The sequence below is a fragment of the Arachis ipaensis genome, chromosome B10 (assembly GCF_059453495.1).
Source record: "Arachis ipaensis isolate K30076 ecotype BB chromosome B10, ASM5945349v1, whole genome shotgun sequence".
NCBI classification, from domain to species: Eukaryota; Viridiplantae; Streptophyta; class Magnoliopsida; order Fabales; family Fabaceae; genus Arachis; species Arachis ipaensis.
Genome location: NC_142435.1, coordinates 10,751,611 through 10,823,119, shown reverse-complemented (window position 1 = coordinate 10,823,119; position 71,509 = coordinate 10,751,611). Strand labels below are relative to the sequence as shown.

Below are 71,509 nucleotides of genomic sequence, written 5' to 3'. Positions count from 1 at the left end.
ATGGAATGAGAACCGGGGGTTCTTAGCATGGTAATGGTGCCGCATACATAAGATATAAGGTCTCGAAAAAGTCAGAGACAATCCTAGAACGCCGACACTCAGATTATAAGACCTGAAGAACTAAAGCAGAAACCATAAATTAGGGTGGTCCTCTAAGGATTCCTAGACCTAACCAAAACTGCACTAAAACCCTAAACTCTTATGCCTTTCCTCCAATCCTCTAACACCCGTGAAACCACACAAACAAACAAGCAGACAATGGCAAACACAGGTAGAATACGAGTACTACAGATAGCAAATATAACAATTAAACATAGTAAGTTCACTTAGGCATTCCCAATTAATGCACAAGCAAGCAAATCAAACAATATGCATATGATGCATGTCTGTCCTATGGCTGATGAGTCTCATCTGTCAGTTATCAAGTCAACCCGACAAGTCTGGCTGCTAAAACCTGGACTGGCCCTCGACGTGCATCCCCAAGAGTCTATGAATAGCTTTTTGTCATATATAAATCTTTCTTATTGGGGGATATCCTTTCCAAAAATTTATACGTGCCCGGTCATCCTTACGTCGTAGGGTCAACAGAGTATCAAGTCTCAAGCTGGAGCCCGTGGTGGCAAGCCACTGCTCTTTACCCAGAAAAACTCGTATCTCAAATAAAATAAGTGCAAAAACCTCATTCTCATTCATACTCATTCATAATAATTTCATAACCATTCATTATAGCCATAACATCACTTATACATCATATATTTGCACTTTTATACATAATTCATGATAACCCGGAGCAAGTAGGGCGAACCACACCCTTGCATCTACCTGGGGAGCCTTTATACTACCAACCTGAAGCAAGTGGGTGAAATTGCAACCCTTGTGTCTATCCAAGAGGTTCGTTCTTATATGCTTAGGAGGAATAAAGGAGGGATCTTAACCTCCCACCATCTCGTTGGAGGCAATTTTACAATATCAGGAGGAACAAAGAAAGGGATCCTCACCTTCCACAATCTCCTGGGGTCGCACTTTTAAGAAAGAGTGCTCAGATATTTATTCCTTACCTAATTCATCACTTCTCAAGCTTTCTTCATCTCCAAGTTACTTCACCTTCCTAGTTCAAACCCTTTCACTACCAGTACAACTCATTTCTAGGGTCCTAGAGGGTAAAAAATAGAAGTTTAGAAGTTTAAAACCATGTCTAAATCACAAAAATATATGTTGCTGAAAATAGGGTGTGTACGTACTCACACATGTGTGCGTGTGCACGCGCTCAACAGCAAGCATGTCCATGTGTGTCCGTGCACAACATGGTGTGCGTATGCACGTTTGCCAAAAATAACAGGGTGTGCATGCTCACACCGCTCGTGCATACACACAAGTGAAAACATAGCTCCTACTCAGCGCGTGTGCACATTAGTGTGCGTACGCACACAAAGCAGAAGACCTGGTTTTGCTGCAACTTAAGAAAATTTCAATTTTTGCACAAAACTTCCGACGTTCATAACTTCCTCTACAAAATTCCATTTCCTTCAAAATTTATACCTTATAAAGCTTCTAAAACTATATTTGATTTGAGATAAATTTCATTCCCATCCAAAATTAGAGGCTCCAGTTATAGACCGCTGAAGTTCATTAAAATAAAGTTTTTCAACTAAAACACCAAACCTCTATTTTTACCACATTTCCAACTCAATTCAAAATTCCAAGTTTTCAAACCAACCACAAACAAACTATATTTAATCCCAATCCTTCTCAATCATTCCATTACTCATTAACATACATATACCTCAATTTCAACCTCAAAAATTCAAAACTCAACATAATTTAATCTTCAACTTACTCATTAACATAGCATTATTCACACATTACAAAATTAACCATCCACCACATTCATATCATCCAACATCACTCCCATTTATGCACATATAACCCAACACACACGACATCAACTAAAACCACCCAACATGCATCAAACATACAATTCAACTTATCTTAAGTCATCTAGCCTAAGTTTTCACAAAACATTATATATTATATACAAGAAATCAAAATCATACCTTGGCCGATTTTCCCATATAATCTAAAGGCAACCCCACAAGGCAAGCTCACAAGTTCTACCACCAAAATTCAGCCTCCAAAGTTTCACCAAGCATCCAACATTCACAATTAAGCTCCAATTCGCATATATACACACCTATATCATATCATTGCACCATACATACACACTTAATACCAAAAATTACAATTAACTAAAGGGATTTACTAGGGTTGAAGATTCTTACCTTGTATATACCTCAATTAAGCCAGGACCCACTAATTCCTCAAGTCAATTTAGTCCTAAAACATCAAATTAACCACAAATCTTAACAGACGAGACCATGCCATTTTCGGATTTGAGAAGAGGAGATTGAAACTGGGAATGTGATTTCCTTACCTTACAATGTACTGGGCTTTGTAAAGCTCGTCACCGTAGACGTGTGGCCACAAACAATGCGGCGATCGAAGCTCGGAGCGAGATGTTATATGGAATTGATTATGATGTTAGGGTTGGATGCTCTTCTTCCTCCTTCCCTTCCTTTGTGCAGCGTGAATAACATTTGGGGGAGGAAGAGAATGCTGAGTCCTTGGTTAATGAGGCTTGGGTTGGGCCCGGTTCGACCAATTCGGCCCATTTGGCCCAATCTTGGGCCAAATTCTTTAAAATTAGTGTCAAAATTCTTCTTTTAATTAGCTATATCTTACTAAACTATAAAATTCATATTTCTAATTTCTTTTATTAGAAATTAATTTATTGATTCATTATTCGCTAATTTTACAGCGTTTACATCTTACCCACCTAATTAAGAATTTTGTCCTCAAAATTCAGATTTAGTTACCTGAAAAGAGGTGTGGGTAGTCCTTCCGCATATCTGATTTGAGTTTCCAAGTATGTTTTCCAATTCCAGCTCTACTCTCAGCATTCCTCTGCTAACAAAACTCTTTCTCTGCGTAGCCACTTAGCACTGGTATCATATTATTAATTCTAACCGAAGTTACTTGAACCATTAGATCCTTTCTCAGTTGCACTGGTTCAGGTTCTAATACGTGATTGGTATCAGAAGTGTACTCCTGAAACTGTGAGACGTGAAATACATGATTGGTATCGGCTATCAAATTCGGGAACTAATACTAAGATGTTTGATGCTCTAGTTTCAAATCAACACAGAGGCTTTTAGCGCACCGTGAAACCTCATCTTCTTTCTGATGTATAGTTTCGTCAGTATCTCTGATAAATGATTTGCTCCGATGGACGGAATGGACTTCGTCAATTAATCCGTGATTACCTAACAGCATTACTTCCTGTCCTGACCAACGATAACCCCTTTCATAATCAGTAACAATCCCTTTTCACTTTCATTGTGAAACCTTCCATGGTTGCCACATCCTGGATGACTCTTAGTACTCGCTCCTTATCTTCTACCATGTCAGATATTCAGTCACATGCGCCGCCATGTTATTCATCATTTTGGGCCACCCAACCCTATTTTATCAAAATTGTGATACATTTTAGTAATCCTAGGTTGAATTGAAATCCGTTCTTGATGGCTTCAAACAATGGTTTACATCTCCACTTTCTGCATTAGGCACACTAATCTCTTCTTGTACTTTCGAATCCGTTTCTTCATTCTTCTAAGTTTTATTCTTTATTTCCCTCGATCTCTTCTTGATTCCCTTTTGTTTACCAGACTTTGACATCCTTGGTAGCTCTCTATTGTCTTGTTATGCTTCTTGTATCTCATATTTACCACGTTTCAAAATTGCAATGAATTTAGTCCAACACCTCCAACTACACTCTCAATATCTAACTTAGAACCTCAATTTGCCTAGCATTCCTTCCTCTGGGATTAAGAAATTTCTTTCTCAGGGCGTCCGCTACTACCTCATAATGTTGCATCAGCACGCATTCTAAGTCAATCAACGACGCATTGCAGTAACTCCAAATAGTCCTTTAGGTTCGGGTATCCCAAATACTGGCCCTAAGGTTAATCTTTTCTCTCATGGTTTGAAAGCTTCCATCATATTTAGGTGTCCATACACACGGTGCATCACATCGAGTTAACTTAATCGTATGTAATACGATCGATGAGAATTGAGGCTCCAGAACTCTCCTTAATATCGCATTCCTACACACTTCATATTTCGCATCCAGAAATCTTACTTTAAGAGACTATTGTCTTGATGGGTATATCTAGAAATCGTACGATAGTCTAACTAAACTCGAATTGATTTCCAAGGAATTATTAAGCTCAAAGAAGAACGAACAACACATACGATATTTACAAGAAATTTGAGGAAAGTCTTGTATACGGTCAAATAGAGTTGTACGGAAATAATAAAATACACAAGAAGAAGAACTAAGGAGCATCTCAAGAAAGAAATTCGAATAAAAAACCTGGATAGAAAGAACAAGGCATGTCAAATTAAATAAGTTCTAGTTAACTCTAAAGAAATGCAAGTTTACAAAGGAGAGCAACTCCACACACCGCAAGTCTTCAAGATTCAAGGATTATGTGATTATACTAGGACAAGTTCATGCTTATTCCAAAAGAGACAAGCTTTATGTGAGTAAGGAATAGAATTAGAAAAACGATGAATTTGGCTTTTCAAGAAGAAATTCAACATAGAGTTTTCAATGTAAGCTATAAAAGAAAGGTTAGTTCAAGTCGTGAGGATTAGTTGGCGCACCCTCTCTCTCGCGTAGAGCTTCCTGTTGTTGCCTTTTCTCTTCACTTGACATAACCAGTACCTCCCACAGGAAAATACTTGGTCGAATGAGTTTCTTTTTTGCTACTTCCTTCAACTACCTCCTAAATTCTGTCGATTATCACGATGTCTTCTATCATGGTACAATCGAAGTTAATCTGGCTTCCAGCACTAAGTCTATCATAAACTCACTTTCTCTCTGAAATAGATATTCTAGTATACCTTCAAGAATTACCCCGAGAACTTTCTCGCAATAGGGATTTGGCCTCATCTTCACTTGCCTCTTAAACAATTTCTAGCTAAAGGTTGAATCCACCCCATTCCTCTTCCTCGCAGTTTACTGTCACTGTGTTTCAAACAATAACTCCGCGTAGCTCTCCACACTTCCGATTCCTTACATATAATCCAACCCGCTTCCACTGCATTCACTCTAATTCTTAGGCTTCAAGAACTAAGACACTCTTTTAAGTTAAATAAATATCGCTCCGTCTCAATAACTAGAAATCATAGGTCGATCATTCGTTTAGAAACCACTATTATCACAACATACCGCGCGTTACAATTGAATGATATATACAAATATCATGCAAGGCAGTTAAAAATTTAGTAACTTGTTTACCATTACCTCGAGTCTAAGAATCAAACTTAACTGCGTCCCAACTCCTCCTATGTGAACAATCCCGAGATATATGCCCTGTCTTCTCGCACTGGTAACATACGCTTAGCCTGCCCCTGCATGGTCTGTTTCGGTGATACTTTTTGCATCTTGGACACTTTAAGTCTTCCAGTTGAGTACTAGTCTGCTCGTCTGAATCTTGTCTCCGACGGTTGTCATTCCATCGGTCATTGTTCTAGCGTTGAGAATGTGAAGTGATATAACAACCCCTTTTGAAATTTTGGCACCTAGGTGTAATCTTCTTTTTCTTTTTTCTTTGTGAAAGATTCCCGGCGGTCACTCCTTGCCACCACAGTCCTTCTTAAGCTTTCTCCCGTCGCTTGACCTGTGTTAACTAACTCTGGATAATTCACTATTTCCACTGGTACCACTGTACTTGGGACATTATTTTTGACTTCATGTCTATTACCATCATCGTTGCCAACTCTAACTTGTTGTTCCATCTTGCCCATCGCTCGGCTAGTCGTAGCAGCAACAGCACCAATGGCAGCAGCAGCACTCGTCATCGCGGTCATGAAATCGGACAAACTACCTACCAATATGGTTACCTTGTTACCTCTCCGTTCTGGACCTTGATTACGCCCACGAGATGCCATTTGGTTCCTGTTCATGTCAAACAAGTGATATCAAGGTGATCAGTCTTAATATCGCAAGTCTAGAACTTCAAAGTCCCAAATGCATGCTCATGAACATTCATGCCATATATATCAGTTAGATATCCTAATTAGCATGTATAGACACTCAGAGTATGCCTAGAAGCATAGTCAGTCCGTCCCTCAGACTCTACAGGAACGAACTGCTCTCATACCATAATGTAACACCCTACCACACAGAACTTTACGCTTAAGTCGTAAAACAGAGGTGGTGTGGTATTACGACTTCTAAAATAAAATATATATACGTATAATAATTGGAAGAGCATAGTATATGAGGAGCCTTTAAGGATAGGTAAAACCAAATCGCAAGATTAAAAGCGCAACACTCAGGAATAAGGATTACTTGCGTACGAAGGAAGCTAAGGTACATAAACATATGTGTATAGAAAGTGAGAATAGAAGGTCAAGGGTAAAAAATAACCAAACTTCTAACTCAGCATGCGAAGCTAAGACTGGCTGGAGAATATTTATATACATATATATAGAAATCCATAACCCAAAATGCATAAAATCAACCCTAGTTCTCCATAAACCTCTATGGGGTGCAAAAGTAAAGCATATATATAAGGAGAGTCTATACATATAGATATAACAAAATAGAACAAAATGTAAACTCCCAAAAGCCCCACTTCGCTGCAGAGAACTCCAGATTCCTAGCGAGGTGCCTCTCGACCTGCATCTGAAAAACATAAATATCTGTATGGAATGAGAACCGGAGGTTTTAAGCATGGTAATGGTGCCGCATACATAAGATATAAGATCCCAAAAAATCCAGAGGCAATCCTAGAATACCGACACTCAGATTATAAAACTTAAAGAACTAAAGCAGAAACCATAAATCAGGGTGGTCCTCTAAGGATTTCTAAACCTAACCAAAACCATACTAAAACCTTCAACTCTTCTGCTTTTCCTCCACTCCTCCAACGTCGGTGAAACCACACAGACAAACAAACAAATAATGGCAAACACAAGTAGAATACAAGTACTGCAGATAGCAAATATAACAATTAAACATAGTAAGTTCACTTAGGCATTCCCAATTAATGCACAAGCAAGCAAATCAAACAATATACATATGATGCATGCCTGTCCTATGGCTAATGAGTCTCATCTGTTGGTTATCAGGCCAACCTAACAAGTCCGGCTGCTAAATCTTGGACTGTTCTTCGATGCGCATCCCCAAGAGTCTACGTGGTGTGCACGAATCCCCATACTTTGTACACTAAACCAGCAAGTGCACTGGGTCGTCCAAGTAATACCTGAGTAAGTCATGGTCGATTCCACGAGGATTATGATTTGAAGCAAGCTATGGTTATCTTGCAGATCATAGTCAGGCGGATAGAAGAGTTGTTGGATTTGTTTAAATGCATAAAATTGGAATAAGATGGAATTACTAGGTTTGATTATAGTCAGTGATAAGAAGATGGTTAAGGCTTGGAGATGCTTTGTTCTTCTGGATTAATTCCGGTCTTACTGTCTTCTTCAATTGTGAATGATTTTTTCTATGGCAGGTTGTATGTGATTGACGCCGGTTGAGAGGTCGCCAATTCTCCTCCAGATCTGAACCCCAGGGTTAGTGTGGATCCATTCTGATTGAAGGTGAAGCTCCTGGAGTTTATTCTCCTTGGTGATCCTACTCAAAACACCATAGACAAGGTCGAATCTTCCGGATCAGAGGATGCTGCGCCTTTGGTTCTAGCCTCTACCACAAAGACTCTAATCTCCCCATACTTCGGCTGAACTGGTGTCTCGAGAAGTCCCCAATGAAATCGTGGATTAGCCGTCTAAGAGATGTATAATCAAGGTGGTGGTTCATCATTGTCCGATGAAAGACTCACTCTGAATCCATGTAGAATATGATAACCTTATGCCAGTTCAACACATTCATATTGATGAAGAACGAAGATACATCTTAGAATAGAGAATCAAACACGGATTGAAATAGAACATTAATACTTTTATTAATCCATAAAACTCAGCAGGGCTCTTCCCCTTAACCTAGGAGGTTTAGAAACTCATACTGATAGAGAATACAATAATAAATGTGTAAAGTGTCAAAAGGTCCTGAAAAAAAGTGTAAAAGTTCTCAAATAAATACTAGACTAATGACTCAGAATTACATAAGTAGGGTAAAACAGTCTTTTAGTGCTAAAATCCACTTCTGGGGCCCACTTGGTGAGTGTTTGTGCTGAGCTTGATTGAGATCCACGTGCTAGGAGGCCTCTAGGGTATTGAACGCTGGCTAGGGGGTTCTTTTTGGGTGTTGGACGCTGGTCTCTTCTCCCTTGGGCGTTGGACGCCAGAACAGGGCAAGAAGCTGATGTTGAACGCTAGTTTTGGGCCTTCAATTCTGAAGCAAAGTATGAACTATTATATATTAATGGAAATCCCTAGATGTTAGATTTCCATATCCATTGAGAACGCTCCATTTGGATGTCTATAACTCTAGAAAAGCTCTTTTGAGTGCAAGGAGGTCAGATCCAGACAGCATCTGCAGTGCTTTCTCTGTCTCTGAATCAGACCTTTGCTCTAGCTCCTCAATTTCAGCCAGAAAATACCTGAAATTGCATAAAAATACACAAACTCAAAGTAGAATAAAAAATATGAATTTTACACTAAAACCTATGAAAACTTAATAAAACTTAAACAAAACATGCTAAAAACTATATGAAAATGATGGCAAAAAGCGTACAAAATATTCGCTCATCACTATGCATAGCGTTTTCTCATATATAAATCTTGCTCATTGGGGGATATCCTTCTCGGAAATTTATACGTGCCCGATCACCCTGATAAACCCATATTTCGTGAGTTATTTTGTGCTTAATTTGAGTGATTTATTCAATCCTTCACCCACTTATTCATATTAATTGCATGGTTTTACTTTTCCTTCCTTATTATGTGATGTATGTGAAAAACATGTTTTCTAAGCTTCAAAATCAATTATTTTAATTGCCTTTATTTCCATTCGATGCCGTGATTAGTGTGTTGAGTAGTTTCAGATTTTCTAAGGCAGAATGACTTAAAGGATGGAAAAGGAAACATACAAAAATGGAAGAAAAGTGTGAAACGGAGTTTTGAAGAAATTGGTATCCACGCGATCGCATGGACGACGCGATCGCGTGCCAGAAGCGAAGAAGCAGCGACGCGGCCGCATGACTGATGTGACCGCGCGCCTTAAGTAGAACGCATATGACGCGGACGCGTGACTGACGCGACCGCGTGGCAAGGAAAACTCCAGATGACACGACCGCGTGACCCACGCGGACGCGTGACAGAGGCCATGTATCAGAATTTACAGAATACGCTCAAAGCGGATTCTGAAGCCTCTTTGGCCCAAATCCAAGTGCAGAACACATAGACTAGAGGCTATAAAGTGGGGGAATGCATCCATTCAAAAGGAGCTCGCATTTTTTATTACTTTCCATGATTTAGATTCAGTTTTGAGAGGGAGATTCTCTCCTCTCTCTCTTAGGATTAGGATTTAGGACTTCTCTTAGTTTTTAAGAGTGATTCTCGATCCAGGTTTTATGTTTCTTTGTTTTAAGCTTCCCTTTTCACTTTTACTTATTTATTCCAGCACTTGAGTTGATTATTTACTTTTATAATTTAATTTATGAATTATTCCATGTTATGATTTGAATTAATGATTTTTTGAGGTATTTCAGTTATTGATTGCTTTCTCTTTAATTTAAGTTATTATTGCTTCCCATCTACGGACATTTTTATTCCAGCAATTTTACTTTTTCCCCTTTTGGTCTTGGTTAAGAAATCAGTAACTCAACATTATCAAACTCAACATAGCTGATAATCGCTATCTTGCTAATTGAACCGAACTTCAATAATCCCAACTTTTTCTTAGGAATTAAACAGGATTCGAAGGTCAAACTAATTAGTCCCTTGACTTTCCTTTGCTTTAGTAAAGGTTAACTAAGTGGAATCTAGATTCAACTTTCATTATTGTTGAGAGAGATAACTAAGTTGGACTTCCAATTTCTTTTACCTTGCCAAAAGTTTGCTTTACAATATTTATTTATTTTAATTACCATTTATTTTACTTATCATTTAAATCACTTGCTTCTCACCTCTTAAACCCCGATTACAACCTTTATAGCCAATAATAAGAACATACTTCCTTGCAGTTCCTTGAGAAGACGACCCGAGGTTTGAATACTCGGTTAACAATTTTTAAGGGGTTTGTTACTTGTGACAACCAAAACGTTTGTACGAAGGGATTTCTGTCGGTTTAGAGACTATATCTACAACGCGACTGTTTTTATGAACTTCTTTACTGGCAAAAATCCCAACGTCAAAATGGCGCTGTTGCCGGGGAACTGCTAACGTGTGCCTTATTATTGGTTATTGTAAATATTTTTCTTTTGCTTGTTTATTTATTTTTGTTCTTCCTTTTTATCTTTATTTGCTACCATGAACTCTCACCCCTCTCGCTTTGAGTTTGGTTCTAACTTTGTTGAAGGAAATAGAAGTTACAGCAAGAATGTGCATCAAGGTCAGACCAATCAATGATGGATGGAGCCAAGAGGATCTAATCAACCCTTTAGGCAGTAACACCCTCCGAGATATCCTGGACAAAGACCATTCTACAATGCATACCCAGTTGAAAGATATGGTGGACAACCTTGTAACTACCAACAAGCCCCACCCCGTGCCTATAGACTATCCTTTCAACATAACCTCAAACCACCACACTCACAAGCTTCTCTTCACCATTCGCCACCATATGATCCTTTCTTACCCAGATTCCAATCCAATCACTCCCAACCACCACCACTTCTATATGTGTCCTGTCCAAATCCGGCAACCCGAGAAGCAGAGGTTCGCCTAAAGGAAACAGTAAATAAACTTCAAACAACCATTCGACAACTGGAGCAAGCAGTAATTCAATGGGCTTCTAGACACTCAATTATACAAGGGTCAGCCACAGCCCCATGTGGACAGTCTAATGAAGAGCGTAGCATGAAGGAGATACCAGAAGCTCCAGTGGACAAGACAGAGCATGAATTTGTACTAGAACAAGTAGAAGAAGCTGTCATTGTACAAGAAGATGAGTTGGTTGAAGATCTAGGAGATGCTGAACCTCCATGGGAATCCAGAACTGAGGAGAACTCCGTCAAGGATGTTACATTTGATGCTAAGGAGGATAGTACACAACCCCCAAGGCAAGTCATTTATGAAGAATCAGACGGAATAACCCAAGACACAAATTCCCTTGATAGTGATAGTCACAAGTTTAGCTCTCTTAGTAATGAACTTGCATCCGCAAGTGAATTCTCTGAGATCGAAGAATCTTCCCCAAGTGAATATGAAAACGATGCGGAGGTAGATTTCTCTCAACCTCCAATCTATGACTCAAGTGATGAGGAAGACATAGAAGACTTTGATCAGGACACTGATACAATTGTAGAACCTTGCAAGGAAGTGGAGGAATTCACAGAAGAGCACAAGGGAGTAGAACTTACAGAACCACCAGAAACACCTATCCCAAGGCCATTACCACCTAATACAAGCTTCAAGTGGGTACAATCCTTAACCTTTAACTTTACTTATTCACTTGAATATGGTTTACTTGAAACAGATGGCCAGCTTAGAGCTCTCTGCGGCTTTAAGAGTAAGAGGGAAATGGCTCGTACTCAGAGTTGGTGCACAAGGTTCAATAAGGTTCCACGCTTCACCTCGAAGTACATGGATTGGTATCATGCTCAATTGCATGGATCACGGAGAACGTTTGGTCACCATGGTGAGATTCTACTTTTTAAACCGCCCGGATGGAAACATATAGATCAAGACAGAGGCGGATTTAAAAACAAAGATCGGGATCATGGATTCTATTCTGACATTCGTCATCCCGGGAGCCTGAAAATCTGCTTGAAGCTGATCAGAAGCTTCATATGCCTAGTTTGGGACCCCGGAGGCTATTGGCATTCCAAACATTGGTGGAGATTTTTGGACGAATTTAAACATAAGCCGCCATAGCAGGAAGCTCCTACAATGTCCAACTTAAGGACTTAAACTAAAAGTGCTAGGTGGGAGACAACCCACCATGGTACGGTCGCTTCTTTTTTAATTTATTTCTTGTTAATTGCTTTCATTTTTATTTTCTTTTTATTTTACTTTATTGAACCTGGAATCATGCATAGCATTCACATTAAGCATTGTATTCTGCATACTACATTCTGCATTCTCAAAAAAAAAAAAAGCCACGCGATGCGACTGCATCAGCGACGCGTCCGCGTCGCAAGGAGAGGGGAGAAAATAAAAACGAACAGAGAGTCACGCTGGAGCGTGGCTGGAGGCGTGCCCGTGGCACAAATCGTCCCACGCGACCGCGTCGCTGACGCGTCCGCGTCGAGTGGGAATACTGGCCTCCCACGTGACCGCGTGACCCACGCGACCGCGTGCCCTGGATTTCGACATAACAAGGTGTATGGCCGAAAGTTGAGCTGAAATTGGGCTGGACTCGTGCTGGAAGCCCAAGCCCTACCACGCGACCGCGTCACCCTGGATTTTGGCAATACTAAGTTTTAAACAGAGAGTTGTGCGACCGCGAGGCTGCACTCGCGCCACTAGCACAAATCGAGTCACGCGATCGCGTGCCCCACGCGTCCGCGTCACCCAACCTTATCGTGCACCACGCGACCGCGTCGCCAGCGTCGCACAACCTATCCAGATTAGTGCCAATTTTCTTATCTTTTCTCCCCCAATCCTAATTTTTCCTCCCTCCTTTCTTACTTACTTCTTCTCCCCTTCTTTCCCTTCTCATTCTTCTCATCTTTTATTTTATTTTACTTAATTTATTTGCATATTTTATTCATTGCATCTTTATTTTGTGCATATTTTTGTTTTCTTTTCTAAATTTATTATTTTCCATTGGTGTTAAAAGTTCTTATTCAACGGTTATATCTTTTCTGGTATTATCTTGGTGCTTCATGACTTGTTTAATTTTGATTGAGTAATATTATTTAAATCAATGCCAATCTTTTATATCTGTATTACTTTTGCATTGACATGAATTTATATTATCTCTCCTTCCCCATTGTTGTACATTTTGTACCACTGGCATGCCATGGCTTCTATTGTTTTCTCACTTGCATGTTGTAGCTACCATGTAATTGAGACCCTTATTATTTGGCATTAACCCACCCATACTGTATTTATTTTCCTATCCTTATTTCTGGGTTACTCTTCTTCCCTTTTTCTTTCAGGATGGCCACCCGGAAGAGAACCGGAAGACGTTTACATGGGGAGACAGGCAAGTCAATCTGCACAATCTATAGAGAAAAGCATCAGTTGAAGCCACCCGTCCACTTGCGCATCTTAGCATGCACCGAGGACGGTGCAATCTTTAAGTGTGGGGAGGTCGATACCGATCTCCATGGGTTAGTACCTTTCTGTTTCAACACCAATGTTTAAATTTTCTTTGTTAAATTAGTTATTGCATTTGCATATTTTTTTGATTTTATGCATTTAGTTACTACTTGGTTAAAGTAATAATATTCTTTTAAGACCCTATCTTTGAAAAATTTCACTAATTTAAATTGAAAAAAAAAATTTATGTTAAAACTTGTTTGAAGTTGTATGTGAAACATGGTTTTTGAGCCAAAGAACACACAACCTGTGAGATTTTGAGCTTATTTATATGGTTACATTATTTAACCATAAATATTTTATTCTTGTGTGTTTACTTCACTATGATTGCAACCTTTGCTTTGTTCCATTCTATATGTCCAATATTTAGTGTATTTACATGCTTGCATATGATTGAGGCCATTGTTTGATTTTAGCTCACTTATCCCAAATAAGCCTACCCTTTAAATCACCATTGTCAGCCACTTTGAGCCTTTTTATCCCCATTTGTTCTGTATTTTACCACATCACTAGCCTTAAGCAGAAAAACAATTGAATATCCCAATTGAATCTTTGGTTAGCTTAAGATAGAGATTGTGCATCAACTAAGTGTGGGAAAACTGTGGAAACATGGATTAATAAGGGAATGTATCATGTTTCTAATTTATTTGAATATTGGAAATTTGGGAACCTACTCATGAAAAACCAAAATAGAAAATCCATGTGCATTGATAAGTTATGTTTGCTTTTATGATTCAAAAAAAAAAAGAGAAAAAAGAAAAAAAAAATATATATATATATATATATATAATATAAATAAATAAGGGGACAAAATTACCCCAATATTAAGTTTAATAAAAGTTCAATGCACATGTGATAAAAAAAATTTTAAAAAAATTTGGTACATGAGTATGGGAATTATACAAAAGTGGGAATTATGGGTAGCTAGGCATGAATTTAAAATTATATAGAGTATATGTATATTAGGTGAGAGCTTAGGTTAATTGAAGATTCATATTATAGCTCACTTGGCCATACATATATCCTTACCTTTACCTCAGCCCCATTACAACCTTGAAAAGACCTCATGATGTTTGCATTAGTACATTAAATATATGTTGATTGGTTAGATGAAGAACAAAGTTTTAGAAAGCATGATTAGAGAAGACTAGAGTGAATTACCCTATACACTTGAGAGATTAGAGTGATATACACTACCAGTGAGGGTTCAGTGCTTAATTCTATGTTCCCTGCTTTCATGAGCTATCTTCTTACAAGTTTACTTGCTTTTTATTGTATGATTTGAATTAGTGAAATCTGATTTATTTTTGTCTTGGAGAACTTATTTATTTTTAACCAAGTAGGTAGAAACATTTCTTTGCATGTAGTTGCATTCATATAGATAGGTTGCATTTCATATATTCTACTATTCCTCTTCATCTTTATATCTTCTCTTGAGCTTAGCATGAGGACATGCTAATGTTTAAGTGTGGGGAGGTTGATAAACCACTATTTTATGGTTTATCTTGTGCTCAATTGAGTGGATTTTATCAACTCTTTACCCACTTATTCATAATATTTGCATGGTTTTATATTTCCTTCCTGATTTTGTGCTATGATTGAAAACATGCTTCTTTGATCTTATATTTGCTTATTATTAATCCTCTCTTATTACCATTAGATGCCTTGATATGTGTGTTAAGTGTTTTCAGAGATTACAGGGTAGGAATGGCTCAGAGGATGGAAAGGAAGCATGCAAAAGTGGAAGGAATACAAGAAGTTGGAGAAACTGCTAAGCTGTCCAGCCTGACCTCTTCGCACTCAAACGGCTATAACTTTAGCTACAGAGGTCCAAACGACACGGTTCCAGTTGCGTTGGAAAGCTAACGTCCGGGGCTTCGATTTGATATATAATATGCCATAGTTTCTCTAACGCTAGGCGACGCGAACGAGTGATCCACGCGGACGCATCGCATCTGCGAACTTCAATCCGCGCGGCCGCGTGGACGACGCCTCCGCGTCACTTGTCCGCGACCTGAATGTACCAGAATACGCAGGGGGCGATTTCTGGGCTGTTTCTGACCCAGTTTTCGGCCCAGAAAGGACAGATTGGAGGCTATAAAGTGGGGGAATGCATCCATTCTAGGAGGAGCTCGCATTTTTATTACTTTCCATGATTTAGATTCAGTTTTGAGAGGGAGATTCTCTCCTCTCTCTCTTAGGATTAGGATTTAGGACTTCTCTTAGTTTTTAAGAGTGACTCTCGATCCAGGTTTTATGTTTCTTTGTTTTAAGCTTCCCTTTTCACTTTTACTTATTTATTCCATCACTTGAGTTGATTATTTACTTTTATAATTTAATTTATGAATTATTCCATGTTATGATTTGAATTAATGATTATTTGAGGTATTTCAGTTATTCCATGGTATGATCGTTTCTTTTAGTTTTTATTTGGTTTTATTTGTTTTCAAGTTTTATTTTATTTTATTATATTGAACCTGGAATTTTGCATCTCACTCATATTAGTCATTGCATTCTGCATTTTTCATGCATAAAAAAAAGGGGGATGCACGACGCGACCGCATGCCCCATGCAATCGCGTCATACTGCGAATACACTATCCACGCGACCGCGTCATCCACGCAGCCGCGTGCCCTGGAGATCGGCGTAAAAATCCAACGTCCAGAAAGTTAGGCTGGAATCGTGCGGCCCTTGTGCGTTTTGCACAAATTGGCTCACGCGATCGCATGCCCCATGCGATCGCGTCACTTGCACAAATACCAATCCCACGCGACCGCGTGAGCGACGCGATCGCGTCGCATGGATTGCACATCACCCCAGAAGGAGACAGAGAGTTGCGCTGAAACGGTGCTGGAGTCGTGCGTTTAGCACAATTTCCAGCGACGCGATCGCGCGACCCACGCGATCGCGTCATCCCCTCTTCCACCCCTTTCATGCGATCGCGCGACCCACGCGATCGCGTCACCCCATTATCACCCCCACCACGCGACCGCGTCCCCCCACGCGATCGCGTGGATTCGAAAATATAACCCCTCCAGCCACGCGAACCCTATCAGTCGTGCAGCCCCCCCAACCCTCTTCTCCCTCTCTTCTTCTTCTACTATCAACCACCACCCAGCCACCATTGCCGCCGCCCCGACCACCGCTGCACCAACCACTGCCGGAAACCACCGACCAACCACCGCCGCCGTCCGCCCCCAGCCGCACCCAACCCCCTCTTCTTTCTTCCTCTTTCTTCTTCCTCCCTCCTCCTCTGCCACTGCCCCCCCTCCGCGAACCACCACCCACCGCCGCCATCCGTACCCGCCGCTCCCACCACCACCCGCAACCCCCAACCCTCTACCCTATTTCCCCCATTACCCTTCCCAAAGCCCCTGCCCCCTAACAGCAGCAACCACCGTGCCCACCGCCGCCACCCGCCGTGCTGGACGTCACCGCTACCACCCTAGCCACCTCTGTTACCTAACCTCCTTCTTTCACCTTCCAGATTCCGCAACACGCAAGCCCTTTTATCCATTCGTAGTTTTTTTATTTTTTCTTCGTTTATGTTCATGCTTAGGATAGCTAGATATGCATGTTGTAGTGGATTTTAGGTTGTTAGGTAGATTAGGATGTGGTTAGTGGATCTAGGTCTATTTATTTGCACTGTTCTTGCTTCTGTTTTATCATATTTGCAAATCTGCTGTTGTTGTAATCTTGTTCATATGCTATATTTCTTGTATATTACTGCTCTTTACATTGAATTTTCATGTTTATATTATATTTATGTACCTGCAGCTTGACTTTTTAATTCATATGAACTGCTTTGATTGCTGTTTATTTTCCGGGATAATCCAATTTTAGCCGGAATGCTGCCCAAATTTCTATAACAATGTTTTCATTCATATTTCAGTTTGGCAATTTGAACTCTATTTTCCACTGCTTTCTCCAAACCGTTTCATGAATGCTATGGCAGACTTTCTTATCCTCTTTGATTTCCTGGTTTATAAACTGCATCTATGATATTCTGATTCCAATTCTTGCTTTCTTTATATCTCTTTGAATCAACATCACCCTGTTTTCCTTGTTAGGTTGTGAGTTATTTCTAGTCATAATTGTGAATCCTTGTTACATGGAATATTTTCTTTATGCCACTTACTTGAACCCACATTTTACTGCTTCACTAATTTTAATTTACTAACCCCTCTTTCAAATTCTAACCATACTAACTTTTTCCAAATCTCTTTTCTGATTTTTTCTCATTTCCCTCTAACTTTCTAACCATGGCATTATGACAATTTCTCTATTTAACTTGGATTCTGATACATTTTGGATTGTTAATTCTTCCTTTCAAACTTTTAAACTACTATACAATCCTCAATACACCATTACTTAACTCATTTACCTATTTCCCATTCTCCTTTGCCGCTTTGAGTTTTCTTTGTTTAATTGCCTACTTGCTTTTCTATTTTTATATATCCTGGTTTTTCCATTTTTTAGGATGTCTGCCTCACAGAGGAAAGGAAAAGGCAAGGCTACTGGCAAGCGCAAAAGAGGAGATTCCTTCCAATCCATCATTGCCCTCATGCATGATTCCTCATGGCGGGAGAAGAACTTTACACAGCAGGAAAAAGCTGACCAGCTGCTCCCTGCAAATGATTCAATAAAATTTGCAAACCGATACTGCGAGTTGAAGTATCAGGCATTTGCAAACTCCAGGAATCTATACCTGGAGAGAACTCTGAGGATTCCAGAAGCACTCCAGCAGTACACCACTGAGCAAATCAAGCAAAGAGGCTGGTTCTTTCTGGAGAGAACACTGACAGAGGTCAATGCATCTTGGGTCCGGGAATTCTACTGCAACTACTACATCACCACCCTAGATGCAGTGAACCTGAGAGGAAAGCAGATTCTGATCATTGAGGAGGCCATAGAGGACATTCTCCGGCTCCCAGCCAAGTCCGATAAGCCTGATGGTTATTCAAAGGCTGAGGAGGACATGCGCCTGATGCAGTTTGATTGGGATGCTGTAAAGGCACGGATAGCTCTCGACCCGACTGTTTCTTGGGAGATGGGTCAGGACACCACCATGCCTAGAGGGATCAAGAGGGCGTACTTAAATGATGAGGCTCGGTTATGGCACCAGATCTTGAGCAACTATGTCATGCCGAGTACTCATGAGACGGAGATCCCAACTGCTATGATCACCCTCCTATGGTGTGTGATGGAGGGTAAGGACCTTTATCTGCCATGCTTTATCCGGCATTATATGGCCAGGGTCCACGTCCGAGGCACCCTCCCTTTTCCGTATCTGGTTACACAGCTAGGCCGTCGAGCTGACGTGCCATGGGAGGATGCCGATGAGAGACCACCAACGGCGGACTGCAGGAAGATCATTCCTCACAGCAGGAACTTCCTAGCCTTGGGCTACAGACCACCACCCTTCACTGCTACTGATGAGACAGCCCCACCGTCAGTTGGACCCTTTTCATCCACGGCTTCCCCTGTTGCCCCTGCTGCCACCACTGCACCTCCACCTGCCTCTGAGCCCGTATACCGCCTCGTGCACCGCCTATTCCGATAGCTTGATCAGATGGAGCGCCGTAACCGGCGCCGGTATGAGAGACTGGAGCGTCGCAGCCAGCGACGCCATTCGCATCTGAAGCTGATGATCCGACAGGGTGGTGACATCCCCTCCGAGCCCGACACACCATCAGAGCCATCAAAGGAGGAGGAGGATGAGCACGAGGAGGAGACTCACTTCCAGGCGGAGACCCATCAGCAGGCAGACACAGAGCAGGCTGCACCATATCAGGAGGTTACGCATCAGATCGAGGCTGCAGATCCGGAGATCCCGATTCAGTCAGCACCGCCTTTACAGTAGCCAGACCCTCAGCCCACCACCACCACAGAGCCTCCAGCTACCATCCCTACCAGTGATGACACCCCTTCACACCCGGCTTGACTGAGCATCAGGGACGATGCTTCATTTTAAGTATGGGGAGGTCGCCATCTCTGGCGTTTTATTTTGGTGAACCACTACATCTCTTTTTTTTTTTCTTTTATTTTGGATATTTTTCTGTATTTTTCTTTTTACTGTTATTTTCTGAGTACTTATACATTGCTACTTTTACTCTAATTTTGTATTTTGCATTTTTAGTTCATATTTTAGTTATTTAGTTTAGTTGGCAATTCTGACTTATTAGTGGATTAATTAGTATAATTTACCCTTTTTAGCATAAGATATCATAGTTTAAATTGAAAAATATAAAAAGGAAGTAAGCTAGGAAATTGAACATAACAGATTTAAATCCATAAACCTTGTATATATAGCATTACATCATATAGTTAAGTTGACAATATTTCATCAAGGAGGAACATTAAAACTTTAAAGGCTACCTTAAATAATTTTTTTATGAGAATAATGGAAATTTTTAACTAAACCTGCATAACAGATATGAATGATATATGATGCTTGAGTTAGAGAACACACAGCCTGTGAGTCTTGAGCTTAATTGTATAGTTGCATTTAAACCATAATTTCATTCCTGTGTGTTTCGCTTCTTTTTATTCTGATGTTCTTTACTTTGATTTAATCTATATGTCCAATTATAGGATCTAGATACATGCCAAAAGAATGATTAAGGCCATTATTTGATTTTAGCTCACTTACCCCAAAATAACCTACCTTTCACATCACCCTTGTTAGCCCCCTTGAGCCTTTAAAATCCCTTTTATTCTATTTAGCCACACTACTAGCCTTAAGCAGAAAAACAAAATAAAATCTCAAGTTGAATCCTTGGTTAGCTTAAGATAGAAAATTATGAATAGATTAAAATGTGGGAAACCTATTGGGAACATGGATGATAGAAACAAAAGGTAGAAAAGTTAAAAGAAATAAAATAAAATTTGGGAAGCATGCTCATGAGAAATCAAAGTGATTCAATTACCATATGCATTAAAAAAAAAAGTTATTTTTCAGCATTCAATAAAAGAGGATACAAAAGAATTCCTCAAAATAAAGCAATGCACATGGGATAAAAATAAAAATTGAAACATGAGCATGTAACAACAAGTGGGATAATATGGGAAAATTGGTAAAGAAGCTTGTTCTACTAAACGTGTATGTTAGGTGAGATCTTAGTCTAATTAAGGATTCACTTATTAGCTCACTTAGCCTTATACATATATCCTTACCTTTACCTTGGCCCCATTACAACCTTAATTAAAGACCTCATGACTTTTGGTATGACTGTACTCTATAATTGTTGATTAGTTAGATGAAAAACAAAGTTATAGAAAGTAAGAATAAAAAGAAAAGTAGAGTGAATAACCCCAATAAACACTGAGTGACTAGAGGGTAAACACAAAATCCAGTGAGGGTTTAATAACTCATCAACATATATCTGTGCTTAATTTACTAATTGTTTTGCAAGTTTGTACAATATTTTTATTTCCCATCTCATTTGCTAAAATGCTTTATTATTTAAGGGTTGGCTATATATATATGACTCCTTGAGGATGTAAATTAATTTGACTACATGTAAGCTTTATATATGAGTGGATAAATTGGAATTGCATGACTCATTTAGGTAGATGCATTTAGAATAGGTTGCATTGCATAACATTCCACCACTTTAACCTTACCTTATTCTTTACCTTGGATTTAGCATGAGGACATGCTATTGTTTAAGTGTGGGGAGATTGATAAACCCATATTTCGTGAGTTATTTTGTGCTTAATTTGAGTGATTTATTCAATCCTTCACTCACTTATTCATATTAATTGCATGGTTTTACTTTCCCTTCCTTATTATGTGATGTATGTGAAAAACATGTTTTCTAAGCTTCAAAATCAATTATTTTAATTGCCTTTATTTCCATTCGATGCCGTGATTAGTGTGTTGAGTAGTTTCAGATTTTCTAAGGCAGAATGACTTAAAGGATGGAAAAGAAAACGTACAAAAATGGAAGGAAAGTGTGAAACGGAGTTTTGCAGAAACTGGTATCCACGCGATCGCATGGACGACGCGATCGCGTGCCAGAAGCGAAGAAGCAGCGACGCGGCCGCATGACTGACGCGACCGCGCGCCTTAAGTAGAACGCATACGACGCGAACGCGTAACTGACGCGACCGCGTGACCCACGCGGACGCGTGATAGAGGCCACGTATCAGAATTTACAGAATACGCTCAAAGCGGATTCTGAAGCCTCTTTGGCCCAAATCCAAGTGCAGAACACATAGACTAGAGGCTATAAAGTGGGGGAATGCATCCATTCAAAAGGAGCTCGCATTTTTTATTACTTTCCATGATTTAGATTCAGTTTTGAGAGGGAGATTCTCTCCTCTCTCTCTTAGGATTAGGATTTAGGACTTCTCTTAGTTTTTAAGAGTGACTCTCAATCCAGGTTTTATGTTTCTTTGTTTTAAGCTTCCCTTTTCACTTTTACTTATTTATTCCAGCACTTGAGTTGATTATTTACTTTTATAATTTAATTTATGAATTATTCCATGTTATGATTTGAATTAATGATTATTTGAGGTATTTCAGTTATTGATTGCTTTCTCTTTAATTTAAGTTATTATTGCTTCCCATCTACGGACATTTTTATTCCAGCAATTTTACTTTTTCCCCTTTTGGTCTTGGTTAAGAAATCAGTAACTCAACATTATCAAACTCAACATAACTGATAATCGCTATCTTGCTAATTGAACTGAACTTCAATAATCCCAACTTTTTCTTAGGAATTAAATAGGATTCGAAGGTCAAACTAATTAGTCCCTTGACTTTCCTTTGCTTTAGTAAATGTTAACTAAGTGGAATCTAGATTCAACTTTCATTATTGTTGAGAGAGATAACTAAGTTGGACTTCCAATTTCTTTTACCTTGCCAAAAGTTTGCTTTACAATATTTATTTATTTTAATTGCCATTTATTTTACTTGTCATTTAAATCACTTGCTTCTCACCTCCTAAACCCCGATTACAACCTTTATAGCCAATAATAAGAATATACTTCCTTGCAGTTCCTTGAGAAGACGACCCAAGGTTTGAATACTCGGTTAACAATTTTTAAGGGGTTTATTACTTGTGACAACCAAAACGTTTGTACGAAGGAATTTCTGTCGGTTTAGAGACTATATCTACAACGCGACTGTTTTTATGAACTTCTTTACTGGCAAAAATCCCAACGTCACACCCTTACGTCGTAGGGTCAACAGAGTATCGAGTCTCAACTTAGAGCCCGAGGTGGCAAGCCACTGCTCTTTACCCAGAAAAACTCATATCTCAGACAAAATAAGTGCAAAAATCTCATTTTCATTCATACTTATTCATAACTATTTCATAACCATTCATTATAGCCGTAACATCACTTATACATCATATATTTGCACCTTTATACATAATTCATCATAACCCAGAGCAAGTGGGGCGAACCACACCCTTACATCTACCCGAAGAGCATCTATACTAACCAACCTGGAGCAAGTGGGGCGAAACCACAACCCTTGCGTCTATCCAGGAGGTACATTCTCATATGTCCAGGAGGAATAAAAGAGGGGATCCAAACTTCCCACCATCTCGCTGGGGGCGATTTTACAATACCAGGAGGAACAAAGAAGAGGATCCTCATCTTCAACCATCTCTTGGGGTCGCACTTTCAAGAAAGATTGCTCAGATGTAACATTTATTCCTTTCTTTAATCATCTTTATAATATAAAAAAAAGTATATATATGCAACCTATTTGCTCATACCTAATTCATTACTTCTCAAGCTTTCTTCATCTCTAAGTTACTTCACCTTCCTAGTTTAAACCCTTTCACTACCACTATAACTCATTTCTAGGGTCCTAGAGGATAAAAAATAGAAGTTTAGAAGTTCGAAACCATATCTAAATCACAAAAATACGTGTTGCTGAAAACGGGGTGCGTGCGTATGCACACATGTGTGCCTGCGCACATTTGTACAATTTTTCAAAGATGTGCGTACGCACTAGGAGGTGCAGACGCGCTCAACAGCAAGCATGTCCATGTGTGTGCGTGCGCACCGTGGTGTGCGTACGCACAAGCAAAGTTATGGACCGTCGAAGTTCATTTAAATCAAGTTTTTCAACTAAAACACCAAACCTCTATTTTTACCACATTTCCAACTCAATTCAAAATTCCAAATTTTCAAACCAACCACAAACAAACTATATTTAATCCCAATCCTTCTCAATCATTCCAATACTCATTAACATACATATACCTTAATTTCAACCTCAAAAATTTAAAACTCAACATAATTTAATCTTCAACTTACTCGTTAACATAACATTATTCATACATTACTAAGTCAACCATCCACCACATTCATATCATCCAACATCACTCCCATTTATGCACATACAACCCAACACACACGGCATCAACTAAAACCACCCAACATGCATTAATCATACAATTCAACTTATCTTAAGTCATCTAGCCTAAGTTTTTTCACAAAATATTATATATTATATACAAGAAATCAAAGCCATACCTTAGCCAATTTTTCCGTATAACCTAAAGGCAACCCCACAAGGCAAGCTCACAAGTTCTACCGCCAAAATTCAGCCTCCAAAGTTTCACCAAGCATCCAACATTTACAATTAAGCTCCAATTCACATATATACACACCTATATCATATCATTGCACCCATACATATATACACACCTATATTGTGGGTGACGCGTATGCGTGGGAGGGTGCTCTGGTTTTTTTTTTAATTTTTCAAGTTCTAGCACCACCTCAAGCATTCCAAGCATCCAAACAGCTACCAAGACACCATCAAACCTTATTTAACATACTAGACTACCAAATAAACTCAAAAATTAAATTAAATATGAAATTAAACTAATTTATCAATATTTACAAAAGATAAAATAAAAAGATGTTACCATGGTGGGGTGTCTCCCACCTAGCACTTTTATTTATTGTCCTTAAGTTGGACATTTGAAAAGCTCCTTGTCCTGGTGGCTTGTGCTTGTACTCATTTTCGAACTTTCACCAATACTTGGACTTCCAATAAGCTCCAAAGTTCAAAATCAATAACTCCAAGCTTTGATGGAGTTCCACACAAGCTAAGGACTCCCAAAATTGATCATCATATATGCCGAGATCCCAAATCTTATTTCTATACCCGTCTTCAAGTTTATCATCATAATTCCCATTGGGTGGCAAGTGATCCGAATTCTGAAGTAAACACCCAAACAACTTCCTAAACCCAAGAAATTGAGCTCCACACCAACCTCTGCAATTAGACTTTGAGCTCTTAACCATAACGAACCTTGAGTGTTGTTTCCAACCACTAATCATCTTCCTTTTGCTCTTAAAGTCACAAAGAGCTCTAAGTTGACCATCTGTCTCAAGCAAACCATATTCAAGTAGAATAATAAAGTTTAGAGATAAGAGATTTACCCACTTGAATGAAAGGATGGATGGTGATGGCTTGGGCAAAGGTGTCTCCAATGTTCTTGCAAGCTCCACTCTCTTATGCTCTTCTTGATTTACCTCCACCTCTTGGTAGCTTTCTTCCAAGTCAATTTCTTCTTCATTGCTTACCAAGAGTATGGGAGGTTGTGCACCTTCTTCCTTAACCTCTTTTTCAAGTCCAATGAGAGAGGATTCAATTGTAGATAAAAACTCATCAATTATTGAATCCATATCTTGATCAACCTCTTCAAAGTCTTCAAACATGATATGTTTTCGAGGTTGTACACCCTCCTCAACATCAAATTCAAACTTCTTGGAAGGAGGCTCTATGACTTGAGATTCCCATGGAGGTTCCACATCTCCTAAGTCTTTAACCACTTCTTCCTCTTCAACAATTACGGCTTCCTCCAATTGTTCCAATACAAAATTCAATTCCTCATTCTCCACCGAATTTTCTAATCTCTCCTTCATACTACGCTCTTTATTTGATTCTCCACGTGTGACCATAGGAGTGCTTTGATTGCTTAAGCATTGGGAGGCTAAGTTGTTTATTACCTTGGTCAAGGTAGCCATGCATTCTAGATGCCTCCTTTGAGCTTCACGTTGCTCTTGAAGTAATGAAGTGAGATAATCATCTACTGGGACTTGGGGTGGATAGGAGGGTTCATCATTTGGGAGAAAGGATTCATAATAGAAAGGTGGCTCATCTTGATAAGAATATAGAGATGGTGCATATTGGGGTGGTGGTTCTTGGGAATATTGATGTTGGAATGGTTGTGGCTCCAAGTATGATTCATATGTCTCATATGGTTCTTAGTATGGTGGATATGAGTTAGGATCATATGGAGGTGTTTGGTGGTAGGGGACTTGTGAGTATGGTGGTTGAGGGCTATGTTGAGGAGGGGGCTCATAGGCATATGGTGGTTGTGGTTAATAACCACAAGGGGGTCTACCATAGCCATTGGGTTGGTATGCATCTTGGAATGACTCTTGCTCATAGTACATTGGTGGAGGTTGTTACCAAGAGGGTTGTCCATAATTAAACTTGGGCCTCCTCCCACCTTTGATTGTTCCATCCTTGATGCATGTTCTCATTATGATTCTCATTTTCTACAACATAGTTGTAACCACACTCATAGCCAAAATGATAAGAATTCATAGTAACAATAGAAAATAAAAATAAAAACTAACAAGAATTAAGCAAATAAAGTCCTACAACTAACAAAAACTAACAAACAAGCAAAAGACAAACATATTCACAATATTCACATATGAACAATAACCAATAACAAGCACACATTGCAATTCCCCGGCAACGGTGCCAAAAACTTGACGGAGGATTAATGTCGGTTAGGAATTTTTACAAAAATAATCACGTTGCAAGTATAGTTCCAAACCAACAAACAATCCTCAATCAAAGTTTAATTTTTTTTGTCACAAGTACAAACCCAATAAAAATAACCGAAGTATTTAAACCTCGAGTCGACTCTCAAGGAATTTTCAGGGAAGTGTGTTTATTATTAGTTATGATTATATCTTTTGGGGGTTTTTGGGTTTGATTAACAAGAAAATGTAAATTGCAAGAAAGTAAAACTAACAACTAAAATGGGTCTTGACAAGGATCAAGGGTCAAGGTTCCTATCTTAGATCATTGACCACAACATGGTGATTACAAAGGATTAATTCCACTTAGTTGCCCTCTAACATCGGAGGATTAAGTCAAGTGTACATAATTGGTCTTAGAACCAATATTAACAACCCTAAATCACCAATGAAACTGGACATCAATGATCTCAAGGGACCTAAGTCCTCAATCACAAGTCAAGAGTACCAAAATATACTCTAAAATTCAACCAAATATTTTATCAAACACTTGAAAGGTATAAAAGAAAAGCATATTAAAACTGCAACAATAATAAAATCTAACAACTACCCAAGGCAAGAAAATAACAATAACAAGCCAATTAAACAAAAAAAAAAAAAAAACATCAAACATAAATTGCATTAATGAAGTTAAATCAACACAGAGTGCATGAACATAAAGGCAACAAATAAAAGGAAATAACAAGTAAACTAGAAGAGCAAAGATGTAAGAACAATAAATTACAAAGAAAAGTAAATCAAAACAACAATTAAACCTAAATCTAAGGGAAATCTATCCTAATCTAACCTAATTCTAGAGAGAAGAGAGAGCTTCTCTCTCTAGAATGTGACCTAAAACATATTTCTAATCTAGTCCTAATTGCTCTCCCTTTGATCCATCTTGAATTCAGCCTCTAATAGCTTCATAAATGAGTTGGATTTGGGCATGGATGGCTCAGAAATCGCCCCCAGCGTATTGCCTTTAAGTTGGTCACGTGCCGCTTGTCATGCGTACGCATGGGTGACGCGTACGCGTCGCTTGGTAAAATTCCCTCTCACGCGTACGCGTAGAGGACGCGTGCGCGTGGCCATGAATCCTCCAAATGCTCATTTTTTTTATGAATTCTCCACTTTGCATGCTTTTTTCTTCATTTCTTCCATCCAATCTTTGCCTTATGAGCCTGAAATCACTAAACAAACATATCAATGCATCGAATGGAATTAAAGTGAATTAAATTTAGCTATTTTAAGACCTAAAAAACATGTTTTCACTCTTAAGCATAAATTAGAAAAAATTACAACATGCTATTTTAGTGAATAAATATGAGAAAAATTGATAAAATTCACCAAATAAGACATAAGATAAATTATCACTCGTATTAATCGTGTGTTATAAAATAAATAAAAAAAGAATATAATAAATATAAAATAAAAAAATATAAATAAAAAACTCTAATATTAATATTTATCAATATAATTATCTCACTATAATAATAGAAATAATTTATATATTTATTAATATTATATATATTACAACATAAAAAAAAATTATATGTTATGGTAGTGCTGCATATTGTCCACCTCTATTTATATATACACATGACTTTAAATTTTCAAACTTCATTCAAATTAAACATTCTTTGGTTAGAAACCGAGCCGCCCAGACCCCAGATATTAATGGGCCAACTCAGCTCTCATCCTTATCACAACAACAACTACTATTATTAGAAGGTCGAAAATTCCAACACAGGATGCAGCATTCATTGACTCTGTTCCTCTCCTTCACCCTTCTTCCGTCGACCGTGTTCCCTGCATTTTTCAGCTGAAATTCCCTACACCCATCTCTGATTTCACCTCCAGATTCCAAACTAAGACCTTAGACACAAAAAAGAACGCAACTTGCAACTACCCAGACTTCGATTCTGCCTCCTCTTCCAAGTTAAAAGTGGTTCCTTTTTGTTTTCGGTTGGTCAACGAGGTCAAGATGCTGCTGAGCTTGAAGGGTATCATGTAGATCGAATAGGACATAGAGGGGTCTGTGAATTAGTGAATCAATTGGTTTTATGACTTGATTATTATGAAGGTGTAGGTGAAGATTAGTATGGGAAACGTGGAGATGGTGACTTCAACTTGCAAGGGTTCTTTTCTTGTTTGTGCAATTTTGCTGCTTGATTTGGTGCTTAAGGTCTCTGGCAATGCAGAAGGTGGGTGGTTCCCTTTTGTCCTTGCTTCTATTGTGTTTTAATTGTTCCCATAAATGTTTGTTCCCATTAAGCAGGTGCTTTAAATGATCAGGGTTGGGAAAATTTACCCCAATTATGTTACTTGTTCCTTTTGTTCTTTCTTTTTGATCTAATTGATTTCCTTTCGGCTTTGTTGTAGCTGGGTCATGTGTTAGAACTGGAGAACTTAATAATACACTTGGAGTAGCTTTTGTCAAGTTTCAACTTAATGCTTCCCTAGTTGTAATATATGAGTTGATAGAATTAAATGGCTTTATGGTTTTTCTTAGTTTGATGATACCCTTGTATCTGTGTCATTAGTTTGGGTTATTCACTTATTTGTTGATTATTGAGTAGGGAAGGTTCAATGTTTAGTACAGGATATCACCATAATTGGTGATTCTAATAGTATGGGAGGCTTCTTTATCTCAGAGTGGTTTGTGGAAATGCTTTTGTCCTTGGAGAAAAAGAAGTGGCTTTCCATTCGCTTTAAAGTTTAATCTTTTTTGTGAGTTAGTTAATTGTGAGATGGAGGCTACTAGGGTTGACTCATTAAAGTTGGGATTCATGTTTGTGATTCCTAAATCTGATAATATTTCGCATTGCACCATAAATGTGGCGACCATACAACATAATAATGAATATCTTTGCACCTGAATATTGCTTCTATCTAACACAGGCGATGCCCTAAATGCATTGAAGAGCAACCTACAAGATCCTAACAATGTTCTTCAAAGCTGGGATGCCACCCTTGTCAATCCATGCACATGGTTTCATGTTACATGCAATAGTGATAATAGTGTGACCCGTGTGTAAGTTGATATGTAACATTTAAAATTTCCTGTTTATTTATGATTGGTTGTCTGTATAGTGATTATTAATCCCTTTCTGGTCAGTGATCTTGGAAATGCAGATCTATCGGGTACATTGGTTCCAAACCTTGGTAATCTACCAAATTTACAGTACCTGTAAGTTGCTATCCATATACTCTTTATGATCAGATTATTTCATTATCAAAATCTTTGAGTTTATATTCGGGGGGGTTTCAATTACAGGGAGCTTTTTAATAATAATATAACTGGAAAAATCCCAGACGAGCTTGGAAATTTGAAAAACTTGGTGAGCTTGGATCTTTACTTGAATGTGCTAACTGGTCCAATACCAGCTACATTGGGCAAGCTTAGTTATCTACGCGTCCTGTATGAAATACTTTCCTTATTCTCATATTTATATGCAAAATATATTTGACTTGATTTCAATTTCGTTTCTCCCTTTAGCTTTTCAGCATCCAATTTATTGTTTGATTTCCCATGCAATATAGTGGTAGAGTACATTGTCTGCGACATGCTATTTCATTTTCAATAAAAGCTGTGGTATAAATGAGCATATACCTATAGGAAAAGTATCTTTCATATTTTTATTGTTGCTAGTACTTCTATTTGACTCAATAATGATTGTGTGTTGAATTGCATGAAATATATGGTAATTAATGATAGTGCTCCGTGGTTGTAAAAATGAATAAATGAAGCACTTATTAAATATGGTCAAAGGTCCACTCTCATGCTTAATCATATAGTTATATTTGTTAAGTAACTTCGGTGAACTGATATGCATCCATGCGCTCTATCTTTTACTCTCTCTTTTTTTTTATGTTTCAATATAAGTTTATATTAGTGATAGGCTTATTCTATTTTTAACTCTTGCTTGCATGAAACTTGCACAACTTACTATTTGGTAATCATTGTTGCACCTTTTTGCTGATAATGTTTTTTTATTAAAGTATAAAATCTTATTACCTGCAAATTAATTCTTCCTGCCCTCTGAAATAGGCGTCTCAACAATAACGCCTTGTCAGGAGGCATTCCCATGTCTTTGACCAGGATCAATACACTGCAAGTTCTGTGAGTGTGACTCCTATATTTTCATTTCCCACTGAGTTAATATAGACATGTATTCTTATTTATAATCATTTACTATATTTTTGAGAGTGCAACACCATGATTGTTGTGGAATGCAGTGATCTCTCAAACAACCAGCTAAAAGGGACTGTGCCAGTCAATGGTTCATTTTCAATGTTTACTCCGATCAGGTTGGTGCTAATAGTTTTATTTATATCTGTGACTATTATTAAGAGGTGACCTCACTGTTGATAGTTGGTGGATTCCAATTACAGTTTTCAAAATAATCCTGGCTTGATACAACCAAAGATGTAGATAACCAGGTTGGTGCAGTAGTATTTAGTACATAATTAGTAAGATTGGAATCTCAGCATGGGGTTTGGGAAAGGGATAGTTTTGTCCATGCTTGGGATAAATGATGAAAGCTCCATGAACTGTGGCTCTTGACCAACCATCATGTCCATGCCACCATATGGTTCCTTCCTCTGTGGTCAAATGGATAACTTGTTTGAACACTGCACCTGGTTGAATTGGACACTGTGTTATGTAAGCAGCTCCATCTGATCATGGATTCCTCCCTTGTCTAGCCCCATGCCTTTGAAAAATAATGCAAATATTCTTTCAGTAATTAATGCATATACTCTCTGTTGTATAGAGTAGAAGCTAAGGCACATACCAATGTATTGTTATATTATGGTTTGCTTGGTTATAAACATTGACAATAAGAGTGTCTCCTGTGTGGGCCTTCAAGGTTGGACCTGGAAACTCATCATTTACTGTCAAAATATTCTTGGTGCTGCATAGTCTAGTGTAACTTGAAGATTTTATCTGCAGAAATTAAAGGCATAATTCATCTAAGTGTTATGTAACATGCACACTGATGAAATAAAGTAGACTTACCACAAAGTTGTGATGACGAACTTCAGCATTTGCAACATGATCAATGAGATAACAACCGTATAGGAGTAGGACTGCAAAAATTATCAAGGAATATGCATTACTAGTCTTCATCACCATCATTGGTTAGGAACTTAGGATCCGATCGAAAATGCGTGTGGAATGAAAGGTGTCTCGTGCAAACAGAAGAAAACAAAACCGGGTAAAGTATATTTTTTGTCTATAAAGTTTGACAAAAGTTTTAAAAATACCTATAAATTTTATTTTATTTCAATTTTGTCTCAGAAGTTTTTTATTTGCATCAAATATACTCTTAACGGTTAATTTTTCAAAAAATTTAAAACCAATTCGACAAGAAGTTAACTTTTATGCATTATTGTTAGATTGGTCTTAAATTTTTTGAAAATTTAGCCATCGAGGGTATATTTGATGCAAATAAAAAACTTATGGGACAAAATTGAGACAAAATAAAATTTAGAGGTATTTTTAAAATTTTTTGCCAAACTTCAGGGACAAAAAGTATACTTTATTACGGAAATATGTGATAACAAACAAAAATTAGAATTTACCTTATTTAGTATTTATTAATTATAATAATAATTAATTTATTGAAAATTAAATAAAATAAATTTTGGCTATTTTTATGTCTATTAACATTATTGAAAATGTTAATAGTGGAGCAAATTTCAATTATGATTATGAAAAAAAAAGCCAAAATAACTCAAACCTTGTCTTATTTAATATTTTTTAATTGTTACGATAATTAATAAATATTAAATAAAATAAATTAAAATTTTTTTATCTCTTTAATATTATTAATTTTTTATTTAAATAATTAATAATACTAAAGAGATAATAATCTAAAATTAATATATTTAATTTAATATCTATAATTTTATGCGTATAATATTAAAAATGACATATTTATTATTTATTTTTTTTATATCATGCTCATTAATATTAAAGAATAAATCTCTGTTAATGATAAAAGATAAAAAAAGTGACTCCGTTAGGGTTAATTGGAGCGGTTCTTCACAATTTTTCAACTGTGCAGTACTCAGACTATACAATTGAATATGGAGGCAGGGATGAGAATTGGCAGAGAAGAAAATTCCGTTAGTGATGGAGAAAACGACAATGAGGTACTAGTCGAGGAAGAGGACATCAGGAAAGGGAAGGAAGCATGCGCTAAAAGCCTCATAGGCCGTGTTTTTGTGGACAAAAAGTTTTCTTTGGGCACTATGGAGAACGCTTTTAGAATCATATGGGGGTAGACCAGAAGGATTCAGAGTCTCGGATAGAGGAGGTAACAAATTTCAATTTTTCTTTGACAGTGACAAGGATCTGATGCGGATTGAAAAAGATTCCCCATGGCTCTTTAAAGATTATGTTCTTCATGTGAGGAGATGGAACGACTCTGATCGGAGGAGAGTGAGATGCAAGGCTTCTCGGTATGGGCTCAATTCTGAGGTTTGCTAGAATGCTATAAAACTGTAGAAGTTGGAAGGAAACTGACTGAGAAAATTAGTACGGTTATAGAGATTGGCTTCTATGAAATGAAGGGTGGAGAATCCAGAATAATCAAAGCAAGGGTGGAAATGGATGCATCTAAAAAACTCAAAGATCACCTTTGTATGATTGGCCCTGATCAACAGGTTGGTGAAATTGGTGTGCGGTATGAAAAGATTGGGAGATTTTGTACCTATTGCGCACGGATAGGGCATGAGCCAAAAGGGTGTGAATTACTCGTTACGGATTCAGCAATGAACTCAGTGAGGCAAGACAAAATTGGGGATTGGATAAAAGCTGACCAGATGGGTAGGAGGATCGAAGTTGAATGCAATGGTTATAATGCGTCTAGTTCTAATCTGAATGACCAAGGGGACAAACCGAAGAAAAAACCTATGCCTAGCTAGTTACTTAATAGCCTCTCAGGTCTCTCTATGAAAGAAACGGTGGGTGAAAAAATGGTCCCAAAAGTTACTAGTTCTCATTCAAAGAGCAACTCTTTGATAGAGAAATCGGGAGTGAATTTGGTAGACATAACTTCAGCAAGTACCAAGGAAACACAAGAGCGAGCGCAACCCCTTATGGCTGTAGAAGAGGTTCAAAATGTTGATCAAACTAACACACCAAAAAAGGAGCAAATCAAGATCAAGCAGATGGTACGAAGAAAAACAGAGAGTCCTCACATCAAATGTGGGGTGAAGAGAAGATTCAGTGAGAAAGAAAATATAGCACCGCACAAAAGGATTTGCTTGGAAGAGGTCTAAAACACTCGTGAGGAGGTGGAGGGCACCGGCCGTCAAACGGTGCCCCAAGAGCCATGAGAGTTCTAACGTGGAATTGTCGGGGTTTGGGGAGACCCCTGACATTCTATAATTTTAAAGGAATTTGTCGATCCCACTCCTCCAAGGTTGGTTTCATCTGAGAAACAAAAAATCAGCCTCGTCGTGTGGAGAACAAGTTAAGGGCATGTGGTTTTGGTGATTGGTCTCTGTGCAATCCTAATGGCACAGCAGGTGGCCTAGCATTGACATGGAAAGAGGGCACTGATGTGGTAGTAACGAACTTGGGTGATTTCTTTATTGCTACAAAAATCAAGGATGTTACTAGGCAGGAGGAATAGGGACTAATTGGTGTTCACTTTAGCAGCATAGAACAGATCCGGCTTCAGCAATTTGAACAGATCAAACCTGTCCTGCAACAATTTCAAGGCAAAACCATCATTCTTGGTGACTTTAATGCTATAAAGAATACCCAAGAAAAGGAAGGTGGATGTTTGACTTCGGAACCTTCTATGACAGCATTCAATTCCTTTATAGATGACAATAGTTTACTGGATCTGGGAATGATTGGAAGACCGTTCACCTAGTGAAATAGAAGGAGAGGACAGGAGCTTATTCAAGAGAGGCTTGACAGGATCTTGGCAACATTGGAGTGGTGTGAGTCTTATCCTACAGCTACAGTTCTCAGACTACAAGAGGACGGCTCAAATCATGCCCCTTTACTACTGGATTCTAATCCTCCTATGGAGAAAACAAAACGCAGGTTTAAGTTCCAGGAGAGATGGTGTTGGAATGCTGAGGTAAGGGGAATAGTTGAGGAGTCGTGGAAAGCGGAAGTTGTGGGTTCTCCTATGTTTATTTTTGCCCAAAAACTAAAGAAATGCAGACATTCACTCATGCGATGGCAGCAAACTTCTCAGTCAAATTCCCTGCAACAAATCCGGGAACTCAAGGACCGATTGGAAGAACTGAGATCCTCTGGAGTTCAAGGGGGTGAGTAGGTTCTGGAGATTGAAAAGCAGCTCGAGGTGGCCTACCTAAATGAGGAAAGCTACTGGAAAGACAAGTCAAGAATAAAGTGGCTAAAAATTGGGGACCGCAACACCAAGTTCTTCCACCAATTTGCTCGAGTCAAATACCGCAGTAATAAAATCTGGAGTTTGGTTGGTGAAAATGGGGTAGTGGCAAACACAAACGAGGGTATTGCAAAAGTAGCTAAGGATTACTTCAAAAGTATCTTCTCAGCCTCTGCTATTCAGGATCCGAGCCAGGACTTTGAAGAGTTTGAACCGAAGGTAACCCCAAGTATGAATCAGAAACTTTTATGGCCTATTTCTATGGAGGAGGTTAAAAGAGCAGCATTTAGTGTCCATCCACAAAGCACCCCGGGGGATGACAGATTTACATCTAAGTTTTTTCATACATTTTGGAGCATTGTGAGTGGAGATGTTTTCTCGGCTGTGAAGAGTTTTTTTACAAGAGGCAGATTACTCAGGAGTTTCAACCATACCCAGATCTGCCTTATTCCTAAGGTTCTCGGTGCCAAAGACATGTCCCAGGTGAGACCCATTAGCCTCTTTACAGTAGTCTACAAGATTATCTCAAAAATCCTTGTCCATAGACTGCAACACTTTATGAATCTCTTAGTTAGTCCGAACTAGAGTGCCTTCCTGAAAGGTAGACTGATTTCGAACAATGTTTTTATTGCGCATGAAGTTATGCACTACCTAAAAACGAAGAGATTCGGGAATGTAGCTGAGATAGCCATTAAACTAGATATGAGAAAAGCGTACGATCGCATAGAGGGGCCTTTTCTTCGGTTTATGATGGAACGACTAGGGTTTGATGCAAGATGGATTGGGTGGATTAAAGAGGTTGTTACGACTATTTCTTACTCTGTTGTTGTGGAAGATCAATCATTTGGCTATTTCAGGCCAAGTAGAGGTATCCGGCAAGGTGACCCTCTCTTCCCGTATCTTTTTCTCTTCTGTGCAGAAGGCCTCTCCTTCCTGTTACACAAAGCAGAGCAAAACAGGAGCTTACAAGGGATCCAAATCACTAGAAGATGCCCGACTGTTAACCACCTCCTCTTTGCAGACGACTCTATCCTCTTTTGTAAAGCGTCTCCTAACTGTTGTGATAGTATTCTGGATCTACCGGGTGATTATGAAAGGTTTAGTGGACAAACAGTCAACCTAAATAAGTCGGCTATTTTCTTCAGTAAAAACACCCCCCAAAATACCAGAAGCCAACTGGCTGAGAACCTAAATATCCGACATATTGGGGTCCAAGATAAGTATTTGGGTGTGCCTTCTACAATCCAGAGATCAAAAAAGGCAACATTTGGGGCTATTAAAGACAGAGTTCGAAAAAGAGTTGAAGGTTGGAAACGTAAACTACTCTCAGCTGGAGGGAGACATGTCCTAATTAAGGCGGTGGGAGAAGCTGTCCCTATCTACACCCTGTCATGCTTCAAACTGCCTGACTCTTTAATTCAGGAAATTTACGGTATTTTAGCTCACTTTTGGTGGGGTCAGAAGGGAGAGGAACGGAGGATTACCTGGGTCAGCTGGGATATGATGACTAGGCCGAAAATGGAAGGAAGCCTGGGATTTAAGAACTTAAAGGCACAAAACCTGGCACTTCTAGGCAAACAATGCTGGGGAATAGCAACACAGCCTAATTCGATATTGGCTAGAATCCTAAAAGGCAAGTACTTTCGCTATACAGATATCATAAGAGCAGAGGTAGGGAACATATCGTCTTGGGGCTGGAGAAGCATTCTGGAAGGGCAAAAAGTCACTGAGAAAGGCTTAATCTGGCAAATAGGTCCTGCTTCTGAGGTGAACATTTTCTCTAATCCATGGGTTCCGACTCAGTAACAATTTACCCCTACCATCAGGTTAAACTCCTTTGCCACGAATCAACTCGTCTCACGGGTCAGTCACCTGATGCATGAAAACAACGAATGGAATCAACAACTCATTGCCTCAATTTTTTCACCAGCCATCACCCAGCAAATTTTAACACTAAAAATTGGGAAACAGAGGGATAAACTTACCTAGTTGTTCCACAAATAAGGTAAATATGAAGTCTCTTCTTGTTATAGAGTAGCTTTTACCTTCAACCACGAACCACCTGAGCTTCATCCACACCTCTAGCAAAGACAAGGGATTTGGCGTGATCTCTGAAAAACTAAAGCTCCACCAAAAATCCTCCTTTTCCTCTGGCGTGCTCAGCATGAAAGGCTTCCGACTATGGAGCTGCTTCATCGAAGGATCCCCTCGAGACTGGCTACCTATCCGCGGTGTCATGCACCCACAGAAATCATCATACATTGCCTATTCTCTTGTGAGAAAGCTAAAGAAGTGTGGAATATGAGCCCTTACTGTGGTATTACTGCTGGCGAAGAGGAAAATCTGTTCTTCAAGTGTTGGGAGGCGAAGAAGAAACACTTAATTTTTAACCCAACTGAAGAGCAGAACCTAGTATCATTGGGGATTTACTGCTGGTGTATATGGCGGTCTCACAACGACCACGTCTTTGGGCAAGGTGCCAAGACTCCCCAAGAAGTGGATGGCCTCGCGAGAAGGATGATTAACTGGGTTTCAGTAACTGCCAATGAACCCCAAATCTGAGTGGGTTATTCTTCTATCTTCTCTCTCTTTATTGTAACTATTAAGTTAATGCTCTATGTGTCTGAGCCTTAGAGAGTCTACTCTCTTTCTTTTTTTTGTCTCTACTAGTCACATGGACAGTTGTATTCTTTTTTGCTGAAAGGAATAAAGTATCTAATTTTTTTTTAAAAAAAATCTCTGTTAACTGTTTATTAACAAACTATAAGTTTCCGAAAATCTCCCTTGACTCCTGATGGACATCCTTGACCATGGATTTTATATAGAACCTTTTAGTAGTATTTTTATTTTTAGGATCTTACTGATAAATGTTCGATGCTTATTAAAGTGCTTTGTATTAAAAAAATATATTTAATAGCTTTTTTGAAAGTAAAAGAGTAACAAAAAAGATAATTACGTAGCAATTGTGTAATCATAGCCTATGGTTGATTTAACATATCTTTAAGCAAATTAGCACATATATATAGGTCATCACATATTATGTATGTATATATATATATACCAAAATAATTAAAATTTTTACCAATACAAAAGTCAGGCATGCAAGACTATATATATTCTTTTAATTTGGTTCTTATTTTGATTATTTTGGTGACTTGGTTCTTATTTTGATTATAAACGTAAATTATTTTTTTTTGGTAATAAACGTAAATTAATTTTAATTATGCTTACGCAACACACTGTGGTATGAATATGATTATTTGTTTTTGGTATAATAAACTACATTTTCATTTAAAAAGCCCAACTTATGGTGGTATATTAGACTAGTACAAAATGGGCTGAAACGATAGTATACATTGGCGAACGGCCCAATCTAATAAAGCATGCAAGATTTTATATCTGTAGACTGAAATTGAAGCATGACCCAAAATACTGGGTTCAAAAATTTCTTGATCAGTATTAATGTATTATATTAATTAGGTAAATTCTACTCAATCTTCTTTATAAATAATAAGTTATTTCTTATAACATGTCTAATTATCATTAGATAAAATATGTTGATTTATCATAGTTTATATAACTTTTAATTTAATTTAAATTATGATAACCTAATTAATTAATCAAGATAACTTTTTTTTTGTAACTTATAAGAATCATTAGAGAATTCTATTTTATAATTATGATGAAAAGTAATTGCTAAAATTTGTTATTCTTTGTTATTATGAACAGTGTAAAGTCACTTAAAGTTTAATTTCAATTATCATAACTCAGGTTAAATTAAGAATTAATATTAATTATAATAAATTAATGGGTTAAATATGATTTTGGTCCTTAAGATATAAGTCACAACTTTTTTTTGTTTTCAATATTTTTTGTATATAAAATCGTCTATAAAGTTTAACTTGGTTTTAAAATTATCCTTATTTTAAAGACCAAAATCATACAGAGGTAGCGGCAGAAGTAGAGTTAAAGATGGATCGTGGACAACTTCTTCTTCTTCTTTTCTTCTTCCCTTTTCTTTTTCCCTTTCTCCTTTGCAGAAGCAAAAATACTCTTTTTTTATAATTTTTTATTATGAGTAATTTGGTCTAAAATTTTAAGATTTAAGTAAAAATGACGATTTTGTATGGAAAAAAACGTTTGAGACGAAAAAAATTTTCAACTTATACTTAAGGGACCAAAATCGTACTTAACCCTAAACTAACTCATTTTATCCAATAATAAATAAATATATCACAAGAAATAATTTATCTTTTGTTTAAATTCATGTAAATTATTATTAGGAGTAAGTATTGTTTTGCTCCCTAACGTTTAGGTCAGAATCAAAATCGTCCCTCACGTAATTTTTTATTTGGAATTGTCTCAAACGTTTTATTTCATATTAAAATCGTCCTTTTAACTTTTCATGGACAAAAATACCCTCCACCACCACCAGTACCCTTACCACCACCACCACCTCCCTTACTCCTACCAATACTAATAATCAGATTCAAGAACACCAACAAGAACACATTATTCAAATTCAACAGTAAAATCAGCACATAACAACAATGAAATCAGAAGATAACAAATCAAAATCAGAATTAGAAGCAAAAAGTACAGAAGCAGAAGCAAACACAGAAATAGAAGAAGCAGAAGCAAAAAGCAAAAAGCAGAGGCCGAAGCAAGAAGTAGCAAAAAGCAAAGGCCGAAGCAAGAAGCAAAAGCAGAAGCAGAAAGCAGAAGTCGAAGCAAGAAGAAGCAGAAAACAGAGGCCGAAGCAAGAAATAGAAGCCGAAGCAAGAAGTAGAAGCAAAAGCAGAAACGGGGAGGTGCAGCGGCGAGGTCGGTAGCAGCGGCAGCTAGCTCTCTCCCTAGCTTGCGTCTCCTCTCTCCCTCGTGAGCTCTGATTCCCGACAGTGACGACGACGACGGCTCCAAGTTTCGCCGATGCCGTTCCCCCTCCCCCTTTCCCCTTCTCTCTCTTCCTTTTCCCTTTTCTCTTTTCCTCCCCCTCCTCGCGTCCTTTCTCCTTTTCTTTTTTTCCCTCTCGTGTTTTTTTCTTTTTTTAAAAAAAAATTTATAATTTTTTTATTAAAAATAATTATTTTAATACGAAATAAAACGTCTGAGACGATTCTAAATAAAAAATTACATGAAGAACAGTTTTAATTCTAATTCTAAATGTTATGGGTTAAAATAATACTTATCTCTTATTATTACGAACAGAGAGTAATTGGAGTGGTTGGGGTGAGTGTTGTAGTTATAGACATAGTATATTAACCCTAATGAGTGTTGCAAATGTCATTGGCATGACTTGGTCACTTTAATAAACCGTTAAAACATCACCGAGTTGTACTACAACATTATGCTCTTATCTAACTAATGGTTTACTTGCATTAATTTTGAAGTGCAATTTGGTGCCACATCTTCCGATATTATATATATTACCCCAAATAATCATGTGGCGACACATTGTTCCTGTTTTCTATAGTCAAATATTTGACTAAGGCCATCCCTATTTTCTTTTAAATTCATTTGGATGATGTAGTGTCTAAAAAAATTGTACATTTTTCTATTAATTTCAATTTTGACCTGATTACATGCATGTATGTTCTAAGTATTTTTATATTAGTATTTACTATTTAGTAATTGTAACTTTTTGAATTGTAAAGACCTAATAAAAATATTGAAATAGTTTAAAGCGACTACCAAATACGTTAGACTATCAATAATAATAATAATGATAATAATAATAAGTTGGCAATTCGGGATCCATTATAAATTCATATATAATAATGCTTTAAGGGAAATTTGCTTTTAAATAATCTGTTAACAAAACTATTCAAATATGAGAAATTTTGCTAGTCACGTGACAACTTGGACACTTAATATTATTTACTTTTCTGATGGAACTTAGGAACACTCATAAATTAATGTAAGCACCTTCATTTTTATTAGTATAAAAATCATGAGTTAAGGTTTTCATCAGGGGGGAATTGTCAAAGAAATTAAGTCACGATGATAATTATATTCATTATGAATTATATGCATATTAATTATAACTATCCTATAAAATCTGTAATTATTAATTAACTAAAACGCCATATGACCATATCTATCATCATCACAATCCGTATCCTAAAGCATGACTTTTCCCCTAAAAATTTCATTGTCTTGGGTTAATAATTAACGAGGATTTTGATATTAGAACTATCAATGGGAGTTTATTTGTTAAGACAAAAACACTGATACCTCAGCAATACATGATAGTATCTTTCTTTGGTTACTATATCCTAAATTGAGAAAATAACTTCTCTTATATAAATAATAAACAATTGATACACTTCTTTCACGTATAACTACAAGACATCTACCAAATTATAACTGAGTCACTAACAAATTAAAAGAACCCTCACAAGTCACAACAATATAAAAGAGAACACTTTATTGTTCTATACTCAATAAATTTATTCAAAGTGCAGACAAGCTTGAAAAACGGAATCCCCATTAGTTGACCAAAATTTTAAGGCAATAAAGGATGCCTTTATTTACAGACATGGGATATTAAAATAGAAATATAAAAATATAAAATTATATTTGATAGATAAAATATAAATAATAATATTATATTAAAAAATATTAAATTAATATATTTTATTTTATTTTTTATTATTTTTTTAATTTTTTATAATTATATTATTTTCAAATTTTTTAAATAAAAAATTAAAATAAATTATATAATTTATTTTAATTTTTTATTAAATAAAATATAAAAATATTAAATTTTATTTTTTTATTTTTTATAATTTTTTTTTATTTTTTACGACATCCGACAAGTTAAAAGCTAATCCGTTGCGAATCTTAAATCCGTTTAAAGAAGAGTATTAATTTTTGAAATTGTGAAGCTTGAAACTTTGAATTAAACAAAAACAAGTTTTGTTGATTGTTGAGATATGAAGGGGTGTGGTGGGGACAGTCACAGGCGTGCAAGCGTGCGTCTTTGACCCAACTTGCTTTACTTGTTACTGTTCCAATAACCCCTCACTCTTCTTTTTCTCTCTCTCAATTAAATTCTAATCACACTCCATAATTCATTTAAATAATAATAGTAATAATAAAAGTGAATAACATTAACAACTACTATTATTAGAAGGTCGAAAATTCTAACACAGGATGCAGCATTCATTGACTCTGTTCCTCTCCTTCACCCTTCTTCCGTCGACCCTGTTCCCTGCATTTTTCAGCTGAAACTCCCCACACCCATCTCAGATTTCACCTCCAGATTCCCAACTAAGACCTCAGACATAAAAAAGAACGCAACTTGCAACTACCCAGACTTCGATTCTGCCTCATCTTCCAAGTCCAAAGTGGTTCCTTTTTGTTTTCGGTTGGTCAACGAGGTCAAGATGCTGCTGAGCTTGAAGGGTATCATGTAGATCGAATAGGACATAGAGGGGTCTGTGAATTAGTGAATCAATTGGTTTTATGACTTGATTATTATGAAGGTGTAGGTGAAGATTAGTATGGGAAACGTGGAGATGGTGACTTCAACTTGCAAGGGTTCTTTTCTTGTTTGTGCAATTTTGGTGCTTGATTTGGTGCTTAAGGTCTCTGGCAATGCAGAAGGTGGGTGGTTCCCTTTTGTCCTTGCTCTCTATTGTGTTTTAATTGTTCCCATAAATGTTTGTTCCCATTAAGCAGGTGCCTTAAATGATCAGGATGGGGAAATTTTACCCCAATTAAGCTACTTGTTCCTTTTGTTCTTTCTTTTTGATCTACTTGATTCCCTTTCGGCTTTATTGTAGCTGGGTCATGTGTTAGAACTGGAGAACTTAATAATACACTTGGAGTAGCTTTTGTTAAGTTTCTACTTAATGCTTCCCCAGTTGTAATATATGAGTTGATAGAATTGAATGGCTTTATGGTTTTTCTTAGTTTGATGATACCCTTGTATCTGTGTCATTAGTTTGGGTTATTCACTTATTTGTTGATTGTTGAGTAGGGAATGTTCAATCTTTAGTACAGGATATCACTATAATTGGTGATTCTAATAGTATGGGAGGCTTCTTTATCTCAGAGTGGCTTGTGGAAATGCTTTTGTCCTTGGAGAAAAAGAAGTGGCTTTCCGTTTGCTTTAAAGTTTAATCTTTTTTTGTGAGTTAGTTAATTGTGAGATGGAGGTTACTAGGGTTGACTCATTGAAGTTGGGATTCATGTTTGTGATTCCTGAATCTGACAATATTTCGCATTGCACCATAAATGTGGAGACCATACAACATAATAATGAATATCTTTGCACCTGAATATTGCTTCTATCTAACACAGGTGATGCCCTAAATGCATTGAAGAGCAACTTACAAGATCCTAACAATGTTCTTCAAAGCTGGGATGCCACCCTTGTCAATCCATGCACATGGTTTCATGTTACATGCAATAGTGATAATAGTGTGACCCGTGTGTAAGTTGATATGTAACATTTAAAATTTCCTGTTTATTTATGATTGGTTGTCTGTATAGTGATTATTAATCCCTTTCTGGTCAGTGATCTTGGAAATGCAGATCTATCGGGTACATTGGTTCCAAACCTTGGTAATCTACCAAATTTACAGTACCTGTAAGTTGCTATCCATATACTCTTTGTGATCAGATTATTTCATTATCAAAATCTTTTGAGTTTATATTCGGGGGGTTTCAATTACAGGGAGCTTTATAGTAATAATATAACTGGAAAAATCCCAGACGAGCTTGGAAATTTGACAAACTTGGTGAGCTTGGATCTTTACTTGAATGTGCTAACTGGTCCAATACCAGCTACATTGGGCAAGCTTAGTAATCTACGCTTCCTGTATGAAATACTTTCCTTATTCTCATATTTATATGCAAAATATATTTGACTTGATTTCAATTTGGTTTCTCCCTTTACCTTTTCAGCATCCAATTTATTGTTTGATTTCCCATGCAATATAGTTGTAGAGTACATTGTCTGCGACATGCTATTTCATTTCCAATAAAGGCTGTGGTATAAATGAGCATATACCTATAGGAAAAGTATCTTTCATATTTTTATTGTTGCTAGTACTTCTATTTGACTCAATAATGAGTGTGTGTTGAATTGCATGAAATATATGGTAATTAATGATAGTGCTCAGTGGTTGTAAAAATGAATAAATGAAGCACTAATTAAATATGGTCAAAGGTCCACACTCATGCTTAATCATATAGTTATATTTGTTAAGTAACTTCGGTGAACTGTGATGCATCCATGCTCTCTATCTTTTACTCTCTCTTTTTTTTCATGTTTCAATATAAGTAGTATATTAGTGATAGGCTTATTCTATTTTTAACTCTTTCCTGCATGAAACTTGCACAACTTACTATTTAGTAATCATTGTTGCACCTTTTTGCTGATAATGTTTTTTATTAAAGTATCAAATCTTATTACCTGCAAATTAATTCTTCCTGCCCTCTGAAACAGGCGTCTCAACAATAACACCTTGTCAGGAGGCATTCCCATGTCTTTGACCGGGATCACTTCACTGCAAGTTCTGTGAGTGTGACTCCTATATTTTCATTTCCCACTGAGTTAATATAGACATGTATTTTTATTTATAATCGTTTACTATATTTTTGAGAGCGCAACACCATGATTGTTGTGGAATGCAGTGATCTCTCAAACAACCACCTAAAAGGAACTGTGCCAGTCAATGGTTCATTTTCATTGTTTACTCCGATCAGGTTGGTGCCAATAGTTTTATTTATATCTATGACTATTGTTAAGAGGTGACCTCACTGTTGATAGTTGGTGGATTCCAATTACAGTTATCAAAATAATCCTGACTTGATACAACCAAAGAATGCTCCTTCTGCACCATTATCTCCTCCATCAGCACCTTCTTCAGGTTTTTTGTTCTTCTATTGTTGATGATTTTGAATTGTTGAAGATAACTTGACCTAAATATGTTTGTTTGTAACGTAACTCTAGTTCCCATTGATGTCACAGTCTGTTGAGCTAGACGCTAGAACAAATTACAAGTTTATAACTATAACTACCTTAACTTGAAGCCAGACCCAATTTTGGTTTGGAAAATAATGAGACTGGGGGCTAGGGGCCACATCTCCTTCAGGCCAACTAGATCAATAACATGTTAATAGCAGCTCATCCAAAATGTTAAATGTCTGTTAAAAGTTATTCAAAAATGTAAATGTGTGAAGATGTACTCGTATACTCTTGAAGTAAATGAGTCCCCATTAGTTATATTATCAAAAAAAAAAAAAAGGGAAAAAGGATAACGAAGCTTCAAATCTTTTCTTAATAGTATTTTATGAAATAAAAGTAAAAGAAACTTTGTAACATGGTATGAAGTCGTTTGTTATATTTAATGCTAGTAGGAAAATTTAATTCAACAGTTGAATTGATAAAATTCTATGTTCATAATTTTAGTACTTTGTGAAACAACTTTTTCATGTTGTGCATACTTTACTTTTGTTTCCTTTAGAAGCTGTCTCCGGTCTTTACCTTGCATTCCAACATTATGTTCACCCTGTTACCCCTGAAGGACAAGAAGAAAAGTAACTTTTGATAAGTGGCAGGCTACTGTTTTTCCCCGTGTATATTTTTTAATTATCGAAAAGGATGAAATGATGAACACTAGTCTCTGAAGACATTAAGGATAGCTCCTTTAGGACAAGTGTATATGTCTCATGCTTAAATGTATTGCCTCCACAGGTTAATGTGCCTAATGGTTAAGTCGTATAAGTCAAAATATAATTATGTAGAACCTTGGGATTCTTATCCCATTAAATTAAATTCAATTTCTTTATATAGACTCATGACTTATTACTCAATCCGTTAATTCTTTTTGCAGGTAACAGTGCTACTGGAGCTATTGCTGGAGGAGTTGCTGCAGGTGCTGCTTTGTTGTTTGCAGCCCCTGCTATCGCACTTGCATATTGGCGAAGAAGGAAGCCTCAGGATCATTTCTTTGATGTCCCTGGTTAGTTGAATACACAAAAGATGGTATACATAATGATAAATGCTGTGCATTATAGTTGCCACTGATTTTCTGACATCTTATCTGTCTTTCAATGACAGCTGAGGAGGATCCTGAAGTTCACCTAGGCCAGCTTAAAAGGTTTTCGCTGCGTGAGCTGCAAGTTGCAACAGATAACTTTAGTAACAAACATATTCTTGGTAGAGGTGGATTTGGGAAGGTATATAAAGGGCGTTTAGCTGATGGTAGTCTTGTAGCAGTAAAAAGGCTGAAAGAGGAGCGCACACAGGGTGGGGAGCTGCAATTTCAAACAGAGGTGGAAATGATCAGCATGGCCGTGCATCGCAATTTGCTTCGGCTCCGTGGTTTTTGCATGACACCTACTGAACGGTTGCTTGTGTATCCTTTCATGGTTAACGGAAGTGTGGCATCATGTTTACGAGGTAATTATTGAATCAACAATGCAAACTGCTTTTATTCATAAATTACTTTTCTTCCTATGTCATTATATATAACTTCTCTTGTATGCTGTTTATGGTAGAAATGTTATAGTCAAATCATGGATTTCTTTTTTATTTAGTATTGAAGAAATGACATTTATGTATTTTTAGATGTTATCTATTCTAGAACATAACACGCGTAGATATACAGAAAATTTTATACAGTTCAAATGCAAATCAATTCTTACGGCTGGTATTCAAACTGTTTTATGTTAGATACTTGTTGATTGATATTGCTTGTCTTATTGTAGAACGTAATGAATCTCAACCGCCACTTGACTGGCCAATACGCAAGCGTATTGCATTGGGAGCTGCTAGGGGGCTTGCTTATTTGCACGACCATTGTGACCCTAAGATTATTCATCGTGATGTCAAAGCTGCAAATATATTATTGGATGAAGAATTTGAAGCAGTTGTTGGAGATTTTGGCTTAGCGAAACTTATGGATTACAAAGATACTCATGTTACCACTGCTGTACGTGGTACAATTGGGCATATAGCACCAGAGTACCTCTCAACTGGGAAGTCGTCAGAGAAGACTGATGTTTTTGGATACGGTGTGATGCTTCTTGAACTAATAACCGGGCAGAGGGCTTTCGATCTGGCTCGACTTGCCAATGATGATGATGTCATGTTGCTTGATTGGGTAAGTATTCAGATTTTTCAAAACATGTCATCCCAAGGAGTTGAACAATTTTGCTAACTGTATTATCTATGATCTCTTGACATGATTACTGATGCCGAATATTTTATTTTGTTGCTTTCTATCCATGATTCTGTAACCTCAAGTTCCTGGCTGCAGTGTTCTGAATTGCATAGGCCATGTGTAATGTTAGCATGAATGAGTAACCATTTTTGGCAACTGGCATTGTTTTGTGGGTGCAGGTTAAAGGGCTTCTTAAAGACAAGAAGTTGGAAACACTGGTTGACGCGGATCTGCAGGGCAATTATATCGATGAGGAGGTAGAGCAGTTAATCCAAGTAGCGTTGCTATGCACACAAGGCTCCCCTATGGAAAGACCGAAGATGTCCGAGGTGGTTAGAATGCTAGAAGGCGACGGTTTGGCCGAAAAATGGGAGCAGTGGCAGAAAGAGGAGATGTTCCGTCAAGATTTCAACCACATCCATCACCCCAATGCAAATTGGATAGTAGACTCTACTTCTCACATCCAAGCAGATGAACTATCTGGTCCTAGATGATCCTTTTCAACATTCAAAAGGCAGCAGAAGGATACCAAAATCCTGCACTGACAATGCTTTTTCTGTTGGAAAATAGATACACTTCTGATTTGTGCATAATGATTTTCTTCACCCTCTTGGCCTCTCTTCTTTTTCTTTTTCATCCTTTTTGAAATTATGTTAATGTTAAGAATACATGCCCCATTGATCATATGTTGTGATTATTAAAAGAAAGAAGAAATTTGTTGTAATTTCAGTTGGGTTGTCATGTTGCAGGATAAAGTGTGGCCCAACAAGCAAACCACCACTTTTGTCAATGTATGTATGAGAAAATTAGTATAGATCTTTATGGAAATAAATACAATTCTGTTATCGTTCTCAGACATGAATATTTTGGTAGGTAGTCTTCTGTTGATGTGGATTCAGCCATTCCGACAATCATGAATGTTACATTATTGTGCGAACAAAATATTATGTATCACTTTTTGTGTACATTTTGTGTGCATTTTTATTTTTGGTATTAAACTAATTAATAAGAAATAAGAGAATAAAAAATTTATCTTTTATACCGTAAAAATATATATTTATCAAAGAATCATGCAAATATAATTTTTTTTTTAAATTAACTTAACTCGTCCATAAGATATAACCTACTTTGGCTACGAAGTTTTAATGTGGATCTTACTACATATTAATTGCTACTAGATAACAAGAACGAATCTCAACTTATATATGCACCCATAAGGTAACTTGAAATCCCTATCTGTATCACTATATGTCAGCCATGAAACAAACCCGCGTATAAAGTTCCAAATTAACTAACCAGAAGCACTGCCTTTGTAGTTTGTGACCCAGAGATTAAAAACGAAAACGAACAAGAATCACTGACCACAATAACCAAGAGTGAACAGGTAAGGAACTAGGAGCATTACACTATCTAATCCACAATTGTACTTGCATCTCACCTTGTCATAACTCAAAATTGCTCGACAATGTTTTTAAAGAAAAAAAAATTGTCATAAGGCAACAAATCTCGTTCAAGCGTTCGCAAATTTCTATTTATATACAGAGCCAACTAATATACTATACATAGAACAGAATCCCAGAAGAGGATCATCTCCATTTCATTATTTTCTTCCTGTAGTACCAATGCGTGGTTTGCCCTTAACCTCAGACTCCTGTGTATCACATGTGCATAAATGTCATTAAGAGATAATAAAGATATATTCTTTTAGATATGAGTCATCAAACCAAAATACCTGTGGCAAGTGGAGGAAGATGTACGTCTTTGCTGTAGCAGGATTACAATTTTCTGCCCCTTTACTCCAGTCATAGCAGACCTATAAGCAGGATACAAACAAATTAATGCTACATGTTTACAAACTCTTCCCATCTCGGCATCACCACAAGTAGTATTAGTCTTATTTTTAGTTGAAACCATGAGATACATATGCAAGTTTTGGTAAATCTGATGCACAAGTACCATAATTAACTTAAAGAAGTGCTTGAAATTAAATTGGTGCTAAAGTTTATTCATTAATGCTGCAAACTCGAGAATTGATGTGGGTATACCGAGTAGGCAAATATTGAACCATCATTATTGAAGGTACTGCAAGGAATAGGTTGGTTGCATCTTAACATGGCCTGGATAAGAAATCTTGAATTAGAAAAGCATGTATTTTACCAGAAATACTACTATGCATGTGCCAGTTAGAAATTCAACTAATGTCATCAAAGACAAATACCTTCAACCTCTGTTTACTATCCTTGTCCCAAAAATTGAAAGCACCATCTGATCCAGCAGTTGCAAATGTGTGGTGTATCTAAGGACAATGGGAAAGGAACGAGAGAACCGATAATAGGCAAGGGTCAACATAGTTCCCAATGATATAGGATGTCTACCATTGGTAGAACTGTGGTTAGAAAGTAGAAATTAAGGACAACTGTTGCATTAAAAAAAATGTGCACAGGGAGGCCCACAAATCATACATAAGTAAAGAATCAGCTATGCACTAGACAGAAGACAAAATAGAATTCGTGCATAGAATTCCAGAAAATTGCACAACTAAAGGATATAGAATAGTAAAGATTTAAAAGAAAAAATAGATAAAATAAGTCAATAGTAAATTGCCACAGGCTACGCATTTGTCAAATATTGCAACACACCAAACCTTTAGATCATCGGTAAAATATAAAGTAAATCAAGACTCAAATCAGCATAGTCGGGAACATATATCTCACCGGATGGAAATTTAAGGAGTTGACAGAGTATATTTCATTTCCCTCTCTGTGGCATTTGAAAGTGAAGTTTTTTCCCTGCTGACCATCATCCAAATGATGCACCCCAACTCTTCCTTCAATTGATCCAACCTGCAGTAAGTATATTCTCAGTTTCAACAGTTCAAATTAATCAACTTAGACTTATACAGATGGAGCCCAACCATGGAGGACAAATATGTTAGGCTAGCAGGTGAACTCAGTTTCATTAGACAACAGACAGAAATTGAAGTGTAGTTCCCCTTTCTTTGCTGGAAAGAATAGATATAAGCGTGACTTGTAAAAATAACCAAACATCTAAAAGAAGTGGAGCACGATACATACCAAGAAACCTTGTTGATCAGGGAATGCTGCAAGGCACCTTGTTTGATACTTTAAGGGTGAAACGATTCTCTTGAATTCAACCTGTTGCACATGAACAATAATGCCCAAGCTAAGCAATTTGAGAAACCAATGATGTGTAAGCAACAAAACAGCCTCATGAAATAAAGAGAAAATAGACCCAATATCACAAGTTAATTATATGACTGAAAGATAACACAAATCTAATGTAAAATATGATTAAGTTGTGATAAACTAGATTCAAGTGAAGTATTACCTGAGGATTTTGCAAGTTGTATACAATCAGATTTCTATCAGCTGTGCCAACAACCATCAGAGGATGCCTCACTGTCATTGCATAGCAGCGCTCCGGGAGTTGCTGGGTGTGCACTGGATTTGGTTGCCTTGTATCCCAGTACCTAAAAGTAGCCAGAAAATGTTACGCGGAGAGGAAAGAAGTACCAGATCACACAAAATATCAGTGAAGAGCTAGATATGAAACCATCCTCATATGTCTTATAGTGAGGCTATATATAGAGTGAGACTTATTTTCATACTCCCCCCCCCCCCCCCCCTCTTTCCTGTAATAATTTACTTCAATTCTAATTAAAAACAAAAAAAAAACCACCTGAGTGATGCTATATTATTCAATGGATACCGTAAAATCAGCAAATTCTATTCTAGTACCTTACCTCAGAGTTTTGTCCCAGCTTCCAGTTACTAAAAGGCTCATCTCCGGAATCCAAGCGATCTCTTTGATTGGTGCATCATGCATCGCAACAGTCATTGGTTGACCACCAGATAACAAAGGCCACATCTTTACTTGCTTGTCACAGCCACCAGAGAAGACAGTTGTGCCATCATCTTTCCAAGTCGAGCACAAAACCTATGCAGAAAGAGAAACATTATGATGTGCAGACCAATTGAAAGAGCTTACTGCTTCCAGAATGTAGCTTACAGCTTACTACTACTACTACTAATCTATTACGTTAATCATTTCGACAGTGAATGCATCTCATTAAATATTAGTTGCATATATCAACAAAAAAAAAAAAAAAAAAAAGAAACATGTGGTAACTAGCACACATACATTGAAAGTCCAACAGGACAACAATGCATAATCAACCCTCGAAGATCACACATGCAAGTGATCTAACTATGTTCTTCAATTAAATCAGTCAGACATTGAAATAATAGTCAATCCTGTATGTCATAGTGAAACATAACACCGTGGTTCTTGCACTCTAACCATGACCATCTACTTCTCATTCCTAATTTTAAAAACCATCTTGCTTATACAGAACACTGAACACAACACACTCATAAATTCACATGCAATACATGGTAATGATAACTTAGCACAACCTAAACACCTTACCGGGTGGTCATGAGATATAGATGCCTTGGGGACAGTACCAACATTCACCCCATTCCTTGCTACCTCCCAACACCGAACCTACAAGAAAAAGATTCACAAAGTAGCACTATATCATAAGCCTGTTGAACTGAGGCCTTTTCAAAATGTTGCATTCAATTGCAAGCAGAGAAAAAAAAAAAGGGTGAAATTTACGCTACACAAGTAAACAATTTAAGAGAATGATGATGATTCACCTGGTTGTCCCAGGAAGTGGCAACGAGGAAATTAGCTTTGGGACTGAAACTGAGACTTGAGACTGAATCAGTTGGAGGTTGATTCACCTGACAAAAATTAAATCCCCAAAAACACAAGTTCAGAAGCTGCTTCTGATGAAGAAGAAAAGAGGAAGAGATAGAGAAGTCTATGATACCTCAATGGACTTGTTAGGGTTATGATTCGTGCTTGTCAAGAAATTCGACATTTTTTACGCCAATTTTTTTCCGGAAGATTTTCTCTGAGAAAATCACTGAAAAACAGAAAAGAAATGAAAAGAAAAAAAGTGTTTGCAGTTTGGAGGGAGAGTTAGTAAAAGAAAAAGAAATGACTCGAGTGTGCAGGAAAGGGTTTAGTTGGGGTAAGAGCAGGTGTAGGAATTTAATGCTGCGACCTAGCGTTTTTGCCACGCCTTTTTTATGGGCTATTATCAAGGGCTCAGCGTGCTTATCACGCTTGATTATGGGCGTTTTTGGACATTGCTTATGGGCTTATTTTTTTGTTTCTACATTATTGGCCACTATTTTGGGCCAGAGTTATAATACTTGTTTCTTTCCTACTTAGTCCTCTTGTACGGTCCAAGAAAAAAAAAAGATGTATATAACTAAAAAGGATGGAAAATAAAATAAAAGTCCGTCTCCAATCTGCAGTGTTGTGCAGTTTAAATTAGTATTGAGTATCTTGACCAAAAAAAAAAAAAAAATAGTATTGAGTATTTTGAAAAAAAAAATCAGTATTAAGTATGTTATAAAATACTAAACAAAAAGGAATATGAAAAAAAATTTAAGCCGAAATGACTAACATGAATTCGAAATTGTTAGCATAAAGAAGTATTATTTATTTGATTGACTTGCATAATTTAAAACTATCAATGTCAATAGAGTCACACAACCACATCTTATGGTATTTGTTGGATGAGAATACAAAATATTTTTATACTATAAAATACAAATGCACATTTGATCACAGCTAAAGAATTTAATTAGAGAGCCAACTTGCCAACATTTTAAAATTCTTTTTATCATAAATTTTAAAAAATGAGAGTTAAAAAAATGACTAATATTAACTAATTAAAAAATAGTTTTTTTCATATTTATTCTATATTTTTTATATTCAAAAAATATTATTTATATATCAAAATTAGTCACTAAAATTAATCATTATATATATGTATAAATATATGTATGATTTAGTTTATTTTTAATGTATATTTTATATTTTAATATATATTTTATACTAATAATTCATAGTTGATTTTGGTGTATACTTAACTCGATTAATTTATATTACGTACATTTATAATGCTTAAATTTATTATTTGGTTTTTCCCCTTTGTTTGTGGCCTTTGAGCGCATGCATTAATCAAGCATAATATTAGACCTATTATTGCATATACTTAGATTTTTGTCTTGCATGTTGAAATGAAAAGACAACTATATTATTATTTTTTTTTTTTTTACCAAAGATATGAAATTCGAACCCGCAACCTCTTAATTGAGTATGGGGAGACTATGTTATTTGAGCTATTACTCATTGACAACTATATTATTGAAGGAGGTTAATATTATTAATTCAATATATAAGATCTTATATATGTCAATAATTGGAGAAATGTGTTAATGCTCGATTAAGATATGAACCTAGCTAGCTGCTGGCTTGCTTGCACTTACCGACAGAGAAAAGAAAATTATCTGTTACTGTGTAAATCGCGATAGAAATGAAATATCAACTTAATTTATTGAATATATAGGTGCCTTTTTGTTTTTTTCTAGTTTAATTAGACGTATGATGTATCCGTCTCTTTTTAAAAGAGAAAAGCATGAAAAAATCAACCACATTTTCCATTTTGGCAGCACTTTTTTTTTTTTCCCTCTCTCATAAAACCTAGTGTCCCAAAACCCTTGAACTCCTGTTTGATGATGATGTTGTAATAATCTAGCAATTTTGAAGAGTATTTGTTTAATTGCACTTGGTCATCAATCATCATAGTAATGCAAAATGGCGGACCCAAGAAGGTGGAATGGTAACACTTGAATTGATCGAACTTGGGGAATATGATGGTCAAATGTTTATCATAGAAATTTGATGGAAAAAAAAAGATATATTTCACTAACAATAAAACAAAAAAAAAGTCTTATTTAATGAATTAATCAACTTAAAATCTTTCATTTTATTGAATAGTATTAGTAGACAAACGTTTTATCATGAAATTATTTGTGTTAAAAATTTAAATTAATAGAAAAAGGTAACATAAATGATATTATTCGATATATTTTTAATACGGTTTTTTATGTAAGAACTTTTTTTTAGACAAAAAATATAACTGTGCACATAGAAATTTAATGTGATAAAAATGAGGATGTTGAATAGACGAGCGATCGCACATAAACAAAATAAGAAATAAAAATATAAAGTTGGAGTAGTGTCTGCTGTAAAAAAGATGATAAAATTTCGCTTTAAGTGGTTTGAACATATAAAAAGAATACCATCGAGGATAGATTATAGATATAATAGAAGGTGGACAACTGATGACTGATAGAAAAAGACTAAAAAAGATCATATATAAAGTGATCATAAGAGATCTATATATATGTCAACTGTCTTACTATAAATATGATGGGAGTCACTCAGATAAAGATGTTTAAAATGTCTTTTTTTAAAGATGTTTTTTAATAATTAAAATTCAATACATATAACTGATTAAACCGTGTTATTTTTGTCAAAATTAGATTAGACAAATTGATTTGGCCAAAAAATTGATGAACTAAATCTTGAATCAGTCTAAATTAATATTTTTTTTATAAAAAATGACTACAATATCCTTATTATATAAAATAAAAAAAATTCTTATTTTATATATATATATTTTGAAAACTCTAAGTTCTAGCCTTGTCTTCTCTTCTCTCTGTGTCGTCATGGGCTTAAGATTTAAGTAGTGTTTGTTTTGAGGTACTCGAAGGAGACTGGAATACTGAGACTCGATATCATGTTTGTTGGTCTAAAGATTGATACTAAAATTTCAGTCTCAATTCCCAAAATTTTAGTATTTTAGTACCTCCAAAAAGTGGGAACACAAGAGACTGAAATTTTTGGAGACGGAGACTGAAACTTTAATAACATTTTATACCTAAAATATCCTATTTTAATTAATTAGTTCCAAATTTACCCTTTGTGCAAATTAAATTAGAGCTTCATTCTTATTTCAGTCTCTATCTCCCACTTTACACGAAACACAATATTAAGACTTATTTTAGTCTCTGTCTCTTAGTCTCTGGTTCTCTTCAAACCCTACCTTAGGATTTTCAAAATATATATATATATATATATATATATATATATATATATATAATGAGTATTTTAGTCATTTTTTATAATAGAGTATTGTAGTTATAAAAAAATATTAATTTAGACTGATTTAAAATTTGGTTCATCGATTTTTTTGCCAAAATTAAATCGGTTTGTCCGATCTAATTATGACAGAAATAATACAATTTAATCGATTACATATGTAAAATTTTAATTATTAAAAAATATCTTTAAAAAAAATATTTTAGATGTCTTTATCTAAGTAACTCTCAAATATAATATATACATGATAAAGTACAAAATGTTATTAATCCATGTAATCGACCTCACCTTATATAGAATAAGAATAAAACTTTATTGTTGTTGTTTGTTTTTTTAGTTTGTCTCACAATAAACTTCTTTTTTCATTTGGATAACAAAATCAAATTCTAATTTTTTTTTTTACAAAAAATATAATATTATATAATAGAAGAGGAGTGCTAGGGCCAGCAACTTTTGTGATTTGTAGCTATCAAATAGCCATCAATGATGATTTTAATGGTATGAGATTGGTGTGAGATTTCATCCAATAATGATTCACTTTTCTTTGCTGTTACATACGGGCTAAAATTTGATAAAGTTGTTGGTCCCTAGACTTTTCCATAATAAAATTACTTTAAAATACATAGTTAATTAGTTATATACTTATATTCATAAGTAAAAAAAAAAAAGTTATATTGATAGATAAATAAAAGAAAAAGAAAAAAGAAAGAAGAAGGAACGAACTACCGCAGTTTCTTTGGTGACCCTCGAAAAATAATTGGTCGTCTTAGTATGCAACGTATATGTAGACTAGATACATTCCAAATTAAAAATGATGATAATGACTAATTAGTTGCCACTCTATATATAGATGGAAAACGCATCGTTGAATATGTTGATGAGTAGTAAGGTAATAATAACTGAATAAGGTGTTAGGCAAAAAGCAAATTAAAAAACACATGCATGTATTCCAGTTCCTATCATGCATCCATGCTGGTGCTGTTTTTGACCAAATAAAATTACAATTATCAATGGAAATAGAACACTATTCTGACCTTGCATGTATGGGAATGCAAGCCATCAAGTCAACACATTCATATAAGACGTTAGATATTAATCATAAATATTTTAATTTTTTAACAACTAATACGTAAAAATAGATATTTAAATTAATTAAATAATAATTTTTATAAAAAATTGACTAAAAATTAAAAATTAAAGGACAACGAACTAGCATTTTTGAGAATAATAATGGATGACCATATATATTGTATTTATTTGTAGCAGTCGTGACGTATTATTATTATTATTATTATTATTATTATTATTATTATTATTATTATTATTATTATTATTATTATTATTATAAAAAATAAGAGTGATAATATCACCATTCTAATAATAATAAAAAAAAATTATAAGAGTAGTAGCAACTAGCAAGAATAATAGAGAATAAAAATCAAGAATAACAACGTGAATATTTTCTCAATGCTTGAATATATACATCGTCTTATCTTTACATATTCGTACTTATTATATACGTGCACTCTCTTCTCTATACAAACCAGCGATAAACCAGGGGTAATTATAACTGCTCCAACTACCAAGTCCATTAACAGAAAGTAGCTAGTTAAACTCTTTACAAAATACTATTTTAAATAATAATAATAGCAAGTGAGAAATATTACCATAGGTAACATTACATATATATTAATTTCTTGCGGGAAAGTGCTGTGTTGAATATATACTTGAATTGAGTCCAAGTGATCCTCTTATAAAGACGCGTAAAACGGATTTTGTAAAGATGTGTCGTATTATTATTAGACGTATTAATGAATCGGTTATTTTTTAATTTTTTAACAAACTAAAATAAAATCGATTTTTTATAACAATAACAATAAACTCAATTGTTATTAAATCCAATCGAATCGACTAACATAATCCACTATATCATAATTTTGTTTTGTTTTTTTTTAAATAAAAATTAGGGATATATTTATCTTTTTATCAAAAAATTTAAATATAATTTGGTTTAGATTATATAAATCAGTCGGATTAAATCGGATCTAATAATTATAGTGTGGACAATTGAATTTATTATTGTTGCTATAATAAATCGATTTTATTCTGATTTATTAAAAAATAAATTATTAACTGATTTAATAAAAATAACTAATAATATTATGATACGTATAAATGTCTTTAAAAATAAAGATATTTTTAATATCTTTATGGAAGTAGTCTCCGAAATTAAAAGAGTAAGAAGCGAAGTTGCATGGATATTGCAAATAAGTTTCCCGTGTACGTAGTTCACGTCATAGTTTGACGATTTTCCCTAATTAATTGTAGTCATTACTTTTTGCTGCAAAAGACAAAACTATTTGGACATTAGATTTTTTTTTTTGGGCAAAGAAAAAACATTGCCACCGTGGATGAAATACTCTATTCATTTTAAATTATTTGTCTTTTTTATTTTAAATTAACTATTGTTTTGTTTTTAAATTTTATTAACATCTTTTAAAAATATATATAATTAACACAGAATATATTTTATTTTATTTTTTTTTATAAAAGTAAGATAATAATATAAATATTAGTTATCACTAAAAATATATATTAATGGTTTAAAAAAATATTCTGTCGGCACAATACTGATAAATTGACAATAATGAATGTCACACAGAAAGAAATGTAAGAAAAAAAAAAAGAAAGAAAGAAGGAAAAAGAGAGAAATAATGAAATAAATAAATAAATAAATAAACAGCTAAGGGAAGTGGCTGCTGAGGATAGGGAAAAGATAGAAAAATAAAAAAGATAAAGATTTATGCGGACACAGTTATTTTTATATAAAATTAATTGAGAAATTATTAAATAATTTAATATATTTAATTAAATTATTATTTAATAATTTTTAATTATTAATTTTATATTAAAATAATTGTATTTAAGTTTTTGCCTAAACATAAAAGAAGATTTTGAGTTTTAAATATTTTAAAATGAAGATTAATTATATGAATTTTTTTTGTTGACTATTATACAGATTAAAATAAAATCAAATAATATTTACGTAAATATAATAAAATTATATATTATACTTATATGTAAATTGACACACCTAAAAGAATTCTAAAACTAAAAATAGTTATTTCATAAACATTTAATAGAATTTTTATTCGTCAATTAAATTAATTATTAGAAAATCTCCTTATCAGTGCACTCTTTTTTTAAATATATAAAAATATGGAGATGATATAGAGGGCACAGACCATTTGTCCTGTGATGGTTGGTGTGAGGAATCTTTTGTCTAATAACTTGAGTAGATTTTTCTTCATCATTAGTCATATCAACATATATAATAATTGATGCTAACGTGCGTAATTATTTTATTTAATTTCAAATACAATAACGAAGTTGTTAAAATTTCAATACATTATATATATGGAACTCTATTTTCTATAATGATAATAGTAATTTCCGTCCTTTAACAAAGTTAGCATAGTAATAACTTTCAATTTTTAGTGGATGTGAGAGATTTGATTCAATGAAAAACAAAAATACAAATTGCATGTGTCACGCGCACGTGAAAATATCATCATCTTTCGTGAATTATTATTATGAAACAACATTAATTTGGGTTGATAATAACTTGATCATATTGTTTTATGTTCATTTTCAATTGACCAATCATTTTCTGTAGCGGCTTTATTGTTAGTATTATATTTTGGAAGAAAACTAATTAATGCTGGGAACCAAATAAATGTGTCTAAACTGAGGTTTGTCATAATAATAACGTGTGAAGCAATGATAAATTATATTATTATACCATTTTATTTCATATCTAACAGCTCTCATATATGCATGCATGTACTATGTAGCATCTTTTTTTGTTATCTTTTATTTTTTAAATCTTCTGCTGAATTGAGTTGGCTTTAATTATTTAATACGACACTGCTTTATCTTCACCTGAAACCATTGAAAATTGTAGATATATGAAAGTCCAGGACTCATTGTGTGGTTTTGATTTTACTTTGACTTCTCTTGGTCCACCTTATTTATTTATTCTAAAATTAATGGCTCTTATTGTTATTGAAGCTTAATTATATCAAGTTCAAATTTTGAAATATTCTAGTTTTTTTTTTTTAAATTGCTGAATTATTGAATTCAACCTCTCAACTTCTTATGTATGTTCACATCATCACATGTAGTCGTTTTGTGAACACAAATATATATATATAAAATAAAAGTCCATGCAACAATGTTAATTCTACATACTAAAAAAGAAAGAAAATAAAAAGATGAATGCTACCTACCCCCTCTAAAATAACATGTAAGTTACTCTTCATTATGTGTCACATTGTAATTGGTCCTTATCTTAACCATAGTTAGAGCGCCAACGTCATCACCATCTACTGTCCTTCCACACAACCTCTCGTCCCAGTATAGCCAGCGCCTCTTTTTGTCATGAATCACTTCTTACCCACATAATTAATGGTTAATTTGGTTATTAAATTTTTTTATTAAAAAAATATATTTTTATTTAATTACGTGATGGAACATATATTTATATGTAAAATATAATTAAATAATAAAGTACGAATAAATTAAAAATTAAAAGAATAAAAATACTATAAAAAATACTTATAAGAAAGTTAGATTTTATCATTTTAAATTTGTGTTATTAATTTTAACAATTTATTTTTTTTAAAAATAATTTATGTACGATACAAAATATATTTTTTCTGATTTTAATTATACTTTTAAGTACTCTAAATAGAGTTATTATATTATATTTTATATATGAATATATGTTCTATTGTGTAATTAAATAAATATTTGATTTAATAAAAAAATTTAATAACCAAACTAAACATTACTTAGGTATGTATTTCATATTTATCTCTTAAATATTTATATAATTTATTTTTTAAACTGTTATATTGGTCTCTTCTCTAATATAATACAAAAAAATAAATTTTCATAAAAATAATTTATTTAATTATTAATTAAATAATAAAGTACTAATAAATTAAAAATTAAAAAAATAAAAATACTATAAAAAAATACGGTAAAAAGTTGAATTTTATCATTTTAAATTTCTGTTATTAATTTTAATAATATATTTATTTTTTAAATAATATATGTATGATAAAAAAATATGTTTATTTGTTTGGAGTACAAATTTTATTATTATATTTGTATGTTCATGATTTTAATTATATTTTTTAAATACTTCGAATAGATTTATTTTATTATATTATATTTTACATATAAATATACGTTCCATTACGTAATTAAATAAAGATATATTTTTTTAATAAAAAAATTTAATAACCAAATTAACCATTAATTATGTGGGTAAGAAGTGATTCATGACAAAAAGAGGCGCTGGCTATACTGGGAAGAGAGGTTGTGTGGGAGGGCAGTAGATGGCGATGACGTTGGCGCCCCAACTATAGTTAAGATAAGAACCAATTACAATGTGACACATAATGAAGGATAATTTACATGTTATTTTAGAAGGGTTGGGTAGCATTCACCAAATAAAAAGGTCCATATATATAGAGTAGTATTGTACGAATTATTTTTATATGGAATGAAGTAATTTTCCACGTAATTTCTTTTCGCCACATCTGTCTAATCTCTTATTTGAGTGGATTAGTAGTTAGTAGCATAATACGTATATTGAATTAAATGGTCAAAAGTGGGTTAACATTTTCCACTGATATTTGGCACGCACATGTAGATATTGCATGCACAAATGTTAGTCAAGATTCAGTGTTCTTGAAAGAGAGAACAATAAACATTGATTGGCATTTTATATTGCATGCTTGTTTCCATATATATATTTTCCTAGCTATTTCCACAGTGATTATAACTTATACTATAATGCGACCTTAACCAAAACGCCATTCAGCCCCTCTTTTATAGGTTAACATAATAATTTAATATATTAATATTAGCATTTAATAATAGATAATAGAAAAAAAAGACTTAAAATGATGACCATACATGATATGGTAAAAAAAATTAGGAGCCACTCAGATAAAGATATTTAAAACGTCTTTTTTTAAAGATGTTTTTAAGTAATTAAAATTTAATACATATAATTGATTAAATTATGTTATTTTTATCAAAATTAAATCAGATAAATTAATTTGGCCAAAAAATCGATAAATTATACTTTAAATCAGTCTAAATTAATATTTTTTATAAAAAATAATTATAATATTTTTATTATAAAAAATGACTAAAATATTCTTTTATATATATATATATCCTAAATTTTAACTCTTTTCTTTTCTTTGTGTCATTATAGGGTTAGAATTTAAAATTTTTAAAATTAAAAAAAATATATAATAAAAATATTTTAGTAATTTTCTATAATAATGTTATTGTAGTCATTTCTATATAAAAAATATTAATTTAAATTGGTTCAAGGTTTGGTTTACTGATTTTTTGACCAAATCAATTTGTCTTATCTAATTTTGACAAAAATAATGTAGTTTAATTAATTATATGTATTAAATTTTAGTTAATAACAAACATCTTTAAAAAAAGACGTTTTAAGCATCTTTATCAAATTGCTTCCAAAAAAATTTACCTATTAACAGTTTATTTGTAGACATAATAAGACAAAGTCTTTTGATCCATGTAGTAAATTTCGTCTAGTGAGATAAGGCGAAATTGTTTTGTTGCAATATTATACTTAATCATCAATTGATTTGATTCAAGTCTAAACACAAGAAAAGCTTTACTTTTCAAAGCGATAACGAAAATTTTTAAGTTTTAATATCTTTCTATGAATAGCCAAAACAAATATTCTTCTATTTAAGATAACATATCTCAAGTTACGTACTATGTCATTCTTTGAATGAGATATGTTATTTATATATATTTATTTTACTTTATACATTGAGTTAAAAAAAAAAATTCATTATTAAACAATGGAGTGTAAGACTCGTCTGATCTAATTTAGATGATCTCATATTCTATTTAGTTTATATATATATATATAATGTAAATTAAAAGGAGTACACAAATTATTTTTCCATCATAAAATTAGGCTATGATATATAGGTTAATCAGTTAATCTATCACTTAGCAAGATAAATATTTGGCATTTATGAACTGCGAAGGAAAAAAGTTAGCCTTCATTTTGTAAATAGCAGCATTATTAAATGGATGGTATGTTATATACTATATACAGTGTAGTATGAAATGGTATATTTTCTAGTTCTAAGACTCAAACGTTCATGTTTAAATATAATAAATTAAAATGTAGTTCTTATTTTTGTCCAAAGTGTGATCTGCAATATTTCTTGTAAAATCCAATTGTGTTATCAATAAATTAACATGGCATCCAAAATTATTTCTTCTTGAAGGTGATGTCTTTAATAATTAATTAGTTCTTGAGAAATTTTTGTTTTCTAAGGGGGAAAATAGTAATGCTGGAAGTATGCTAATACATGAACATGACAATTGATTATTAATTTGGAAGGTTCAAAGAATTGTTAGGTGGTCCAAAACTGAAGATAGCTCCATCAATGAGAATATGAGCAAATACAATAATGATGGGCATATAGGTCTTCTTACTTATTGGTTCTTATTTAAGCCTTTTTTTTTTTTTCAACAATAATGTATGTGGTATGTTATAAAGACATTTATTTGCCTCTTATTTATTGAAGACTTGATGCATGAGACGGCTTGTTGATTAAGAAATGAAGTTCCTAAATTTGTGCCTTAGCTTACTAGCTAATAATTGAGAAACATTGTTCTTGATTTGGTATTTTATGACTCACAATTTAATTACTAAAAAGTATTGAGAATCTAGCAAATGTCAAATGATACATATTAATGCGATGTCTACACAAAAAAGCTATTATATATGTATAAATATATATTATATATATTTTTCGTTCTCCATGAAGCTGTACTCAGATTCGAAACACAGGTTTAACTAATATAGTGGAATAATAATAATCCATATAGTTCTGTATTTGTGCGTAGATGTAAGTTTGTAATACAATACTTAAGATTAAGGGCGGTCCAATTTATCAGAAAAAAAAAAAGAACAATGCAGTTTTAAAACATTTTATTTTAAAAATAAGTTACACTCAATCTTCATTAAAATGAGATAATATTATTATTAATAATTTGTATGCTTTTTTAAAATATGACTTTAGGTGCTATAATAATAAATATAATACTAAATATATATCCCTATAAATTACTATATAATCACCAGAATGGTCATAAAATCATGAAATAAACATAATGGAAAAGGGAGAAATTAGGTGAACGTTTGGAAAATGCAAGTGTTGAAATTGACATGTGACTTTCCCATGTGTGTATGCATGAGAATATACACACAGGTTATTAGACACCTCTATTTTTATTGGATTGACCCCTTATATATATAAAGCTTGCTATTGGGAGATAAACTTGCACAATTCCTACTACTACTAATTCAACTATTACTTGTCTTCTAACATATGCACTAGAATCCCAAAGCTACTTCTGGTTGCAGAACAGAAATCAGTGCTAAAATGTACAAGACATCAATTTTCAGCTATACTCTTAATACAAATGTTTTGCAGCCTAAGATGGTAGTTGCAAGGTAAAGAAAGAAAAGAATGTTAAAATGTATCTTGTACTGACAAAATTCCACTTATATTAGTTTCTTTTTTATATTTGACTTATTGATCCAATGACAATTTTCAGGTTGAAGAATCCAAGTCCAAGAATTGGTATGCAATGACTCATACTTGTTTGTTTTGTTACCCTTAGCATGAAACTAATCATTATGAATAATGTCATATGCAGGACACTGCACAAAGGTACCCCGGAATTCAAATATGGAGAAACTGCAACATGGATATTTGTTTCCTGAGGTGCCCTTTTCATTCAAATGTCTGAGCAATGTCTTAAAAATTTAAATTGCTACAGTGAACAACTAAATCTAAGATCAAGTTAATAGGTCATGTGTCTTGTTACTCTATGACTTTTAATCACTAGTTCTATATGTATCATGTATCAGATTGAAAGGCACGAGCATATGCACTTACAAAAGTATCCACATGCAAACATCATTGACCTTGGAATTGGTGATACTACAGAACCCTTACCAACTATGGTAACATCAAGCATGGTTGATGTAAGTCATTAAGATTATTTCTACTTAATTAGCAGGAGAAAAATAAATAAGTCACTTTGAGAATTAATGTACCATCTCAACTTTGTGTATATATGACAACTTCTCTTTCAAGTAGTTGCATGAATGGATAGAATCATGCTTACTAAAAAAATCATAAGCTATTCCCTTTTTTATTTAAGAAATGGTAAGCACATAAAGAATCATACTTATACAATTAACAATCAACACTGATATTTCCCCTATATAGGAATTTTTCATGTTGGTTTTCTTGTAACCTATGCATCATTATTTGCAGTTTGTGCGTGGTCTTTCAACATCAAAAGGTTATAAAGGATATGGTCCTGAGCAAGGAGAACAGGTACTTGAGTCATTAATAACAATTTTGTCACTAAAACAACAATTTTTGCATCTTTGGATAGGAAGTAAAATTTTCTACTTACCATATAGTAGATCAATATAATATTATATCATGCAGATGAAATGCATATATAATCTGGAAAAAAAAATCGCAGGCATTGAGGAAGGCAATTGCTGATGTATACTACAAGGATCTAGGAATAAAACCCACAGAAGTTTTTGTTTCAGATGGTGCACAGTGTGATATTACTCGCCTTCAGGTATTCCATCAATGTTAATCCACAATCTAGAAGTAGATTTCTACCTACCTACTACATTAAATGTACTTACTTTGATTTTGATCAATTCTTGCAGCTGCTTATGGGTCCTAATCTGAAGATAGCTGTACAGGATCCATCGTTTCCGGTATTGTAATTGCTCCTCTGTGATGGTTTTTCTTATTTTCATGATTATAAAGGCAAACAGAAGATGCTTCTAACTCATGGAAGTGTTTATGACTGAGGCAGGCCTACATAGATTCAAGTGTTATAATTGGTCAGGCTGGTGATTTTGTAGATAAAGTTGGAAAATACAAAAACATAGAATACATGAAGTGTGGACCTCAAACAAACTTCTTTCCTGATCTGCATAAAGCTTCAAGGCCAGAGCTTATTTTCTTCTGTTCTCCAAACAATCCCACTGGCCATGCAGCAACAAGAAAGCAATTGGAACAACTTGTTGATTTTGCCAAAGTGAATGGATCAATCATTATCTTTGATTCTGCATATTCAGCTTATATCACTGATGATAGTCCCAAGTCAATCTTCGAAATTCCTGGAGCCAGAGAAGTAAGCCTCATGGCCTATTTTTAAGACCTATTCATAATCCTTAATCTTGCATCATGTGCAGCATTATTTTTGCATGAAATTCCCAAATGGCAAGCTTAACTTTTGTCTTTCCTCGTTGTGCTTTCAGGTAGCGATTGAAGTTTCATCCTTCTCAAAATTCGCAGGCTTCACAGGTGTCCGACTTGGATGGACCGTGGTCCCTGAAGAACTCTTATATTCAAATGGCTTCCCTGTTGCCCATGATTTCAACCGCATAATGTGCACCTGCTTCAATGGAGCTTCCAACATAGCCCAAGCTGGTGGGCTAGCATGTCTGTCCCCAGAAGGTTTCAGGGTAAGTTACAGTTCCCTAAGAATCAGTATCTTAATTGAGAATTCATTGAAACTTCTGTTCTATTGTGATCTCTGCTGAATATTGTTTTTGAACAAAATCTCAGGCTGTGAAGTCCCTTATCAACTATTACATGGAGAATGCAAGAATACTGGTTAATGCTCTGTCTTCTCTTGGCCTGACAGTTTATGGAGGGAAAAATGCTCCCTATGTTTGGGTTCATTTTCCAGGCTCAAAATCCTGGAATGTCTTTGCTGAAATTCTTGAGAAGACTCACGTTATTACTGTCCCAGGCAGTGGTTTTGGTCCAGGTGGTGAGGAGTACATAAGAGTTAGTGCTTTTGGCCAGAGAGATTCCATCATTGAAGCCTCAGAGAGGCTCAAATATCTCCTTTATCAGGAGGAAAACTAATGATTATACTTAATCTCAGTTTTATGATCTATATTCTATACATAAAATAAAGAAAAAGGGCAAACCTTAGCCTTCACTACTACTTGTTAGAGGATTCAGGTGTGAACTACACTTTCTACGTCTAGAAACTTTGAAGTGCTCCTGCCAAAACTAGAAGTGTGAGGACATATGTGTAACAAATCAGAATATTGGACTTGCTAATGTTATTTGAACAAGTGATTCTTCTTCCTTTCTTTTTTGTTTATATTCTCCTCTTTCTTTAAGTTCTTAATATTAAGTTTAACAGACTGCTCACTGCATAAGATGATTGGTAAGTTTTGCAGAGTGTTGAATAGGTTTTGCTTTTTCCAACAACTTTGCTTCTTCATAAAGAAATGGCCAAAAAATTACAACCTAAACTAAATATGGTATAAAATATATAAAAGAATGTGTTCGCCGGAAATGCAAACTTTAAGGAAGCAATGAGCAATTATAGTGCATGACAAAATAACATAATTATTCATTCATAGAGGATGTATCTCTCAATGAAACAAGACCAAATGCTGCTATATGAGGATGTACTGAATATAAAGGAAGGAAAGGACCAGAAAACCTTTAGATCCAGTATATTATGTTCATAATCTTACTTTGTATAATCTTGATTTGTTCTGTGCATACGAGTAATAAGGAATTACATCTTTATGAATCAATCATACAGAGGAGAGAGGACCATTTACAATTTGAAATCTTTGTGGCTTATCAGCAAAATCAAGATTAACACAGACATGAAATCAGAACAACAATAGAAGATCTCTAGCTCTATTTCATCAAACTTTAAGGGAATGGCAGCTGACTAGTTCAGCAGATCTACCACTCCTAGAAGCAAAAACCTGCCAAATGTCTCTGTCTGATTCTGCTGCCGATGATGATTCAGTCGTTTCTGTGAGTGAATTATCTGGTGACAACGAGGATTGTGGCGATGCTAAGTCATTTTGCAAATCAGCCTGTAACACTATAATGTTGTGATTGGCATCTTTAGTAATTACGTGAAGCTTTCCACGTAAACTAGCTAAAAGATAAGGAGATTCTGAATCAGTGAAATCATTAATAGGAACATCTCCTGCAACAACTTTCCAAGTATCGCCTTCATGATCATATACCTTGATCTTTGCAGAGTCAAGAGAACTTGAAGGATCAAGTGCATATAGATCATCATTGACAATAACACTCAATTTTGTTCCAGCTTGCCTCGCTGGCCAACCTTCACCCATACCAACCGGCATGTCAAGCCAAGAATCATTATTTGGATCATAAACTTCTCCCCCGACATCAACAAAAAAGGGCCAACAATACAAACTCTGAGGAACAAATAATCTTCCCCTGTATGAAGTCATTCCTGTGGCAATAGGCTTGAGTAAGTCAGCCAAAAAAGCAGTTGGCAGCACTTGAGCTTTAGCAAAAGGCATGCTTGGTAATTGGGACCATGTACATGTATGCGGATCATATACTTCTGCAGATTGAAGGGGATTTAATCCACCACGACCCCTAGTAACCCCTCCAACAACATAAAGCTTATCATTTAATACACCTGTTTTGCAATAGGCTCTACCAACTGACATCGGACTGGCCTCCATCCAAGTGTTTTTAACGGGGTCATACCGCCAAACAGATTTCATTGCAGAAGCTTTAGAGAAACCTCCTAAAGCATATATGCAACCACCAACAGCACCAATCGAGCAACCACAGAATGGCATCCTTTCAAGAGCATCTCTCCTCCCAAGCCAGCTCATTATGACATCAGCAATTCTGATACTCGAACCCACCATGCTCCACATCCGAACGGGAAGGGCTGCCAAACCCTTCTTTTCTTCATCTTCACAGGAAACATTTGGCATTGAAGGTAGCCTTTGCCATCTTCTGGAAAGAGGATCCAAGGCATGCCATAAAAGTTTGTCATCCTTGACCCTTGTTAATATGTAGAGCCACTCCTCCGTCGTTCCAAGTTCTTTTCTCAAACTAAAAAGTTCAGAACTCACAAGGGCTTCCTTCCAAGCATGAGAAACCGACTTGAGATTTAAATAACAAATTCGTGGAACTCTAGCTAGAATCTGAAGTGATATCTCGTCCGGAAGGGACGGAATCAATCTTGTGTTATCCTCACAAGAGCTTGACAATCTCTGTCTCTTTCGAGCTTTACCTTGTGAATTTTCAGAGGTATGATTCCATCTAGTCTTGGAACTATTCGGACTAAGTACATTCCCCATCAAAAACCACTTCAAATTCAGCTCATTAACCTTCAAAGATAAATTAAATCCGTTCAGGAACATCATCATTCTAAATCACTTCTCACCACTCAACAGGAAAATGCAGTGGTTAACTTAATCAGAATAGCAAATTCAAAAGCCTATGGTTGAATTGAAAACCCAAGGTTAAATTGCAAGTGTAAATTGGTTGGTTTGAATGTTCAAAAATAATTATGGGATTAAATATCCTTAGTGAGGACAACATGAACAGAATAGGGAAGTGTCTTTTTAGGGAAATAAGATAAATCAGAACCTATTTCTGGAAAAAGCACATTCAGATAATATTAAAAAGCAATTCCGGCAATATGAATATTGAATACAGAAAGTCAGATCAACACAGAAACAAAAAACGAATTGCGTTACCTCAGAGCTCAGAAGAAGGGGAAAGCCATGAAATTCAGGGGGATATGTTCCAAGTTCTACATAGACGACGAAATAGATTCGGTGAAACTTGAAAAAGTGTGTGGGTGGGTGTGTATGGGCCAACTCCATAAACGACATTGCGTTCCATCTATTACCTGCTTCCTTTTTCTTTTGGGCCGAGATCAATTGGATTGTTTCCAAGGCAAAATTGGGCCCAATTCAATTCATGGCCCACACAAACAAACAAAAAAAAGTTTTTTATATTTTAAGTTAGTAGTTTCAAAATATGAGGAGAACCCACACGCAAGTCTTCATATGAAGTTAGTAGTTGATAACTGTTAGATGATGATTTAGTCAAACTTATTAAATTATTTAACGATTTTCAAATATCAACTTTATTTAAAGATAACTGCACGAGGATTTCACTTTTGGGGGTGATGCATTGATTTTTAGCTGCTGCAGTTGTAATGAAATAGTGGAATTTATCAATTTTGGTGGAAGTTACAGGAAGGGCCAGAGTTGGTGGTGGTCCTAACAATGCAAAAGTGGTGAAATCAGACTGAAGCAACATAAATAATTTCACATGCCAATGCCACACCTCTGCTAAAGTAAAAAGTAGACTAACCAATCTCCTACTCCTACTACAAGTTTTGATGCACTTATCATCATAACTTTCTATAATCCTAACATTTAATTTCACAGCCATTTCTTACTTCTTATCATGTTGTATATAATGGATGATCCCAATTCACTCCAACCATCCCTTAGCATTAAACACATGAAAAGGACATGAAATTTGACACGTTAAGATCATAGGCATTATGCATATAATAGATGATAAAATGCCAAAAAGGTTCTACACTGATAGCCCAAGTCATAATGACAGCATGTCTCTACTCTCTATAGAGTCACTTTCTCCCATTTGCATTACATACTAAATAAATCACAATTCCACGCCACAAGAAAGACTTTATTCTGATCTTGTTCTTGTGTGATGAGCATGAAAATGAGGAGGAGTGGAGGATTCATGTGCCACTCTGAGGTATCAACAGCAGTGTGCATGAGTTACCGTTCTGTGGTTGAACCAACAAGGAGGCATATCAGAAGCATTTCCCTTGCTGACACAACATGCCTCATCAACTCCAAACTTGTTCATCAACACAATTCTCATCATCAACACAACAATCAACCTCACAAGACTGCAACACATGTCTTTCAGGTTAGACTCATTAGAAATGCTCATATATATAATGTTACATAGTTAAATTCTTAGAACAGAAAGCTACATGCATTTCTCTGGTAAATTGGCAATCAAGAAATGAAGTAATTAAAATTATTACCATAATTCCAAATGATAAGTTGTTTGTATTCTAATTAAAAGAGCATTCATATAGTAATATCTTCACATTAAGAATGCCTTTGAAGGGGGTTATAGTTTTATTAGTTGTAGTTCTAGTACTTGTTAATCCCATTTTTACATTATCATTTTGAAGATTTTAATGTTAAATACAGGTGGTAGTGATGCGGGTTGCTATCCATTGTCAAGGATGTGCTGGCAAAGTGAAAAAGCATCTTTCAAAGATAGAAGGTAATAATTATGGAAGACTTTCAAATGTATCTGAAACACTAATATTCTAGTACTTTTTAATCGTATTTTAATTATAAAAAAAATATAATATATATTAATTGAAATCAACCATTAAAATTACTAAAACATCACTGTTCTAAATACATTTGAACTCTAGATTCCCTAGGCTAGAACAACTGATGGGTATGCAACGGTGACAAATAAATGAGTTTAAAAAAAAAAAAGAAGCTACAACTTTTACCCCTTCTAAAAATAGCAGTAACTATAGTATTTATTTATTCTACAGTGAAGGGTGAAAAGAATTGTGATTCCATGTTTTTAATGTTTTGTCTCAGGAGTAACATCATTCAGTATAGATGTAGAGAGCAAAAGGGTGACAGTGATGGGCTACATTTCTCCATTGGAAGTCCTTGAGAGCATTTCAAAGGTGAAAAGAGCAGAGTTCTGGAATTGTTAAATGTTAATTAGCACTGTGACAAGCACATAGCAAAAATTACTCTTTTAATTAATCTGCATTGGTTCTGATTGTGATATCTTCATAGTCAATTTGATGATATTGAATGTCACATGTCATATATATTATTTAATTCGCTGATTACTTTCAAGCATATAATATGTCATCGTGATTGACTTGCTGATAAAATTTGGAAATTCAATGTTCTTATAGCCACAAAATTAAAAATTCTAAAACGAGATCCACCCATATAATAATGTTAGGAAGACAAAAAAAAATAACTAGAATTTGTCTTATTTAGCATTTATTAATTGTCGCAACAATTAATGAATGCTAAATAAGACAAGTTATGGCTGTTTTTGATAAGTTATGGTTGTTTTTGCCTAATTTTTTTTTGTTACCAAATATTTTCGATATTTAAGTTGAGCCGGCGGTTGTAGCAATAGACATACACATTAGATTCCTACCCATTATTAAATTAAAAATTTCTAAATATAGGAGAGAAGATGAGAAAGTGACTATATAGAAAATATCAACAGTATATATCCAAATGACTCTTTTAAGTTATCTATCTAATCGTACCAAAATGAATCTGATGAATACATTCACTTGGAAACAGTCGTCAAAATGATGTTAATAATATTATTATTGTTGTTGTTGGTTTATTTAATGTAACATTATTGATGCATACATATTCTGCTATATATATATAAGTATATCCTTATGTACATACATTATTCAATTCAATTATTATCTCCCAAGTTTTTGGTATAAAGAGAGCTGAGAGAAAGATTCATTTGAATGAGAAAGCTGGGGATTGAAGCAAAATAAGCTACTTCACTCTCCACGTACGGCCCAAGAACTGCAAACATGACTGACGGTAACAACCAAATTTATTCC

At 35.1% G+C, this 71,509-nt stretch overlaps 7 protein-coding genes across 9 annotated transcripts; 5 read left to right on the top strand and 2 right to left on the bottom strand.

Annotated features, from left to right (window-relative positions):
- Positions 1-27,868: 27,868 nt before the first annotated feature.
- LOC107622365 (uncharacterized) lies at positions 27,869-31,231 on the top strand. Of its 2 annotated transcripts, XM_016324234.3 has the most exons (7): positions 27,869-28,457; positions 29,155-29,287; positions 29,372-29,443; positions 29,531-29,674; positions 30,305-30,376; positions 30,493-30,564; positions 30,649-31,231. In XM_016324234.3, exons 1-7 carry the CDS (start codon positions 28,355-28,357, stop codon positions 30,686-30,688), a joined length of 636 nt encoding a protein of 211 aa, XP_016179720.1. In that variant the 5' UTR covers positions 27,869-28,354; the 3' UTR covers positions 30,689-31,231. The 2 variants fall into 2 exon arrangements, with proteins under 2 accessions (XP_016179720.1, XP_088361838.1); XM_088505712.1 differs by having other exon boundaries at positions 27,873-28,457; positions 30,493-30,760.
- Positions 31,232-36,815: 5,584 nt separating this feature from the next.
- On the top strand, positions 36,816-37,196 carry LOC148579135 (uncharacterized). Its single transcript, XM_088488802.1, has one exon. It carries the CDS (start codon positions 36,816-36,818, stop codon positions 37,194-37,196), a length of 381 nt encoding a protein of 126 aa, XP_088344928.1.
- Positions 37,197-41,695: 4,499 nt separating this feature from the next.
- Positions 41,696-47,667, top strand: BAK1 (BRI1-associated receptor kinase). The gene is made up of 11 exons (XM_016324233.3): positions 41,696-42,242; positions 42,942-43,074; positions 43,159-43,230; positions 43,318-43,461; positions 44,092-44,163; positions 44,280-44,351; positions 44,436-44,515; positions 45,482-45,610; positions 45,709-46,050; positions 46,359-46,753; positions 46,993-47,667. The coding sequence occupies exons 1-11, from the start codon at positions 42,140-42,142 to the stop codon at positions 47,305-47,307; spliced, it is 1,857 nt and encodes a 618-aa protein (XP_016179719.1). The 5' UTR covers positions 41,696-42,139; the 3' UTR covers positions 47,308-47,667.
- Positions 47,668-48,144: 477 nt separating this feature from the next.
- LOC107623857 (protein RAE1) lies at positions 48,145-51,868 on the bottom strand. Its single transcript, XM_016326253.3, has 11 exons — positions 51,672-51,868; positions 51,496-51,582; positions 51,263-51,340; positions 50,577-50,770; positions 50,162-50,303; positions 49,888-49,968; positions 49,528-49,656; positions 49,032-49,109; positions 48,859-48,930; positions 48,546-48,626; positions 48,145-48,464 (listed from the first exon to the last, which is right to left on the bottom strand). The coding sequence occupies exons 1-11, from the start codon at positions 51,720-51,722 to the stop codon at positions 48,414-48,416; spliced, it is 1,044 nt and encodes a 347-aa protein (XP_016181739.1). The 5' UTR covers positions 51,723-51,868; the 3' UTR covers positions 48,145-48,413.
- An 11,398-nt stretch (positions 51,869-63,266) lies between these two features.
- On the top strand, positions 63,267-66,155 carry LOC107621949 (aminotransferase ALD1, chloroplastic-like). Its single transcript, XM_016323904.3, has 10 exons — positions 63,267-63,458; positions 63,563-63,588; positions 63,665-63,732; positions 63,879-63,995; positions 64,291-64,353; positions 64,508-64,612; positions 64,707-64,757; positions 64,859-65,179; positions 65,307-65,513; positions 65,617-66,155. The coding sequence occupies exons 1-10, from the start codon at positions 63,388-63,390 to the stop codon at positions 65,920-65,922; spliced, it is 1,335 nt and encodes a 444-aa protein (XP_016179390.1). The 5' UTR covers positions 63,267-63,387; the 3' UTR covers positions 65,923-66,155.
- Positions 66,156-66,492: 337 nt separating this feature from the next.
- Positions 66,493-68,688, bottom strand: LOC107623808 (F-box/kelch-repeat protein At1g22040). Of its 2 annotated transcripts, none has more exons than XM_088505698.1 (2): positions 68,576-68,688; positions 66,493-68,195 (listed from the first exon to the last, which is right to left on the bottom strand). In XM_088505698.1, the coding sequence occupies exon 2, from the start codon at positions 68,163-68,165 to the stop codon at positions 66,729-66,731; it is 1,437 nt and encodes a 478-aa protein (XP_088361824.1). In that variant the 5' UTR covers positions 68,166-68,195; positions 68,576-68,688; the 3' UTR covers positions 66,493-66,728. The 2 variants fall into 2 exon arrangements, with proteins under 2 accessions (XP_088361824.1, XP_016181666.3); XM_016326180.3 differs by having other exon boundaries at positions 68,568-68,664.
- A 753-nt stretch (positions 68,689-69,441) lies between these two features.
- LOC107621972 (heavy metal-associated isoprenylated plant protein 21-like) lies at positions 69,442-70,798 on the top strand. Its single transcript, XM_016323922.3, has 3 exons — positions 69,442-69,786; positions 70,080-70,155; positions 70,491-70,798. Exons 1-3 carry the CDS (start codon positions 69,562-69,564, stop codon positions 70,610-70,612), a joined length of 423 nt encoding a protein of 140 aa, XP_016179408.1. The 5' UTR covers positions 69,442-69,561; the 3' UTR covers positions 70,613-70,798.
- The last annotated feature ends 711 nt before the right edge of the window (positions 70,799-71,509 follow it).

Bases quoted from the DNA above. Each gene is read 5' to 3' on its own strand.
- LOC107622365 (XM_088505712.1), top strand. From the start codon at position 28,355: ATGGGAAACGTGGAGATGGTGACTTCAACTTGCAAGGGTTCTTTTCTT. The intron at 29,444-29,530 runs GTAAGTTGCTAT...TTTCAATTACAG, and splicing joins CTACCAAATTTACAGTACCT to GGAGCTTTTTAATAATAATA. The intron at 30,377-30,492 runs GTGAGTGTGACT...TGTGGAATGCAG, and splicing joins ATCAATACACTGCAAGTTCT to TGATCTCTCAAACAACCAGC.
- LOC148579135 (XM_088488802.1), top strand. From the start codon at position 36,816: ATGGAGCTGCTTCATCGAAGGATCCCCTCGAGACTGGCTACCTATCCG.
- BAK1 (XM_016324233.3), top strand. From the start codon at position 42,140: ATGGGAAACGTGGAGATGGTGACTTCAACTTGCAAGGGTTCTTTTCTT. The intron at 42,243-42,941 runs GTGGGTGGTTCC...TATCTAACACAG, and splicing joins GGTCTCTGGCAATGCAGAAG to GTGATGCCCTAAATGCATTG. The intron at 43,075-43,158 runs GTAAGTTGATAT...CTTTCTGGTCAG, and splicing joins GATAATAGTGTGACCCGTGT to TGATCTTGGAAATGCAGATC.
- LOC107623857 (XM_016326253.3), bottom strand. From the start codon at position 51,722: ATGTCGAATTTCTTGACAAGCACGAATCATAACCCTAACAAGTCCATT. The intron at 51,583-51,671 runs GTATCATAGACT...AATTTTTGTCAG, and splicing joins ACCCTAACAAGTCCATTGAG to GTGAATCAACCTCCAACTGA. The intron at 49,657-49,887 runs GTATGTATCGTG...TACTTACTGCAG, and splicing joins CTGATCAACAAGGTTTCTTG to GTTGGATCAATTGAAGGAAG.
- LOC107621949 (XM_016323904.3), top strand. From the start codon at position 63,388: ATGTACAAGACATCAATTTTCAGCTATACTCTTAATACAAATGTTTTG. The intron at 64,613-64,706 runs GTATTCCATCAA...CAATTCTTGCAG, and splicing joins GTGATATTACTCGCCTTCAG to CTGCTTATGGGTCCTAATCT. The intron at 65,180-65,306 runs GTAAGCCTCATG...TTGTGCTTTCAG, and splicing joins AAATTCCTGGAGCCAGAGAA to GTAGCGATTGAAGTTTCATC.
- LOC107623808 (XM_088505698.1), bottom strand. From the start codon at position 68,165: ATGGGGAATGTACTTAGTCCGAATAGTTCCAAGACTAGATGGAATCAT.
- LOC107621972 (XM_016323922.3), top strand. From the start codon at position 69,562: ATGAGCATGAAAATGAGGAGGAGTGGAGGATTCATGTGCCACTCTGAG. The intron at 69,787-70,079 runs GTTAGACTCATT...TGTTAAATACAG, and splicing joins CTGCAACACATGTCTTTCAG to GTGGTAGTGATGCGGGTTGC. The intron at 70,156-70,490 runs GTAATAATTATG...GTTTTGTCTCAG, and splicing joins GCATCTTTCAAAGATAGAAG to GAGTAACATCATTCAGTATA.